The sequence below is a fragment of the Delphinapterus leucas genome, chromosome 11 (assembly GCF_059928025.1).
Source record: "Delphinapterus leucas isolate spDelLeu-1000000601 "Yukka" chromosome 11, BTC_Dleu_Yukka2, whole genome shotgun sequence".
NCBI classification, from domain to species: Eukaryota; Metazoa; Chordata; class Mammalia; order Artiodactyla; family Monodontidae; genus Delphinapterus; species Delphinapterus leucas.
Genome location: NC_143139.1, coordinates 91,851,541 through 91,921,381, shown reverse-complemented (window position 1 = coordinate 91,921,381; position 69,841 = coordinate 91,851,541). Strand labels below are relative to the sequence as shown.

Below are 69,841 nucleotides of genomic sequence, written 5' to 3'. Positions count from 1 at the left end.
TAAAGCCCTGCGAGGTCTCCAAGGTTGGCCTGGGCTCCCATAGGCACAAATGGGGGTGAGTGAAGAAGACGTACAGGGAGGGGGAAATGCATGGGCAAATGCTTGGAGGTTAGGGCTGTTTAGGGGAGACAGGCCTGGAGGACCCAGTTCTGTTCCTGCCCACCCCCCACCAGGTGTGTATGTGATCAGAGCCACTTCATATAAGGCTTGAAGACCAGGCTGGGTGCCTGGCCTTTATACGGGAGAACTGGGCAGCCACTGAAAGTTGTTGAGCAAGGGAGGGACGAGATCCCATATGCATTAATCCCTTCCTTCCTTCATTGATGCATTTATTAAAGATTTTACTAAGAGTCTTCTCTGGGCCATGCCTTTGCTGGGATTGATGATACAGAAATACCAGTCACAATCTTGGTCCTCAAGGGGCTCACGGGCTCACGAGGGGCATGCCTATTCATGCATTCATAATCATGCATATTCATAATGGCACTGAAATCCCACTGGTGCCAGGATAGCTTTGTATACTGGGGACAGTGGAGGTGGGTGAGAGATCTGGAAAGTTTTCAGGAGGAGTTGGGGCCTGAACTGAGTCTTGGGGAGGGGTCGAGTAGAAGATGCCGGGCACATTGGATTGGAGGTAAGGAGGAAGATTCCAGGCCAGAGGGAAGAGCAGGGGAAACCACCTGGAGGCTGGATCCAACCTTCTGTGTTCTAGGATGTGCTAGCGGTTTGGATATTTGGTAGGACTGAATAAGGGCGGTAGGTGAGCTCTTTGTGTGCTGCACTGGGGAGCATGGCCTGAACAGAGACAGCAGTGAGGAGCCGGCGGGGGGGGGGGGGGAAGGTGTGACACAGGCCGGTCACCCTGTCTGCAGGGTCAGAGATGGAATGGAGAGAGCTCGACGGGGTCAGGGAGACTTGGCAGGAAATGGCGGAAGTCAGAGCAGAGAGAATGGAGAAAAGAGAAAGACTGCCAAGTATCCACTCATCCATTCATCTAGACCGTGTTTGCTGAGCACCTACTGTGTGCCAGGGACTGTGCTGGGCGCTGATGGGGAGCCAGCCAGCCTTGGTCACTGATGGGTAGGGGGCTGGGGGCTCAGTTGATAAGGATGGAATGAGGACAAGCAGGCTTAGGCAGTGGGCAGTGGACACTTTGAGTTCAAGGTGCATTCATCCCGGTGGCTGTGTTTCCGGGATGGGAGAGGGAGCAAGTGGCAGGGGCTAGGAGAAAACGAAACGTATTTCCAAGGGGGGCAGGGAGAAAGGAGCTAACTTCCTGGTGCTTTGCTGCTCTTTTCATTTAATCCTCATTTAATGTTAGTCCCTTTTGTTCAGATGAGGAAACAGGCTCAGAGACTGCATCACTTGTCTCCTTTGCAAGCGTGGGCAAACTTTTTCTGGAAAGGATTTAGGTTGTAAATGTCTTTGGCTTTGAGGGCCAAGTCTCTCCGTCAAGATGTTTCAACTGGGCCGTTGTAGTGGAAAGCAGCGATTTCAGTAACCAATATTAAAAGGGTATAGCTGTGTTCTAATAAAACTATACGTATGAACATTGAAATTTGGATTTCGTATAATTTTCACATGTCAGGAAATCTTATTCTTCTTTTGATTTTTTTTAAATATTAAAAAATGTAAAAACCATGCTTAGTTCCTGGCAGCTTGGTGGACAGGATTTGGCCGGTGGGCTGCAGTTTGCTTACCCCTGCTTGGCAGCTGGTAGAGCTGGGGTTCGAACTCTGTTCTGCAAGCCCGGTGGACTTCCAGACCAGATCAGCTCCAGGTGCGTGCAAAGCCTCGGCGTTGTCCCTCCTGCAGGCTCTGCTCAGTCTGTCTCCAAGGTCAACTCATCTTGGGATGCACATGCGCAGCCGTGCTCTTGGGAGGAGGCCGCGAGCTCTGGATCTGCCAGCCGGAAAGGGGGTCCCTGCTCAGCCCTCATCAGCTGGGAAGACCCGAAACCTCTCCGGGCCTCAGTTTCCCCCTCTGTTAAGTGGGGTTTAGCAGAGAACCCACTCTCAGGGGCACTGTGAGAACCTGCCTGGAGACGTGCCTCTGCCCTTATCTGCCTCAGTTTCCCTCCTCTGCTCCTATCTCTGAGGCTGGTCTATAATCGAGCCTCGGCCTCTCCCGGCCTCCCCGCCGCCCGCCCCCGCCAACGCCCTTAATGGTGAGAGCGACGTCCCGGGTGTCTCGCAGTTGCCTCCCGAGCCCATGGTATCTCGAAAGCTTTTAAGAATGAGGCTCCCTCCGGGGTGGCGGGGTTGGTCGGGAGAGGGGCGCCCGCCAACCGGAGCATCCTTGACGGGCGGCGGCGGCCGCTCACGGTCTTTTCGGAAGATCTGCGGCCGATTATTATGGAAATCAGGCCCCAGCGGCGCGCCTGGTGGCGGTGACGCGGAGCGGGGAGGCGCGCGTGGCTCGTCTGCAGGCCGTTCGGCGCGGACTCAGCTGCCCGGGGGAGGTGGGGAGGGGCGCAGCCCCCTCCGCCCTCCCCGCACTACTCTGGCCTCTCCGAACCCCGGCGCCCGGGCGATGCAGTCCCCGGGCAGGGCTGATGCGCTGAGCTGTCCCTGGAGGGTCTGGGGTCGCGCTTCGAAGCCTGAACGCGCAAGGACTCTTTGAGGCGTCGAGATTCATTTCTGCGGAGACCTGGGGACTTGGGACCCGCGGTGCTGGGTATTTTCAGTCCAAACAGAGGAAAAGGCTGTGGGGCTCATGCCCCCCGCCCTGGGAACAGAATTGGGCATAACGACAAGACCCATTAATTGAGTGCTTACTTTGCACCCAGCAGTGTGCTAAGCGCGCTGTGGCTGGTGATCTATTTAAAATTTTCCATTCATGCGGGCATTATCACTCCCATTTTGTAGATGAGAAAATAGAGTCTCAGGCGAATTCATAGGGCAAACACTTGAGAGATCTGAAACCGAGGCTGTCTAGGGTCTATGGCCAGTTCTTACACCCTTGGTCATCCTGTCCCCTTGCATTTCCAGTGGCCCCATCCAACCCTGAACTGCCCAGGGCCTCTCTGGAGGGGGTCTCTGCAGATGGGGAGACAGACAACTTGGCTGTGTCTGGGGCAGAGCTGAGGGTGCAGCGTGGTGGGCAGTGCTGAGAGGCCCTGGGTTTCTGCATGTACCCAATACTCTGAGAGAGGGTTTGAGGTGAGCCAGGAGGGCACCCTCTCCCCACTCCCCACACCCACCCCCAACTGTCAGGGCACAACAAATCCCATCATTTGAAATCCAGTTCATATATATATATATATATATATATATATATATATATATATTTTATTTTCACGGTACGCGGGCCTCTCACTGCTGTGGCCTCTCTCGTTGCGGAGCACAGGCTCCAGACACGCAGGCTCAGCGGCCATGGCTCACGGGCCCAGCCACCCCGCGGCATGTGGGATCTTCCCGGACCGCGGCACGAACCTGTGTCCCCTGCATCGGCAGGTGGACTCTCAACCACTGCGCCACCAGGGAAGCCCTGTAGCTATCTTTAACTGAGCTCTTGTGACATGCTTTTAAGAGCTCTGCAAATGTTTGCTGCGCTCATCCTCACAATGGCTCCAATTCACAGATGAGGCAACTGAGACTGAGAGAGATCAGTTACACAGTTTGCCCAAGGTTACACAGCTGGTGAGTAGTTGAGCAGAATCACCTGTCAAATTACAAAGCAGAGGCATTAAACCACTAGGCCAGTGGTTCTCAAAGTGTGGTCCCAGAGCAGCATCATCCATCACCTGGGAACTTGTTAGAAACACAAATTCTTGGGCCCACCTCAGGACTACCGAATCAGAAACTCTGGGGGTGGGGCCCAGCAGTCCGTTTCAACAAGCCCTCCAGGGGATTCTGCTGCTAAGATTGGAGAATGATTGCTCAGGGCTCCGGGTGAGTGTTCAGGAGTGGACCTTGCTTCTGCTGTAGAAGGCAGGTTGTGTTGTTCCAAACTCTTTTGAAATATGAAGGGACGGCGGGTATTCTGGGACTGAAAAATGGCCAGTAATTGCACTTCTGAGAAGCTATATGGACAAGGTTTTATTCATGAAGCTATTAAGACAGTGGATTTATAAACGTGTAAAACTGGAAACAATCTAAGTCTCCAACAATAGGGGATTAGGGAGGAAAACCATGACTCATCTGCTAGATGGACTGCTGTGGAGTCATTGAGAAATGAGTTTGTGAAGAATATATAACATGGTACAGGGAGGGTGAACAACTCATCCTGGTTTGCCCTGGACTTTCTCAGTTATGGCTCTGAGAGTGCATTCCAGGAAAGCCCTTGGTCCTGACAAGTGAGGACAATTGGTCATCCTAATTACAATGGGCATTAGTGCTGCAGTCCAAGTATTTCTATTCTCCCTTCTTGATAAGCAGGTGGTAGAAGGGTAACTCTCTGGCTCCTTGAAGTTAGGTGGCCATGTGTCTTGCTTTGGCCAATGAAATGTGAGCAGAAGTGATAACATGTCCAAGACAGTACTCCCAGTGGCCTGTGTCAGGATGGCACCTCCACATCCTGGGTCCCTGCGTGACTGTGATAAACAGAGGCCCCTGTCCGACACCCCACTGAACATACAATGTGAGCAAGGCGTAAACTCTTATGTGTGAAGCTGCTGAGATCTGGGGGCTATTTGTTACCACAGCATAAACTAGCCTGTGCAGACTGGTACACATGGGGAAATATCGATTCCATGGTGTTAAGGACATGTTACAAACTTGTCTGTGCAGTAGAAGCGTTGCAGAGATGTAACATATACAGTGTATAGGTGTGCTGGTAATAATCTGAAATATTTATGATATCAGGTAGAAGAACTCTTGATCTAAGTTTTTTTTTTTTTCTTCTTGATCATTGCATTTTCCAATTTTCTCCAATGAACATGTTTTATTCTTTTTTTTTTTTTTGCGGTACGCGGGCCTCTCACTGTTGTGGTCTCTCCCGTTGCGGAGCACAGGCTCCAGACGCGCAGGCTCAGTGGCCATGGCTCACGGGCCTAGCCGCTCCGCGGCATGTGGGATCTTCCCGTACCGGGGCATGAACCCGTGTCCCCTGCATCGGCAGGCGGACTCTCAACCACTGCGCCACCAGGGAAGCCCTGTTTTATTCTTTTTTAATAGAGGATATTTTATTCAAAAAATAATTTCTTTGGGTCAAAGCTGGGTCCTTTCTGGGCTCTTTCATTTTATTAAATGAAAATATTTTGGAGGAAACAGGAAGAGAAGAGAGTTAAGCTTTAGTTTCAAGAGATCAAGGGGATTGTAAAGGTCATGGATTAATCCTCCACTTCTGCGGGAAACTCCCTGCAGGTTCCTGGCTCCTCCTGGCCTCAACAGCTCAACAAAAACAAGTTGATCAGATGCTGCTTCCTGGCCATGTAACTCTGGGCAAGTCACAAACTCACTGAGCCTCCACATCCTCATCTGTTAAATGGGAATAATCCTGTCTCCCTCGTGGGCTACTGGGAGGATAGATGAGATGAAGGATGCTCAATAAATGTTGGTACCTTCTGCCTCTGTCTTCCTCGCGGAGCCTCCGTGGTGGGTGACCCCTTAGCACATGTCCTTTGACCTCTGTGAGGCTCAGTTTCTGCATGAAGAAGGAGAAGGATGATTTTATAGGGCAAGGAATTCCTGGATGGAGCTGGAGGTCTCTTTGTGGAAGCAGAGAGATGGGCCTTGGAGTCCAGCAACAGAATCAAATCGCACACCCTCCCTTGAGCCTGGCAGCCCCAGGCTACGAAGCCAGAAGGACTACCTACAAACAGCCTCCAGCCCCACCTGTCTCCTGCTGTGACCTCTTCCCCTTCCCCATCCAGACAGAGTCTAACTGCTCGCTGGCCAGCCTGGTCCCGGCTTCTATTCAACTCCAACTGCTGCTGTTCTAGGCACAGGCCCCTCTGTGCCCAGTGAACAGTTCACCGCTCCCCAGCCGTGCCACGCTGCTGCACAGTCCTTGCCATGTCCCCCCAACTGCCTGGCAGACGTCCCTCCTCACCCCCGACAGCCCCTCTTCCACTGGTCCTCCCAGGTGCCGCCGGCCCCCTTCCCACACCCTTACTGCAACCCCCAGCCCTTTGCCCCACAAGGAGATCATTCCTCCCTCCTCTGTCTGTCCTGCCTCTGGCCTCTGACTCTGATTCATTCTTGCTTCTCCTAGAGCCCAGTACCAGCCTGGAACCTGGTACCGGAAGAGCATGTTCTCCGGAAATGAGGCCCTGTGGAATCTGGCTTGTCTCCTGGAGGGAAGTTGGTAGATTTCAGGCTCACAGCTGTCTGGAAGAAGCCAAATTAGGTAGGAATGACACTGCCAGACAGGGAGAGGGAGGAAGGGCCCTGGCTTGGTGGGCATCTGTCCTCCCTGGTGAATGTGGGACCAGAGAGGGTCAGCCACTTGTCTAAGGTCACGCAGCAATTTGGGGCCAGTCCAGGACTTCGACCCAGATCTGTCTCACTCTGAAGCTTCGCTCTTCAGCCATTCTGGGGAGGTTTGGCGGGGTGGGGGGTGGGCAGGGGATGCTGGCTGGAGTGGCTAGGTCTCTGCTGCTCCTTGAGGACCAGGCTCTCAGGACAGTTGGAGTGGTCCTTCCATTGCCGAAGGATGGCTCCAGGCTGGCAGAGCCCGGGCGGGAGGAGGCCTGTCTTTGATTCTTTGATGCTCACAATTTGTGGACCCCTGGGGAGCGCCTGAGTCATCACTGAGCTGGCAAACATATTTAGCTCCTTTCATCGTCTCTAATAAATCAATTTCTCCAGGTCTCTCATACCTGCCGCTCGACTCCTGGCTGCCTGCCCCCCATTTCCTGGCCCTGGGCATCCGGGCGCAGGGTCCCAGGGCCAGCTCTGTGCTTCCAGGCCAGAAGTGCTCCGACTTCCCAGGCACTGTGCAGGGGTCCCCCTTGCCCCCTCCTGCTCCACCCCAGGCCATCCGGTGCCAAGCTTATTCTCCCTCGTTCTGTGATGGCCTAGTTCAGCAGCCATGTTACTGGATCCCCAGCCAGAGCTTCATGACAAGGGGCTCGGTGGCCTTGGAGATGCAAGGGACTACAGCATCGTGCACACAGCTCAGCCCCTGGCAGGGCCCAGCTCCCCTCAACCTTTCTTCCTCTTGCTTTGGGGGCTTGTTTTGGGGGCTCAAGGGAGTTCCAGAAATACATTGCCTTATCAAGCATCCTTGTTTTGGCTCCTCCTGGCTGGAAGAGCCAGGCCTCCATTTATCTTCCCTTTCATGGGCACCTCTGCCAAGAAGCCTACCCAGATCTACGACCCCCCAACCCCCCCTGAATCTTTCCTCCTCCAGTGGTCCAGCCTGTTTTGTATCTCCATAAAAGCATGTTCCTAGTTTGCCTTGTGATGGGTAATAATAGTAGCATGTAGCCCTGAGTAGGTGCTCAACACTGTTCCAGGTATTTTGCATATGTTCTGTCATTACCATTTTATAGATGGGAAACCCGAGGCTCAGAATACTTAGGAAACTTGCTTAAGACACAGGGTAGAGTCGGGCCTTGAACCCAGGGCCCCCGGATGGCCTCACTACTGCCCCCTGTGGCCTATTACAGTACGTGGCTTCTGTGGCACCTTCTCACTTGTCACCCACCCTGCCACACACAACAGTCTCAATTCACCGCAGGGCAGGGGCTGCCTGGTACCCATGTCTGAGACTCCCTTGCACAGGGAGGTCCCCGCTAAAGGTTTGTGTCCTAGAACTCACGTGTCAGAACCCTTCAAGGAGGAAGATCACATCTAGAGAGGGTAAGCTACTAGTTCAGGGTCCCGCAGCCAGAAAGCCAGAGCCCAGGGTATCCCGACCCCTAGGCTGAGCAGGGCTGACTGTGCCTGGCATGAGGGGAGAGGGGAGGCCCATGCTTATCTGTGCCCATGGGTGTCTGGGCCTGCTCAAGCCCGCAGGTCCTAGTCGGCCAGGTGCATCCATCTCCAGGAGGTCCAGTTCCAGGCTCTACTCTGGGCTGAGGCCTCATCCCTGAAAGGGGCAGCCGATCCCATCTCCCGTCTGGCTGTGTCGTGGAACCTCTCATCCACGGGTGGTGGGAGCCCCCTGCTGCCCAGAGTGAAGAGTGGCAGAAGGGTGGGAACGTGGGCAGAGGCCACGGGAGCAGGGGAGTTCCTGGGCCAGCAAGTCAGAGCTGGATCAGATTGCGATGTGGTCCTGCCTGCCTCTCTAGCCACGCCCCCCCCAGCCCGCGCCCCCCGCCCCCACCCCCCCACCCCGGGCCCGGCACCACCGTTCCCACAGTTCCCTGCGCCTCCAGATATTTGCATCTCCTGATGTGGAGCCCCTGAGGGCCTTTTCAGTTGACTTCAGTCTAACCAAGAGTTATTGTGCAACTTCCTCTGTGCCAGGCACCGAGCAGTGACAGTCTGGCGTGTGAGGAATTTGCAGTCAGTGTTTGTGTGGTGGGAAGAAGCAGACGTGAGTGAGCTCTCTCCCACCTGATTGCCAACACTCAAGTACAGCTCCTTTGTGAAGCCCCTTAGATTGCCTCTCCGGCCAGCTCAGCCCAGTCCTCCACCAGCCCCTGTGCTCCACTCTATATAACCGGCAAGTGTTGGCCTGGGCTGTCAGGCCTCATTTGCACCTGTCTTCCCCGGCTGACTGAGCTCCCTTTGAGGGCAGGGGATTTGCCTTGATCATCTTTGGACCTCTGGTTCTGTGTGTGGAACCCGGTACATAGTAGGTGCTCCATAAGCCTGGGCCAAATGAAAGCATGTTGATCAGTCCAGCACCTTAAGGTCTTCAAGGAGGGACTCAACGGTGGAATTTCAGGCAGGTGGCTGGGTTAAGGTGTAGGGGCTACCTCAGTGCCTTACACATCCGAGGGTGCTGCCTAGAGTCCTAGAATTCAAGACCACCAAAATGTAAGCTCCATGTGGACAGGGATTCTGTCTTGTCCACTTAATGAACATTGTGGAAAGTACAAATAAATGAAGATGACCAAATTCAAGTCCCCCCGTAACACCCCAAGTGATCATTGGAGCCAATCTGTACTTGCATCCTTCTGCAGACAGGGAGCTTATTACCTATCTCCTGAGCAGCATTCTTTCTCTCTTTAGACAGCGCAGCCTATTGGAAAGTTCTTTTGCTTTCCCCTGGCCTTGGCAGAACCAGTGCACTCCTGCCCATGCTCTGAGGGACCCCTGACACAAATCCAGCCCCTGGAGATCTGCCCAGTGTGGCAGCCCCAGTGCCCAGAGGATGAGGGTCCAGGGTCCTTGGAGTGTCCACTCTTCCCTGTCTGGCCCTCCTGCCCTCTGGCTGGGAAAGGGATGGTGAAGGGGCAGGGTGGGCTCAAGGATGGGAGATGTAGTCACAGACAGGACAGAGCCCCTCACGAGTTGAATCATGACCTTTATTCTCTATTCTGAGTGATTCCCAGAACAGTCACTCATGCCCAGAAAATCCCCCATTCCACCCTCTCAATGATGCGGGGGTGGGGGGAAGCTGAGGACCAGAGAGGGGAAGGAAGTGGACTAAGGTCACACAGCCAGTGTATAACCAGTGGCAGGAGAGAACCTCAGAGCCCATGACGCCTGGCTGCCCCTTCAGGGGCCAAATGAGGCAGCAGAGGTGGCGCTCAGCTCACAGGCTGACATGGAGTCTGTGGAAGACCTCAAACGTCCTGTAAGGCTTCTTCTTGCAGATGCCCAACCAGATCCTCGTCAGTGCAATATCATTACCAGGTTCTTGCACACCTCCAGAGATAGGGGTCTCACCACTGCAAGGCAGCTACTCTATCCTGACACCCTGGAGAGTGTGCATGTGTGTGGGAGGTGGAGGGGAGGAGAGGTTGCCTCCCTTCCCCGGGGGGAATCCACCTTGCTCTGGCTTGCCCACGCAGGCTGGGAGTGGGGCAGAGGTAACCCCATATCCTGCTTTCCTGCCAGGGAACTTCCCTCCAGGGACACCCCCAGGGCCTGTGCGATGGGGTGAGAAGTGCTACTGAGAAGAAACCTGTTCGTGGAATCCTCCTCCAGGCTGGAATCTCCCTGGAGAGCTGCCTGCCTGTGGGCTGGGAAGGCAGTTCCACTCTTGATGCTGCTACGCTAGAGGATCTCAGGATGCTGGGACCCTGCTCACCACCACAGGAGCCCTGGGCAGTGGTCCAGCAGGGAAGCTGTAGCTGAGACTCTGCTACAAGCTTCTGTGTCACTCACTGGCATGGCCGCTGCCTCCAGGTAGCCACAGGTAACCCTCTTGGTAACCACAGCTCACAAAGCTCTCTACTTGGCTTCTTGATTGTACCGCCAGTTCCGCCTGAGTACATCTGTCTGGGATGCTGTCTGCCATTTTCTTGAGGAGTCCCACCCGCCCCTTCTCTAAGCTGGACATCCTTGAGGATGGAGCCCACTCTGCGCTCTGCCTCCCAGCAGCCTTCAGTCCAGAGCCCCCTCCAGCTCTGGTGCAGACATCTCCAGCCAGAAGCTCCTTGGGAGACCCAGTCCAATCCTGTCCTTCTACCGGGAGGAAGCAGTCTCAGAGGAGGGAGGTGGCCAGCTCATGCCCTGCTGGGACCTACCTAGGGCCATTGCTGGCAGGTTGGAGGTTGCAGTGGGGGCGGTGCACAGAGCCAGAAGGGCCAAGACATTTCTCTCCAAACACCGTACTTTTCCAGGATCCAGAGAAGGAGGGTGACTTGGACGAGGGCACACAACAAGTTGGAGACAGAGCTGGGACTGAGACCGTGGCATCAGGGCTTCTAGTCCAGTGCTCTCGGGTCTCCCAGAGGTCTTGTCGGTGGGTCTGAGATGTGTACGTGTGTCCCTTGGGCAGGGAAGGCCAAGCCCCAGATGAGGATGGGGGAGCGGCTGGCCGAGAAACCCCCTGAGCAGAAGGAGGGGGCATCACCATGGCGGAGGGTAGGAAGCATACAGGCCCCTCCTGCTCCGAGGGCTGACAGCATTTCAGAGGGCAAGGAGACGTCTGACAGGAGAGGAAACTGAGCCCCAGAGAGAGGGCGGGGTGCCGGGTTCTGGGCTGCTTTCCTCACCCCTTACTGCGGTGGACTTGGGGCTGGGGCAGGGCCTTTCCTGGGTGTCCAGGGCCAGCGGCCTCATGGTCGGGCTTTGAGCCCTCGGTGGTTCCCACCCACCCTCTTTCTTGAGCCCTTCCTCCCCTCTGCTGTCAGCTTGAAGTGAAGGGGGTTGAAGGAGGATGTCTGCGGGCCAGGAAAGGGTACCCTGGGGTGGGAGGTAGGTCTCCAGGTACCACAGGTCACGGGGTTCCCAGGAAGCTGGGCACCACCTCCCAGGAAGCTCACTGCTTGCTGGCAATCTTCTTCTTCCGAGCAGAGACCAGGTCATAGAAGGGGACACGGGTGATGCTGGCTCTGGAGTTAGAGTAGGTGAAAAGATTTAAGGGCTGGGCAGGCTGACTTAAAGAGTCTCATATCCCAGGGAGGGGTCGGCCTGCCCTGCCTCAGGGGAAAAGCCAGATGACCCCAGCAAGGACCAAGCCAGGGTGTGTCCAGCTTCGCTGGCCTAACCCAGAGTCCCACGGGCGGGGCCAGAGGGGGTGAGGCTGAGGCCTGAGAGCCTTGGGAATTCTGCCCCCAAATGTCTTTGGACCCCTCCCCAGGCTCCCAACAGACTCTCAGAAGGAGGTGACAAGAGCCCAGGTGGAACCAGCAGAACTGCTTGCCGGTCACGGCTCTGCCCCTCACTGGCTGTGTGGCCCTGGGCGAGTCCCTCCACTCTCTGGGCCTCAGTCCTCATGTGTAAAATGGAGGTGAGCGTGGCTTTGGCCTGACGTGCCCCCTTGTTTTTGCCTGCATCGCTTGGTCCACCTAGAAAGGCCTCCTCTCCACCTCCATCAGGTCTTTCCAGGGCCACTATGGGTCCTGATGCTAACAGGCGCTGGGCAAAGAGCTTTACATGCAACATCTCCCGTGATCCTCCACCATCCCTACGAAGGCGGTGCCTCTCTCCCCTGTGTCCTGGACCTGGCACTGTGCCGGCCCAGAGGGGCTGCTCACAGAATATGTGTGGAAGGGATTTGCATGCCAGAAACAGGAGGGAGATTCTAGAGTTAGCCCTCTTTACAGACAAGGAAACAGGGCTCCAAGAGAAGTAGGCGCTTCTGGAAGGTGACAGGAGACACCTCCCCACCAGTCCGCCCACCCATTACCGAATGGCCTTGATCCACTGGTCCCGCTCCTCGGCGCTGGAGGCCGAGATCCGGTAGGACTCGTGCTTGCCCTCTACCACCTTGCCGTCGCCATCCGTCTTGCAGGCCTTTATCTTCTGGCCTCGGCAGCTGGGGTTGTAGAGCTCCAGGCAGAACTGTGGGGAAGTGGCCAGGTGAAGGCAGGGCAGGGGTGGAAGGAAAGGGCTGCTACACTGGGCTCTCCGGGAGGCTCAGAGAGGCCTAGACACTTGGGCAAGACCAGCGCTTGGATGAGCGGCAGGACAGACCCGACCCCCGGGCCTTCCTGTGAGAGGCAAAGGGGCAGAAGCTGCAGCTCCTCACGCTGAGAACTTATTACGTGCCTGGCTCGGCCTAAATCCATGATTCTTCTTCAAATCCCCATTTGACAGATGGGGAAACTGAGGCTCAGAAATGAGTGGAGCCTTACTGAACGTCCCCGAGCCAGTGTCAGGCTCTGAGAGTCAGCGAGGCCGGGCCCTCTTGATGCCATTGACCTGCCCCCAGGATCCACGGCCCCAGGAGGGAGACTGAGGCAACCCTGAGCCACCCGGAAGGTGTGATGGGCACCCCTTCTCCTCCCACCCTGTTTTGGAAATTCCCGCAGCCGCTCTGGCCTCGGGCCTCCATACCGATACCTACTGGCTTCTTGGGGTCATCCACCTTCTGCACTGAGAGGTTCTCAAGGGGTATGATTCCCCGGGGCTCCTTGTCCTGCAGGGGAATGGGAGACAAGGTCAGGATCTGCAAATGGAGCTTCAAAGCCAAGGGCAGGGAGTGACCTTGGGGGCTCCCTAGACCCAGAGAGGAGTGTGCCCATCTCCCCCGACTCTGTGCAGCCCTGGAGAGGGCAGGGGAGCAGCACGGAAAGAACTGAGAAAGAGCTGGGGGTCAGGAGGCCTGACTTTAAGCCCCGGCTCTGCCTTGCACCTTGGCCCAGCCCCTTCCCTTCTTTGTAGCTCAGTTTTCCCCATCTGTAAAATGGGTATGGAGGAGGTCCGAAAGATCTCAAGGGGCCCCAAGCTCCGTCAATGGACCACTTAGTGGGAGTCTGGAAAGGGTTTGGGGGGAGGGGCAGGGCAGGGTAAGGCTCACAGTGGTGAACTCAAAGTAGTAGAGGCAGCTGTCCGTCAGGATGAACCAGCGTCGTTTCCACGTCTTCACGCGGCCGCCTGCGAAAGCCAGTGGTGGAGTCAGTCAGCCCTCCTCTGCCCTGGGCCACCAGCACTTCCCTCCACGGAACAGCAGGGCCTCAGACGCTCTCCTCTGGGCCCCCACCTGAGCAGCAAGCCCGCAACCCCTTGCCTGCCACACCTTCCCCCTTATCTATCCCCTCCTGACTTAAAACCTGAGTGGCTCTATCACCCTCGCACTGCCCCTGAGTTGCCTGACCCAGGCTCCTCCATGATCAGGCCCTGGGGCAGGTTGGTCATTCCCTGCACTTTCCTGCTGCCCTCACCCCTCCGTTCATGCCCTGGCCCACTCCCTGCTTGGCACTATGCTAAGCCTTTCATCTTTCATTTGCCAGGCAATGTTCTAGAGATTTCAAAAAACTTTCACTTACTAATCCGTATAACCACCTATGAGGAGGGGACCATTATTAACCCCATTTTACAGATGAGGAGACCGAGGTGCAGAGAGGCTAAGTCATCTGCTCGAGGTCTGTCTGCAGAGCTGGGATTTGAACCCCAGTGTCCCAGCCCCAGAGCCCAAGTGCTTGGCTTCCCACACATTTAACTGTCCCAGGGATGGGACATTTTGCAGCTGTGGAAACTCAGGCTGAGGAATGGTGGAGGAGCTGGGATCTGTGACTTAGAGCTTCCCTGGGACTGAGGACAGTCAGCTGGGCAAGGAAGGAGGCTGCAGTCTGCAGGGGGGTAAACTGGGAGGTGGGTCTGGAGAGATGGAGGGCTTGGATGGGCACCCCGGGCCAGGACCCCTGCTCCAACACGAGGCGTCTGTCCTCCCCTGCCCTGGAGGACCACTGTGCCTGGCTGGGCTGCCCCTGCTGGGGCGGCGCCCAGGAGTGTGTGGGGGTGGCAGGAGCATACGGAGCCGCTGCAGCTGTGGCACCCGCCACAGTTCCCCTCTGCAGGCCCGAGGCCCTCCGTGTCCCCTGGTCCCATTGAGGGAAGGCTCCCGAGCCACATCCTGTCACACTCCCTCCATCTGTCTTTCAAGGACACCCAACCCTCTGCCCACCAAAATCCACCACTGGCTGGCTGTGTGGCCCTGGGCAGATGCTCTAACCTCACTGGGTCTGGGCTAACTCAGAATCGCTTCAGGAAGGACCTGCGGTTGAACCGTTTATCTATGAATCAGTCAGCTTCCCGTCCCCACTTCCTGCTTATCGTTCCCCTCCCGCACTGTCCCCTTATCCCCAGGACAGACAGATGAACGGATGGCACGGGCAGACTGCTGCTCCAGGGGTCAGGAGACCTGGGGCTGACCTGACTGTACCCCCGAGGCTGCATGTCAAGTGCGTGTGTGTGGCAGCCGCGTGGCGTGAGTGCACATCTCCCGCGTGCATGAGCACGTTCTCACCCGTTGCGTGAGTGTGCAGGCACGTCGGTGCACGTCCCCCGCGTGCATGAGCACGTTCTCACCTAGCTTGAGTAGCCAGCCCTCGCGGTCGGGGTTGAAGAAGGTGTGAGTGAGGTCGTTGCCATCGTCCTCGGGGATGGAGAAGGGCTCACTCTTGATGCTGTCGAAGAGGTTCTGCCCCGAGAGAAGGGAGGGAAAGACCCGCTGTGACATTCATCCCAGTCCAGGGCCTGGGTTCCGCCTGTGTGACCTCGGGCAGGCCACTGGCCCTCTGGGCAAACTCTTTCCCCTCCTGTTAGCTCCTCCTTGGTCCCTGGCTTTCTTGGGGAAACCCTCCCCGGTCCCCCCAGGCCCAGTGGTGCTCCCCTGTCCCCAACCCCATGTCACGTCTCCCCCTGTGCTATTGTAGAATGGAGCGGGTGGGGTGAGCCCCGCAGAGAGACCGTGCTGGCTGCGTCACCCATGGTCCCCGCAGCGGCCAGTTGTTTTGCTGTCAGTTTGCTTGCTGAGGTTGACTTCCCCAGGTAGACGGGGAGCTCCTCCAGGAAAGGCCTGTGTGTCATAACCCCAGAGCCTCCCCCAGGGCCTGGCCTAAAGCAGGGTAGCGACTGTTTGCTGACCTAGCAGCGATGGTTCCCATCCGCCACCTTCCCGCTGGAATCCCAGCCAGTGGCGGGAGAAGGCGTGTGGAAGAGCACCTGCTCAGTGTCAGGCCACCTGGGCTGAAATCCCAGCTCGGTCATTTGATGACTGTGTGACCCCGGGCACACCCCTCAACCTCTCTGAGCTGCTCTGTCTACATCTGAAAAATGGACAATGCTGACCCCCAGTGTTCTAGGGAGAGTAAATGGACTACACTGGGGTCAGAGCCCCTCCCTGCCCCCAAGTGGAGGGGAAGATGGTGAGGAGGAGAAGCCCCCACCTGCACCCTGACCACCCAGCACCGCTCTCAAGGGTCAGATGAGTGAGTCAGGGTCCATCACCCCCATGTCTGGAGACAGGATGCTTGGCTGGGATGTGTACAGGCACACACATGTTCACCAGTGTGCGTGCGTGTGCATGCGTGCACGTGCACGCACGCGCGCACACACACACACACACACGCACACACACACACACACACTCTCTGGGGCACAGCAGCCGGATTCAGTGCCTCTTTGGACAACATCTAAGGGGGAAGGGGTCTCCTCTTCTTTTAGGTGCAGTTGCTAGACTTCCAGGTGTATCGTGGGTTGGGGGACACAGAGGACCTGCTAGGGAGTTGGAGATTGGCTGCCCATGTTGTGACTCAAGGTGGGATGCTGACCTAGGCTCTTAAAGCCCCCTCTCCTAGGCAGAGACCAGAGACCTGTTCTGGGGGGTAGGAATTTCTCAGAAAGCAGATTTTAGTTCTCTATGGAGGACTTTCTAGAAGTTGGAGCTGCTGAAATATGGAAGGAGCAACCTTGTAGGGTAATGAGTTCCTTGTCACTGGAAGTATGCAAGCCAGGGCTAAGACCTCCCTGTGGGAGAGATATGGATGTTGGCAACAGATCACCCCTGTGTGTTTTGAACCCCCTGCCGTGGGGCACTGCGTTCCATAGACGACCTGCCCAGATTTCCCGAGTGTTTGGAAAACACGTTCTAAATTGTCTAATTCTGCTGACTAAAACCAGACACAATGCTGGGTCTCTATCCGTGAGATAATGACATCATTTCCTTCTGTTGCAGTTGTCTGTGCTGCTGTTCAGATGGTTTCCTCGAAATTTTAAAGGAAAATTTTCCCAAGTACTGTTCGATTCCCCAAAGTTTTAGAAATGGTGTTTTCTGGTTTTTAAAGGGCTTTTCTGATCCAGGAGCTTAGGGGTGGCGGAGGGGTAAGAGACGGGGGGGGGGGGGGGGAGGAGAGTGCCGGCTGGAAGCAGGTCTTCCTGGGTTTGATGGAGTGGGCTCCGCTGGCTGTGGTGGGGTGAGTGCGGAAGAGCAGGGACCACTTTCTCTGTTTGGAACCCCTGCATCCCTAAAGCAGCCGGGAAGCCCTGCCTTACCCATCCTGCCCTGGCCCAGCCTGGCCCTGGGATTCCCCAAGTGGCGGTGGCCGGTTGAACAAGGTCTGTGGCAGCAAGGCCTTGTCAGCGAAGCTGGCAGCACAAATATTCTGAAGGTCCAAGGAGGTGAGCAGGGGGACAGGGAGGGCCTCATCCTTCATGACACCCGCAGGGAGCCCCATGGCATCTTTGGCAGGCGCCCTACAGCCTACACATTCTGCTCCCACAAGGGAAACAGCTCAGTTCACCCACATTTCCTGTACCTTGTAAACCCCAGGCTCCCCCTGCCCCCGCCCCCTGTAATAAAACATCCTTGCACCTGGACTTTCTGTCCAGGTTGCTGGGTGTGTGGGGGGGTTGACACTCACTGCCCACCTGCCACGCCCCCAGGCTCCAGGAGACTGTGAATGACTCCCATCTGGCTAATCAGAGCATTTCATCTTACTGGTCACAGCAACGGGTTCAGAGAGGGACCTGTGACCCCCGCCAGTCAATAAGCCTTAATTCACTAAGCCTTAATTCTGGGATTCTAGCTTAAAGTATAAAGCAAGATGGAAGCCTGGAGCTGCCCAGGCCATCTTTGCTGCAACTTGGGGAAAGCCTGTTTAAGAGGGAAGCCAACTTGGAAGAGGAGGTTGCTCAGAGGTGGAGAGACCAGACTGCGCTCTTCTGACCTCACTGAGCAGCTGGATCTAGCCGAGCCTGAAGCCAACCATCAATCCCCCATCTTTTCCATGATATGAGCTGAGATTCCTCCAGCCAGGAAGAAACTGGAAGCTGGGAAACACGGCCAAGGTCTCCATCCCCTAATCTTGCTTTCTGGTCCCTGCAGAGGGAAGGGCTTTGGAGTCAGACAGACGTGGGTTTGAATCTGGACTCCTCACAGACTGAGACCCTTGGCCAGCTACCTCTGTTGGAGCTCAGTTTCCTTCGCTGTAAACTGGGGATGGTACCTGCTGCCTAAGGTTGTCGAGATGGCTTAATGGGCCCAGCATATGGTCAGTTCTGATGGAGACGCTTGGACAGGAACCCAGGAGGTCCGGCCTTGCCCGCAGCAGAAGATGCCCTGAACTGGGAGACTGTTCCCTTGCCCGGACCTCGGTTTCTCCACCTGTGGCACTGGAGAGTGGACAAGCCCTCCTTCTATCCTCTCTGCTTCTTCCCCATCTCCACCCTGGCTCCCTCTCTGGGCAACGCTGTCACGGTGAGTGGTGCCAGGTTCTTGAAGTGCTTTGTCTGCTTCTCAGGAGAACAATGTGAGGTCAGTGTCATCAGCCCACTTTGCAGATGGAGAAATTGAGGCTCACACGCAAGGGCACACAACCATAAGGGCAGAGCTGGGATTTGATCTCCCATCTTCTGAGTCTACACCCTGTACCTTTGGGCTGAGTTTCTTAGGCACTCGCCCCGTCCCCATCAGGGTGGCCAGGGCAAGACCCGCTCAACATGCCTGAGCCCCAGCTCCCATCATGCACCTCTTTGAAGCCTTTCCCAGCTGCACACCCTCATGGTCACGGGGTGACCTCTCTTTAGGTGATGTATCTGTGTCAATTTAATTTCATAAATCAGGTCACTTAAAAATGTTATGTGTCCTGGAGAATCCTTTTGCAAAGCTGCAAACTCAATACCTGAAGGTGCTTAAAGCCGAGTCCTTGCTTTACACATGGGGAAGATGAGACCCCAAGAGAAAGCAAGAGGACCCCCCGTCCTGAGCAGCTTCCTGTGAAAGCCTTGAGGCTTTGAAGAGCAAGGACCAGGCCAGTGTGGTTCACTTTGTGTCCTGGGAAGCTTCTGGATTAACTAGCCAGTCCAACGACATAGGTGCTGTGCTAAATGCCTTCCTAATCCTATAAGCTTACCTACACTAATCCTATAAACCGGGAGCTCAGAGAGGTCAAGCCACTTACCTAAAGTCACACAACTTGAAAATGGGGGAGCCAGGACTTGGATGTGGCTGTGACTCCAACGCTCTGTTCTTTCCCCTGCTCAGTGCCTGCCCCTCTCGGCTGCCAAGGAGGATAATAAACCCTTCCCAGACCTCCCAGGAAGAGCTTGAAGCTAAATTGAGATAATAGACCGGAAAGCCCTATGAGAAGAAAGTTACAAGCTCTATACAAATGCAGTGCATTGTTATTAACAAAAGGCTTGAATTGGGTAAAATAGCTCAGGAGGGAAGGAGGCTCTTTGGGGGCTGAAGCAATAAAGTGGCACCTGGGAGATCCCACAGGACTGGTGCTGGCGTGTCATTAACTCATTACCTGCTGGACAAGGTGCGCCCCGCTTCCGGCCCCAAGTACCGCGATGAGATGTGTTCCCAGTTTTCAAATGCTTTTCACGTTTTAGGCATTTTACTAAGGGCTGGGGATTTTAAATTATTATTAATTACTCTTAATGGCGACCTAAGCTACACTTTAGAGCTCGTGCTATGTACCTGGCATGGGCTATGCCCTTTACATTTTTAAAAATTACTACTCACAGCAGCTCTGTGACGCAGGCATCATTATCCCTGTTCTCCTGGTTGAGGAAATGGTGGCTCCAGGAGGGTGAGTCATTATTTAAGGTCACCCAGCGGGCAAACAGGGAGATGGTACTTGACCTGAGCTCTAACCTACTTTCAAGCCCTCATTTTACGTCGTGCCCCCTGCCCACCAGGATAAACTGTCTCTGGGGACCAAGGAGGAGGGTGGGCTAAGGGCGAGGCTGTTCTCAAACACCGAGGGGCACCAGAATCGCTCCAGACTCAGGCTCTCCCCCCACCGACCAGACTTCTGCTGTCGGAGGTACACAGGGTGCTAAGCTGCCAGGGTGGGGTTCACACCGTCTCCTCCCCTCCTGCCGTGCTCTGACCTGGAGGGAACTGAAGCTCTATTGAGCTCTGGGGCGTCTCTGGTCCTAGAAATGAATTGTCAATTCATTTTTGCAGAGCCAGGCTTTGAATCTCACTCCTGTGTTTCTACAACAGCTCCTGGCTCCACTTTGCCCATAGGAAGCAGGCAAACTCCTGAGGCTGTCGTTCGAAGTATGGTCTCTCTGGCCCAACCTCGGTGCCCATCACGGTCTGTATATACCCAGCTGGCCACTCTGGATGCCCCTCCCTTTCCCAAACAGGTCGGATGCTGGCCAGTTCCTCTTTCTGGAATGTCCTTTCCCTGCTTCTCCTCTGGGCAAACTCCCACTCAACGTTCGAGGCCCAGTTCAAAAGTCACCTCCTCTGTGGTGTCTTCCAGGATGGCACCCTTCCCCTTCTCCCAGGAGAGTGATGATAGTGTCCTCTGTGTCTCCATAGCTGTGTATCCTACGGTCAGTGCAGCATGAATCACGCAGGGTTATAATTCACATGTGTATCATCCTCCTACCAGACCCTGAATGTGGGTTTACTCATCCCTGGGTGCCCCATGCCAGGCACAGGGCTCGGTGCAGTGTAGCAGGGGTGGGGCTGTTTGAGGAGGGGATGGGAGGCCTGGGCTCTGCTCGGCTCTCGAGCTGATGTGTAGCCTGTGGAAGACCTGTTCCTTCCTCTCTGAAAGAGGGAGGGGTTTGAGCAGAGTCTGGGGATTTTCAGCCCTGACTCACTGAGAGTCTCAGAATCTGGGATTCCAAAAAATAGACCTAGGCTGCGTGAGGCACCCTTTCTGGAAGGTGTGAATGATGGGTGCCCCGAGTTCCCCAAAGGCTGAGGTCTGGGAGGACCTCCTGGGTGTTCAGTCTTGGACCTCCTTCTTAAGATGGGCCCACTTGGGAAAGCCTTTCTCGGGATCAACCTCTTTTGTGATGGTCCCTCTCAAGACAGTGACCAACTTGGGAGGGCCATCTCAGCAGCGCCCTCTCCTGGAGCGGCCTGTCTTAGAGGAGCCCCTCTTGGGCCATGGACCTAAGGACAGGCTCCTCCTGGATGCCTGGGGATGGGGCTAGGTGGGGCCACACCCCTCTTACCCGCAGCTGCTCCTCAGGCAGGTCACTGCCATCATTGATGCCACGGTTCATGGACACAAAGCGCTCGAAGGGCGGCCTGTCCCGGACATTGGGGTTGTGGAGGCTGGTGTTGAGCATGATGATGGAGAAGGACAGGACGTAGCAGGTGTCTGTGGGGACGGGACAGAGGTCACAGTCTTGGCCCTGGCCACTCCCCCCTCCCCTGCCCCAATCCCTTCTAGGGGCCAAGAATGGGCCGTTTCAATGTCCTGAAGGTCCACTCTGTCCTCCCGGCTTGGCATTTGAGGCCTGGCCACGCCTCCCACTCTTATGGGGCTCCCTGCTCCAAACAAGCTTCAGGTGTCAGTTCCGGAGCCCCTGTGTGCCTTCCTACCCTGGTACTTCTGCTCCTTCTGGGGCCCCTGCCAGGCACTCCCTCCTCTTCCCTTTCTACCCACTTAAACCCTCCCGCTCTTTCGGCCCCATTTCCAGCCCTCCCCCCCACCCCAGCCCTCCTCCCCGCCCCCAGCCCTGCCCCCCAGCTCCAGCCCTCCTCCCTCCCCACCGAGCCCTCCCCCCCCACCCCAGCCCCCCCCCCCCCACTCTCCAGCTCCCCCCACCCCCCGAGCCCTCCCAGCTCTCCTGCCCACTCTGTTCTCTGCCTTCTTGGAACTCAGAGGATGCTTATTGTTGGCAACACCGTTCAGGACTTCGTCACGTGCCACTTGGTAATCTTATTAGCACTGTGGGGCTCCCGGAGCCGCGCTCCTGTTCCATTATTCAGACTTTCACCGTGCTCGGGAGCGAGGCTGGGCTGAGCGTTTGGGAAGGAGGTGACCGCTACTCTATGATGTTTTAAAGCCCTGGGTCCAGAGCCAGGGAAGTCCAGCTGTGTCCCCAACTCTCCGGTTGACCTTGGAAAGTACCTGAGTTTCCAGAGCCTCAGCTTCCCCATCTGCAATATTAGGAGGTTTAACTTTGAAGTAGCTTCATGTTCTAGAACATCGATAATTCCCCCTCTGTTAGCAGTGGCACTAATGTTGGTGCTTGCCCTGTGCTAAGCTCTTTACAGCCCTTGACAACACTATGAGGTAGGCACTGTTACCACCATCATTTTACAGATTAGGAAACTGAGACACAGGGAGAGTGAGTTTACATGTCCAAGGTCACGAACTTCAGTAGTGAGACTGTGATTCAAATCTGGTGCTTTAAAATTCCTTCCTTCCTACAAATATTTATTGTGTACCTCCTAAGTGCTACAGAATGGGGATTCATTGGTGAAAAAATCTGTATGGTCCCCATCCTTGTGAGATATTTAGACTTGTGGGGCTGACAGATAACAAACAAGCAAATCCCTAATTTATATATAACTACAAGGTAGGCAAATGCTCTGTAGGACTTGCCCATGGATATACTGCTGAAAAGCTCCCTTTGCTTCTCGGAGTCTGTGTTCTGCAGGGATGAGAACACTGATGACCTTGTAGAGTGGATGTAAGGATTACATGACTTTGCATGGGTAAAGCACTTAGCACGTGGGGAGTGCTCAATATGTGGACTTGGTTATTGCTATGGTATCTTCAGACCCAGAGAAGAGGCCAGGATAAGCCTGCCATGATGACTTTTCGCCCACCATGTTGGGGGATGTGGGGGACTGAGCTTTGCTGATATCTTTCTATACCCCTTTGCGCCCTGCATCCTGCTCAGGCTGTTTCATGCTTCTGTGCCTTTGCTCAAACTAGAACTCCTGTCTAAAAGGCCATTTCTTCCCTTGACCTCCTGGAGAACTCCTATTCATCCTTCAAAACCCCATTCAGACCTCAGGACCTCTGGGAAGCCAGCCTGGACACGCTGAGTTCCCCCATCCCTGCCCTCAGATGAGGCACTGATGCCTTAGCACCCTGTGCCATTATTTCCTGCCTTCTCTCCCAAGGATCGTGCCCTGAGGCAGCTCTGCCTGACAAGCACCCAGCAGAGGGCCTGGCACAGAGTTGGAACTCAGTGAGGGTTCATGAGGGGATCTGGGCTCCCAGGGTCTGGGTGCTTGGGAGAGACCTGAGTGGGTAGAGAGGCCGAGGTGCCTTGGAAGGCAGATTTGTGTCTGGCAGGGTCCCCTCCCACACTGGCACCTGTGGATTGGAAGACACCTGGGTTGCAGAGGCAGTATCGGGTGGCAAAGGTCTCCATCATGCGATCGATCTTCTGGGCCTCACCTGGCAGTCGGAAGCTCCATAGGAATTGTCTGGGGGAAGAACAGAACCATGGGCAGTGGAGGTGGGGGAGGCTCTAACAGGGGGCTTAGGGGGTACCCCATCCCCCCACGCCATAAGCTGCTCTGTGTTTCCCAGGCTTAGTCTCTTTATCCTGTAAATGAGAGACTCTGCACCTGTCATCTAGGCTCATGGGGGGTGGGGGTGGGGTCAGTGGAATTTGTTATTCTGAGCACCAAGACTGCAGGAGGGATCCAAGAAATGCTTTTTCTTCTAGAATACAGGAGCTGAGCGGGCACACCCCTCTGCGCATCTGAGACCCAGCACCATTTGCGGCCCAGTCCACCTTAGCCCTGTGGATTCCCGGGTTCTGAGGTCCCTCCCCGCCTGGCCACTGGGCCCTGGGATTTGACTGTGGGTCTCTGGGGGAGTGTCTTCCCTTGGCTGGGCATCCCTTTCTTAGAAGTAAATGATTTCCACAGCTTCCAACTAAGTTCCCCAAGGGCAAGGGCAAGGGCAGTGCCTGCTCCTCTTACATCTCCTGGTGAGCTGGGACAGCCAGTAACTGCTCAGTAAAGGCTAGCTGAATGAGTGAAAGAATGAACAGGTGAATAAATGAACAAATGAATGTTGGAGACTCCCAACCTACCCCTCTCCTTTAAAAAGCATGGGAGTTAAAGGGAAGGCCACATTGCTTAGATGGTGGTGGCTTCTTCCTTCTCTGCCTAGCAAACTCCTAATCATCCATCAAAGCCCAGAACAAATGCCCCCACTCAGGAGCTGATTTTCCAGGCATCATCTGCAGCAGCAAGACATACTAAGCACTGACGGTGGACCAGTTCTAAGCATTTTCTCATTTAGTCCTCACCACCCTCTGAGGTTGGTACTGTTAGTATCCACATTTTACAGATGAAGAAACTGAGGCACGGAGAGGTTTTTTTTTTTTTTTTTTTCTTTGCGGTACGCGTCCCTCTCACTGTTGTGGCCTCTCCCGTTGCAGAGCACAGGCTCCGGACACGCAGGCTCAGCGGCCATGGCTCACGGGCCCAACCGCTCCGCGGCATGTGGGATCTTCCCCGACCGGGGCACGAACCCGTGACCCCTGCATCAGCAGGCGGACTCTCAACCACTGCGCCACCAGGGAAACCCCGGAGAGGTTTTTTTTTTTTGTGTGTGTGTGTGTGTGTGTGTGACTTTCCCAAGGGGTGAGTAGCAGAGATAGGATATGAACTGAGCAGTCTGGCTCCAGAGCTTGTGCTCCTAACGCATGTACTGTAATGCCTCCCATTGTTGTAAAAATGAGTAGCAACAATAATATCCTAATTAGAAAATAATAAGTAATAATAAATGCAGTACATACTAAGCTGCATTAATAAAATAAGTAAGACAGGCACTAATGCAGAGAGCAGCGGGATGGGAATGGCATCATATAGTAATAATGATTATGATTTAATATTATTATAATAATGCTGTAATATAATAATAGTAGTAGTAGTAACGAGCCAGGTACTGATCCAGGCAGTCCACACCTATTATCTCATCTAACCTCAGCTCTATGTGGGGGATAATGTCATTAATTAAGTTTATTTATTTATTTATTAAAAAAATTTTTTTGGCCGCACCACGCAGCTTGTAGGATTTTAGTTCCCGGGCCCTCAGCAATGAAAGCGCTGAGTCCTAACCACTGGACCGCCAGGGAGTTCCCTCATTTATTCATTCTTTCTCCTGATGCTTTGTTTGTGCTGTTAGCCATGTGGATGGTGATGCCCCAACCCTTCCTGCCGTGCCACCCTCGAGGGTCAGGCCCCTGCCCCCTGCACCACTCACCTGAGGGCCTGGACAAGGTTGAGGTTGGCGAACTCGTGGCAATCTACGAAGGCCTGGAGGACCTGCAGGTTGATGGGGTCCCTGGCGAGGAGGCAGAAGGGAGGGCGGGACACACTCGGGCATTTGCTGGCACCCATCTCCGGGGGGGGCGATTGAGGTGGGGGAGGCCAAGGAGGGGAGAGATGTCCTCCTTCTGAATCCAGCCACCATCTGGTCTGTTCACATCTGTCTGAGCCCACATCACCGTCCCCCCCGCCCCCGTGTGCGCGTCCATGTCCTCCCACACACAGCAGACGCCCCACCCCGCGACGGCTCACCAGCACTGTCCTCACACAGAAGGGGAGCTCTGGTTTCAGAGCGGCCTGCCCTGAGTCAAATCCTTCCTCTGTCACTTCCTTCATGGGTGACCCCACACAAGCCACTTGACCTCCCCAAGCCCCAGTGTCCACATCTGTAAAATCAAGAGAAAATGCCCACCCCCTTTTCCTTCCCCTTCCCTGATCTGAAATCAGAAAGCGTTGCCCTTCTTGCCACCTGGGTTCCCTGCTTGCTTAGAAGGAGAGTGTCCTCCGGGGAGCCTGGGGGAAGGGTTCCTGGCTTGTTGGCCCAGCTCCACGCCTGTCCCCTATAGTCTATCTGCCACCCAGCAGCCAGAAGGGTCCCCTCAGACCACTCCTCTGCCCAGAACCCTCTCAGGGATCCCCACCTTGTCACCTACTACTTTCTTCCTTCCTCTCTCTCTTCCAGTCTCACTAGCCTGCTGTTCTTTTAGCAGCTTCTGCCCCAGGGCCTTTGCACACACTATTCCCTCTGCCTGAAATGCTCTTCCCCCAGAGCTGCACTGCTCACCTCCTTTAAATTTCAGTCAAAGTTCACCTTCTCTGTGAGACCCTTTGTGTCCACAGCTATTTAAAGTCCACAGCCTTCGAAGCATGGTTCCCAGAACTTTCTCATCTCCCTTCCCTGCTTTATTTGTATTCCAAAGAACTTATAATTTTCTAACTTATTTTACATATTTTGGGATCTGCCTTCCCCATTAGAATGTACCTCCTTGAGGGTAGGAGCTTTTTGATTTTGTGTTGTTTTTGTTTTTGGCCGTGCCACGTGACTTGTGGGCTCTTAGTTCCCTGACTAGGGTTGAACCCAGGCCCATGGAAGTGAAAGTGCCGAGTCCTAACCACTGGACATCCAGTGGTTTGTTTTTTTTTAACTGAAGTATAGTTGATTTACAACAGTGTTATATTCAAGTGCACAGCAAATTGATTTGGTTATACATATATATGTATATATCTGTATTCTTTTTTTCAATTCTTTTCCATTATAGTTTATTACAGGATATTGAATATAGTTCCCTGTACTACACAGTAAATCCTTGTTGTTTATCTATTATATATGGTAGTGTGCATCTGTTAATCCCATACTCCCAATTTAATCCCCCTGCCCGCCCCCCCAACCAGGAGTTTTGTCTATCTTGTTCACTGGTGTAAATCCAGGGCTTGGAACACTGCCTGGTACACGGTAGATACTAAAAATATCTACTTGTTTTCTAAATGAGTGAAGGAAGGAATGAAGGCCGGCAGGCAGCCCTTGGTTCAGGGTCTGGAGGGACGTGATCAGTTAGGCCGCTGAACCCCAGGAGTTATGACTTTCCTAACATGACTCATTCCCTTACTTACCTGCACACACAATCCCTTCACCCACACCTGTGCACACCTGCACACCCTCATTCTCTACCTCCCTAAGGCCCCGCCCTCCTTACCTCTCCCCCAGGTAGGTGCCGATGGCCGTCTTGTTGAGGCCCTCGCCCTTGTACAAGAACTGGGCGATATCCTGGACATCAGGGGTCAGCAGCTTGTGCTCAGTGAGATACTGGATGCCCTGGAGGTGGTACACAGAGCCTGTGAGTAGCCCCGCCCAGCAGCTGGCCTGGGAGGAGGGAGGGGGAGAGCCTCTGTGGCCAGAGCCCTGGGCCTGGCATTCTAGCATTGGCACAGCTTGTTCTGGGAAGTTGTGTTCCCTCCTTAATAGAAGTTGCCTTTGTAAGGTGGTGAGTTCCCCATCAGCAGAGACGTGCAAAGAGAGATGGGGTTCCTGCCATGAACCAGGTTCATGCCAGGTGCTCTCCAGAGTGCCCTTCAGTCTGACACTCTTTGATGATATGCTTCGATGATTCTATGAATTTATAATTTTAAGATTGAATGATTCAGCCCTTCCTTTTGTCCCCCTTAAAATTCATATTATTTAAACATAGTGTTTCATTTTTTCTTACAAGTAATCTACGTCCATTGTATAAAAATTAGAAAAAAACTGCTCAGTCAAAAGGAGAGGAAATTGCTCGGTCCTGCCACTCGGAGGTAGACAGTTTCCCTGGTGGTCCTTTCCTCCCTTTTCTGTGTGAAAATGGAAGTGTGCCTCGCCCGATTTTCTGATTTGACAATATCTCAGACATCTCTCCCCACAACCCAGGCAATGGAAGTCTGTCATCTAATTTTAGGAGTTTGAGGGGTTGGTGTCTGGTTTTCCGTGATGATGGCTTCGAGTCCCTATTCCTTTTGGAGAAGAGGCTGCTGGGAGAGGGGGGACAGGTTGTGGAGGGCTCTGAGTGACAGGCAGATGGCCCAGGGGATCCCTCAGTGGCCCCTCCCTGAGGGGCGCTCAGGCAGGATCAGGTAGGAAGTGAGTTAGCACGTGCGCGCGCGCGTGTGTGTGTGTGTGTGTGTGTGTGTGTGTGTGGTCTGTGTGGTCCATGTGGATGGGGGCAGGAGTTGATTGCTGTGCCACTGGGACACGGGAGGCCTGTGATGGGGAAGAGGCAACCTTCTAAGAGAGAGCAGTAAATTTCCAGGGACCCCGTGGCTTCCCTGACCCCACCTCCGTGTGTCAACTTGTGGCTTCCTCCTGTCCCGGCTCCTACAGGAAAGGAGCCCAGGGCCACCTGGCTGGGCGAGGGGTGGGGACTGGGGGTGCTCTGAGACCAGTGGGGGTGGGGTTAGAGCGTAGCTGAGCCCTGAGCACTCAGGGCTCCACACCAGCATCTCAGGACTGGCTCCCCAGCCGACGGGCTGGAAGACACTTCTGGAGACTGAGTCCCAGAGTTTAAGGGCCCCACTGCCCAAAGTCCAACTCACAGAGCGGTGGACAGACATCACAGACCCCATCGCATCCTCCTGGCTCCCACCTCATGCCCCGGAGCTACTATGCTGTGGGGTGGCGGAGCCCCCAGCCATAACAGGCGTGGGGCAGGATAAGATGCTGAGCCCGGCGGGGTTCAGTTTCCTCATCTGTAAAGTGGGTAATTGTGTCAGTTGAGGGGGAACAAGAGGACACCGTGGAGGGCCCCAGCATGCAGCTCTCCCGGCCCCCTGACTCGGCCCCCGCACTGCCTACCTTCACGGGATCCATGTTGAATTTCTTGCGCCCGATGCTCAGCTCCTTCTCTTTCTGGACCATGCGGCTGTAGACAGGAAGACATCAACCTGGACGCCCCCGGGCCCCAGGACACCCCTCCAATCCCCGAGGATGCTTCCCTCAGCTAGAGCCAGTATTCCCTAAGGGCCTCCAAGTGGGGCTGGAATCACCGGGGAGAACGTGAGAAATGCAGGGTTTTCCTGAGCTACAAGCTCTGGAGCTGTGGCCTCAGGAGCCAGAGATGCTCCTGGGGGGGATTTAGAGGGGCCCCGTGCTTAGAGGGGGAGCAAGATAACAGGGAGGTTGTGGGTAACAGCACAGGCTTTGGAGCCAAGCTTCTGGTGCAAATCCCACTCATCTCTCTGGGACTCAGTTCCCTCATCTGTAGCATGCGGTGACTCTACCACCTGCCCCCCAAGCATTGTTGAGAGGTTAAAGCGTTGAAAACAGCTAGCGTTAGGTGCCGTGTAAATGTTATGTTGTTGTCATTTTTGTGGCTGGAGACACGGGGGCAGTGCACGTGTGTATGTGGGCGTGAGTGCGTGCACGTGTCCGGGCTAGGAAGGTGGAGATCAGAGGCATCAGAGAACTGAAGGCTGGCAGGGGCAGGGTGGGGATCTCCTGGGACACTGTATGGAGGAGTCAGTGCCCTGGGGCCCTAGGGGATTATGTAGGGACCAACCTTCTCATTGTACAAGTGGGGAAACTGAGGCTCAGTTAGGGGAGGACCGACCGCAGGTCACAGAGCCAGGGGCAGTCTTCCTATAGAAGGGGTGGGGTGATGACACCTTACGGGTGGAGTGAGGTGGACCAGCCTCGGCCTTGCCACAGGCCAGGCTCCTGTCCCTGTAAGGCCCCTGGCTTCCTTATCCTCATACTTGGGGCTGAAATTCCCCTCTCCCTGGCCCAACCCAGGATGCTCCTGGCCAGCGATCGGTCAGGGGCTGGGTCAGGGTGGGCTGGGAGGGACTTTGGGTGGAGGAGGTGGGAGAACGGGGTCGCTGCTGAACAGAGGGGTTGCTGGAAGCAAGGACAAGACCAGACCACGGGATGGGGTGTCAGGGCCGCCCTGTTCCTATTTCACCCCCCTATGCCTCCCCTCTGGGGGTCCGACCCCTGATTTCACCAGGGCCCGGGCTCATCCACTCTCACTCATGGCATGTGACGTCCTCAGGAAGCCACTGTGGCAGCTTCCCAGGGTCCCCTGCCGGGCCCTCACCTCTCCTCTGCTGTCTCGAAGCAGTCGATTTGAGCAAACACATCTTCGATCTCGTCCTTCAGCTTCTGTGGGGTGGCGGGCGGGGGGGGGGGGGGGGGAGGGGGGGGCGGTAGAGTCAGGGGGCGGAGCCTGGGACAGAAAGGGCTTCACGACCCCCACCTCCCCCCAAACACAGCCATTCCCACTTCCAGGCGTGATTCCCAAACCCCTGTCCTGAGCTGCCACTAAGGGACCCTCCCCCTGGTGGATCCCTTTCCCGAATATCTCATATCCTCAAAATCCCAAGCCAAACTTCTTGCCTCTGTTTATCCCTAGTTCTCCCGGGGCTCCTCTCGTGGGCTGAGGGAGTCCCCAGTCCCTAGCCTTCCCCCACTCTATTTCCGGTCTTCCCACCTCTCACCTCTGCTGCTGAAAAGTGTCCTACCCTTGAGCCAAAGCTTCCCGACAAGCCCTCCCCCGCCCAGCTGCCATCTTTCTGAAGCACAGCTTGGTGCCGGCCCTTTTTCCACTCAAACTCCATCCATGGCTCCTTACTGCCTGGCCAGGCAGGAGGTACAAACTCTCACCCAATGATCAGGCCCCAGCTCCTCTCTGGTTTCCCTCCATCCATCCATTTACCCTGTCCCGCTCCCTAGACTCTGTGGCCACTACGAGCCAGGTGCTATGGGTCAACAGGGTACAAGACGGCGCAGGACCTCTTCTCAGGGACTTTGCAATTCCAGTGAAATTTACAGAAGAGGACACGGAGGCCCAGAGAGGTGAAGGGACATGTCCAGCATCTGACTCCAAGCCTCTGCTTTCCCTGACACCCCCCAAGCCTTTTCCATCTTGACCTGGCGGGAGGTGCCCAGTGGCAGAGGAGACTCCCTAACTCAGTGGCAGCAGCAAGAGCCCCCAAAGGCACCCCTGCCTTCCCTCACCTCCCTGAAGATCTTTGGGATGGGGGTAGTCCTAATAGGGCTTTGTCCTGGGGCCCAGGAGCAGCACGGGGCCTGGAGCCTCTTTCTGAGCCCAGTCAGCTCCTGTCCATGTGAACTTGGCCAAGTCACTGAGTGGCTTCCCCACAAATAAAATGAAGGTTCACTCGTAAGTATTAACTGAGTACCTACTATGCTCTGACTATTGGACTCGGGATATAGTGGTGGGAAACAGACCCAGGCTCTCCTTACATGGAGCTCACCCCACTGGACTTTGGATCATGGGGCAAATGAAAGGACCTTGTAGAAGATGATCAGAGTAATGGTCTAGAAAGAGCCTGGCACATGGTAAGTACTTGCTGAGGGAGTTATCTTGTGCCATCGTCTTTCTCTGGAATCTTAGGTGTACACGCGTTGGGATGGGCAGTGGGGTCCCACCAACTACAGCCAGAGTAGACAGGGCGACCCCTAGAAGGAGAGGCATTTGGGCTGAGAATGAACCAGGAGAGGAAGGAGCCATGAGGAGGGATTAGGAGAGTGTCAGGCAGAGGGGACGGTGAGTGCAAAGGCCCAGGGGCAGGACAGAGCATGGTGGCACATTCCAGGAGCAGAAGCAGGGCCTGTTTCAGAAGGTTGCTGAGAATCAGATGAGCTAATGTCTGAGAAACTGGTGAACTGACAAGTGCTGGGCAGATAATGGTGTTATCTTGACCAAACGGTCTACATTTTCGGGGGGATGAATCTGAGGTCCGGGTTGGAGATGAGACCAGACTGAGGCCATACAGGTGGGGCTCTGCACATAGTAGGTGCTGAACTGATGGTTCCCTTTCTCTCCCCTGCTCTCCTGGCTCTCTCTGAGCCCTAGCAACTGAACCCAGGAGTGGGGACTCCCCTGGGAATTCTGTTCTCCCCACTCCTGGGGGCTGGGGCTGAGGCTGCATGTGGGCGGGAATCTGGCCCCGCTCTTGGCCCAGGCTGGGTCAGGAGGTGCGCGAACATGTATGACTGCTTGCTTGTGGGTATGTGCGGTTTGAGGGTGTGTCAGCACAACCATGTGGGTGGACACGAGCATGTGTATTTGTGAGCGTGAGTGTGAGCATACCTGGATGTCCTCCAGAAGCTGCTTCCGATGCCATTTGATCCGCTGCACTTCCTCGGCCTCCCCGCTGCTCAGCTCCCCTGGGTCTGGAGAGAGAAGAACCGGCAGTCCCTGGCTCATTCCCCGCCCTCCCCTCCATCACTCGGCTCCAGCCACCCCTGCTAGCTCTCACTTCCCCAGGGCCCTCTTCCTTCTAGAAACCCATGACTTGCTTGCCCTCTTCATCCAGGCCTTGGCTCAGATGTCACCTCCTCCTGACTGCCCTGTCTAAAGCAGTCCCTCCCCACACTCCCCTCCTACCAGCTTTACGTTTCTTCTGCCCCTCTGGGTACAGACTCCCTAAGCCATCTTGTTTACTTGCATCTTTTGCGTTCTACTCATTCCACTCAGCCCCATGAGAATAGGCACACTTCAACAATTTTGCTCACTGCTGTATCCTCAGCACCTAGAAAGAGCCTGACACATAGCAGGTGCTCAGTGCAATACTTGCTGAAGGCATTCATCCTTTGTGGCAACTTTACTTCTTCACTGGATCACGCATCTGTCATTTATTCATTTGTTTGTATGACCAGGAAGTGGTGATCATTTTGCCTCACATCCCATTGGCCAGATGTAGCCACACGGTTACAGCTACCTTCAAGGGAGGCTGGGTAATGAGCCTTTAATAGGGTGGTCCTGATATCCTTACTATGTAAGATGGGGAAACTGAATTTGGGGGGACATTTCACAGTGCCTGCCCCAGACACTCAGGCTCAGAGAAGTGAGGTGACCTGGCCAGGGTCCCAAAGGGACAAGTTGTTGAGCCAGGGTGGGACTTGGGTTGGGATGACGACAAAGTCTGAGTTCTTTCCTCGTCACCTGGAAGTGAATTAAAGGAGACACAGGTGTGCCAATGTTCTGGCAATGTGCTATGACCATTCCCCCACCTGGGTCAGCTGACCTACCTCTACCCCCACCCCCCTTCCTGTCCCATCCATAACACTCTCCTGGTCAAAATCTCCATGGAATCCTTATTCCATAGGGGGAAAAGTCCTCATCCAGCCAGCCAGCCTTATTCCCCTTATTCTCAACAAGAGCCTGCCAGTCCAGCCTGCCTGCTCCTCACTGCCCCCCAAATGGTCTCTCAGTCTTACTCTCAGTCTTACTTCTCCACCTTTGCCTCTACAGCTCCTCCGCCCTGGGATGTCTTTTCCTGTCTGCCCATCCACATCCTCTCGACTCTCAAGTCCTAGCTTTGGGAAGCGCCTGGCCACATTTCTTAAAGGTTTTGCAAGGACAGATATGATCTCTTCCAAATAAAAGCAGAGAATATCAAGAGGTCCCTTTCCCTACTTCCCCTCCTGTTGACTGAGCAGTCATCTTGGACTTTGAGATATTAGCTGGGTATTGAGGTGGCAGAGCACCAAGCTAGAAGGAGGCTGGGCCCTGGGCAGCCATGTGGAGAAGAGTCATCACGTTCACCTCCACCAGCTACCCACTTGGACTTTTCAATGAGAGAGAAATAAGTTTTGAGAATGTCTCAGTCACTGCTATTCTGAGTCTTTTTGTTACATCCGCCACACCTGAAACTCAACTTATCCAGTGTCCTTGTCTCTGAAGCATGAACCATAACCTAGACGGTGGTGGTCAGGATTAAAAAAATCTGAATTTTGTCAAACACTCAGTGAGGATCTGACATACGGGAAGGGTACAACACACGTATAATGGGAGCCATGTTGTGTCACCCAGTTCTCCCCCTCAGGACCAAGGCACCCACTCCCTCAGCTGCTCTGTGTGTGTGTGTGTGTGTGTGTGTGTGTGTGTGTGTGTGTGTGTGTGTGTGTAGCCTCCTGATGACTCACAGCTGAGTCCCTCCTCAGGAACTTACCTCAGCCCAAATGGAGCTGCCTCGCCCAAGGATACGCCCCTCCCAAAGGGCAGTCACTACATGAAAAGCCAAGAGCCCTTGCCTGGTTTGTGGACCTGAGCAGGTTTTAGATTCCAGGCCCTACTGACCGAAGGAGAGGCCAGGCCCCCAGAAGGAAGGCTCCTGCAACACTGTGGCAAGTGTAAATGGTAATGATTCCCCTGTCAAGCAGCCAAGATGGGTCTGACCCACCAAGTCATAAAGTCAAGTGAGCCCAACAGCAACCCTTTGTAAGTTGTTCACCCAGGAACAGGTGTGAGCAGAGACAGAAGGCTCCAGGAAGCCCCAGGGACAGGTGACCCAGACCCTCATGTCATCCACTTGTTGCCATTCTGTTGTACTAGGTCCCTCAGCGCATACTATGTCTTCATGGATGGGTCCCTTGTGACCTCATGACAAAGGAGAAAAATGCCTGAACTCGGTTCCAGGATGGGTGACTCAGTGTTTGTGTACAAGTAAAACTGGACAGCTATTGAACTACAGACCTGCTCAAGGTGTTCAAGAGAGAGTGGTGAGAAGTCCTCCCAGTGAGCAGAGCTTTGGGTAGGGCACCTGGTCTATTTCATGTGGAAAGAGAAGCGGCATGAAGTAAGAATATACATGCATTCATGGGCAGTAGAAGATGCCTTGACTTCTCGGTCAGAAGGAAGGAAAGAAGGAAGTTTGGGAACAGAGAGGTTCCGGGGAAGAGTCAAGTGGGTGGCCCTATGGGAGTGGGCACAGGGTATGAAGATTTTTGTAAAGCACCCTAATGTTCCCCAGGAAGCAGCCACCACAGGAGAGGCACTACATCACCAGGCGGATAGAATGACTCAGCCAGTTGACATCAGCGAGTCTCTGACTGGCTAGCCCAGCGCTGGTACAACGGTACACGAATGAATGTGGCCTCTGTGGAGGCTCTGCGTGGACCCACTCACCCAGGCTCTCCAAGCTACCACCACTGCTGAATATCAGACCTGCCAGCAGCAGAGACCCATTGTTTCTTGAGAAGACCAAACAGCAACTGGGTGGCAAACCGATTACATTGGATCCCTTGTTCTGGATATGGTGGTCTTTCCTGCCCACAGGGTCTTGGCCAGCACCACTGTCCAAGGGCTTGATCTGCTGACCCAGAACACTGCAACACATCACATTAGACTAAAGGACGACCCTCTTTACAGTAAGGGAGGTGTGGGAGGAGCATGTGGCCATGGGATGCAATGGTCCTCTTACACATTTCACCACCAGGGGATGCTGGCCTGATGGAACGATGGAGCAGTTATGGAAGGTGCTGCTGAGGTGTCGGCTTGGAGATGATATCCTGCTTGGATGCAGCATCCTCCTCCAAGATGAACTCTACACCCTAAATCAATGACCATTAGATGGTGCTCTTTCCCCAAGAGGTAATCTCCTGGGATTCAGGAACAAGGAAGGAATAGGAGTGCTACCATCCTTCTAGTGACCCACCTGGGAGTTTTCCTTTCTGTCCCTGTAACTATGAGGTCTAGAGATCCTGGTTTCCTGGGGGGTGAGGGGAGGTGGCACTTACACCAGGGGACAAAGCAAGAGTCTCATCAACCTCTAAATTCAAACACACTTACGCCAGCAGCTCCATGTAAATCATGTCATTTAATCTTCACAGCTCTTTCAAGTGGATCTTTCTCAGTTTAAGACACTGAGGGTCAGAGAGGTGAAGTGACTTGCCCTGGGTCACATAGCCAAGAAGTGGCAGTGCTGGGATCAAAACATTAGTTTGCCGACACCTAAGCCTCCATCCCAGGAGAGGTGGATTCTGCGTGCCTTTGGAGACATGCAGGGACAGAAGGAGTGAGGGGCCATCCTCACGGAGACAGGAGCAGGGCCATAGCAAGGGAGGCAGCGTTAGAGGCTGGGACCCGGAACTCCTCTGTCAGGAGTGAAGGGAGGCTGAGTTCCACGGTGGAAAAACTCAATTACCTCTAGTTGACTTTGGGGCGAAAGATCAGACTTTTGTGTTTTGTTTGCTTTTCGTTGTTTTCCTGTTGGCTGGGGCTTGTGTCCTGAAGGCCTGTTTCTGGCCCAGGGCACACCTGCTGCTGGAGGCCACATGGATTCCAGACAGGGTGCTTGTTGGAGAGAAGCTGGGTGGGAATTCCGTGTTTCTACTGATAATCCCCAATGTGGATCCCATGGCTGGGTCCCAGGCCGACTTCTTCTCTCTCCCCGTGGGGTCTCATTAATCCCCCTCTCCCCTCCTGGGCCAAGAAATCACACACATACCCTCAGCTCCAACCCCTTCCCCGAGCTTCAGACCCTTCCATCCCCCTGTGTCCTGACCAACACTCATTTGTCACTGTGACTGAAACGGAACTCCTAGAATTTCCCGTCAACCTGGCCTTCTTCCTGAGTTCTCAAGCTCTGGGAATGGCCCCCCAGATACCCCAGCCAGAACCCCAGGAGGCACCTTGACACACACCCCCTCTCTCATCCTTGTGTCCATCACCAAGCCCTGTCCACCTTCTTTCTGTTTCCGTGGCCTCCACCCTCCCCACAACCCTGGACTCTGCTGTCTGGATGACTGAGGGCCTCCCGAAGTCTCCCTGCCTCCACTCTGCCCCTCCCATGGCCTCCCATTGTCCTGGGGATAAAACCCCCAAATCTTACTGGGTCCATCAGACCTGCTGGTGCCCCACCCTCATCTCACATTGGGCCTGCCCCTGCCCCAGGCTTGAGGCCTCCTGGCTGCCCTTCACGTGTTCCAGTGCGCTATCTCCCTCCACGGGCCTTTGCACATGCTGTTCCCCCTTGTCTGGAATGCCCTTCCTTCTCCTCTCTGCCTAGCGGCTCCTACTCATTGTCTCCATCTCCTCTCAGGGGCCCTCCTGTGCTCCGTCTGGGCACCCCCCCCTCCGTCACCTCCTTCCCATCCCCGCAGCAGTTCTGGGACCTTGCTTCCTAAACAAGCCAAGCTGTTGGCTAAGGAAAGGCATGCTGGTTGAGCACCTACTGTGCTTCAGGCCCTGGGGGCTCCAGGCTCTTGCCATCCACTATCTGGTTTGATCCTGACCACAGCTCTGGAGGAAGGTATTTCTAAATCTCATTCTATAGATGAGGCACCCAAAGCTCAGAGAGGTTAAGTGACCTGCCCAAGGGGACACAGCTGGAAGGTGGCAGAGTTGTGATTTACACCCATCTGGGGCTCCAAGGCCACAACCCTCTGGATCTTCAGAAGCCAGGTATCTCTGCGCAAATCATCAAAACCCCATCAAGACGCTGAGCTTGGACATTCTGACACAGAGATGTTGACCATGGCTGAGCACCAAGGAGAATGAAGACAAGATGCCGGATGATATCTACAGTCTGAGCCCCTTTCTCTTTTTGGGTAAGAAATAAAACAAGGCCAAGGGCTTCCCTGGTGGCACAGTGGTTGGGAATCTGCCTGCCAATGCAAGGGACACGGGTACGAGCCCCGGTCTGGGAAGATCCCACATGCCGCGGAGCAACTAGGCCCGTGAGCCACAGTTACTGAGCCTGCACGTCTGGAGCCTGTGCTCTGCAACGAGAGGCCGTGATAGTGAGAGGCCCGCGCATCGCGATGAAGAGTGGCCCCCACTCACCACAACTAGAGGAAGCCCTCGCACAGAAACGAAGACCCAACACAGCCAAAAACAACAACAACAACAAACAAACAAACAAAAAAACCAAGGCCGACATGGTAGAGCTGGGGAAAGTGCTTTTTCCTTTGTCCTGGGAGAGTGGGTTGGAGTGAGGGTAGAGAGGGGTTATTTGTCTTTTTTTTCATGCAGCTCTTTTCGTGGTTTGACAGGCGCATTCCTGAACCCTCTCAGTCCACTGGCCCCTTCTATCAGGTCCTGACCCCAACAGGTGGCAGCTGGCCGAGTACATCTGAACCCTGAAACAGTGCTGACAGCCCCGAGCCTGTGGCACTCATCCCATGGTGCGTGGGGGGTGGGTGTCTTCCAACCCTTCACCTATTTGTTTAAAAGTGGGGATTTCTCTCCATTTCAGAGCTGACGACACTGAGGTGCAGGGAGGGTGACAAGGACACAGCCTGAGGGGGGTCACTACTGACTCCAAGCCTAGTGATGACGGAGTTTCAGGCACTGGTGCAGCTCATGGGAGATGGATTTTAATGATAATAATAGTGACAATAATGATAAAAAACACAAAGGTATTAAAATGATGGTAACCACCGCCACCACCACGAGCTCTGTTTACTCCTCACTGGGCTGTGTTTCCCACACCTCGTGAAGGCCGCCCTTGGACACCGACCATACACCCCGTGGCTGGGCTGCCCTCCGCACCCCGTGCCCAGGCCAGCTGAGTGTGCCCAGGTGCCGTCCCGGCCATCTCCCCAGCTCCTCTCTACTTCCCCTTTGTCCTTCCTCTTTCCCATCATATTTTTAGAAATCTGCTCGCAGCCTGGCTTCCAGGACAGCTGGCCCCGCTTCCCCTTTCCAGGGCAGGAGGAGGGTGCGATCCTGGGGCCCTAAAGGCGGAGGCTTCTCAGGGTCTGGGTGCGAGGGGGTCTGAGATGGGGGGCGGCTAGCAGAGCTGCACCCCGCCCCAGCCCCAGAGGGCCTGCAGGCGCATCAAATCGTGTGGCTTCCTCCCCCAACCCATCTGCCTCTATTTTTAATCTGCAGTCTTGCTGCACCAGCCCCACGGCTGTCTTTGGTCACGTTGGGGCTTTGTTGCCTGGACCTCTCAGCTTTTCAGCAGACCTAGGGGGAGGGGACCTGCTTCTGGGTGTCAGACACCCACAGCTGGAGGAGGGCAGGCAGCCCCTTTGCCACCATCCTGTCCATTGTATGAGCAGGGAAACTGAAACCCACAGGAGGAAGAGGCCCATCATGACCACTGGTGGGTTGGTGCACCGCTGATATCTGAGCCAGGTCGGGCTGACTCCAAATCCTTGTTCTTTCCCCACTTCCCCGGGGTGAGGCCAGGATGATGGTGTCCACTTAGAGATGACAAATCGGAGCTCAGAGAGGGCAAGTCACCAGGCTGTGAAGGAGCTCCGAGTAAGATCCAGTCTGGGTAGCAGAGAAATGACCTTCCCTCCCTCCACTTCCTCCAGGAAGTCTTCCCAGATCTCCCTTGCCCCGGGTAGAGAGAGTCGCTCTCTCCCAGCCTGCAGGTCTGTGCCCATTTGCACATCTGCCCTGGGTCACTGTCCTATAGGGTTTTCTCCCCCTTCCCCCATTCCCGAGCCAGCAGCTCCCTCAGGGCTGGGCTTGTGGCTGGGTCATTGCTGTCTCTAGCATTGCACAGCCCAGGACCTGCACACCAGAGGACTACTTATTGAATGAATGAATGAATGAATGAGTAGATGAACTGATCAGTGCAATCCTCACATCTCCCAAGAGACTGCCTGCAGTGACTCCATTCAATCCCTGTCGTCCCAGGACCAGCCTGAAGCAAAGCAGTGACTCACCTCTTGGCCTCCCTGGGAGGCCTCGCCCCTCCCCTCCCTGACAGCCCAGGCTCAACTGGGGCTCTCGCTCTTCTCAGATCTTGTCCTTATTCTGCCACTTATTTGCCGCCCGACTTTGGGCAATTCTGTGCTCTCCTTCAGTTCACCTCTGTGAGCCTCAGTTTCCTCTTTGCATTATGGGTGCAACCACCCTAAGGACTTCTGTACACGAAGACCCCAAGAATAACGGTGGAAAGACAGGCAGTGTGGGGGGGATTACTTCACTGTTTCTTGTCACCCTCGTATCTGCTGAGTGACCTTGAGCCAGGCACTGTTCCTCCCGGGTCTCCGCTTGCGTCCCTACTTGTCCCTAAGATGTGTTCACCGAGCCGTACAGTCCGCGAGCCACCTGCCCCCAAAAGCCCCCAGGAGAAGCATGGGGTTCGGGGAGAGAGCATTGGACAGGGAGCTTGGAGGTGGGGAGTCATCCTGCCTCAGCAAGACTGTCCCTCTCCTGGCCTCCTTTGTTCCAGCTGAAAATGGGGGCTGTTGAAATGGATCAGTGGTTCTCTGTGTTCCCCAGAACACTTGGGGCAAGGGGAGGCCAAGTGAGTGGGCTCAGACTGCTTTGTTTTAGGTTTTGTTTGAAGAAAGGGGTCTGTGGCTAACAGGGTTCACGTCATCTGGACCTGGGGAACTGGACAGCTCCTGGCAACCCTTGCATTCTGGAGTTCCAGGCCATGCTGGAACATTCTGAGATGCAGGGCACAGAGACTTGGCTGCTCTCCTCTCGGCCTCACAGAAACACAACACAACACAGTCCTGTCCTCTTCCTGTACCAACTGACAGCCTCCTCTCCTGCTTACCAGGTAGGGTCTCAGCCATGGTCCCCTGCTGGCCGCTCCACTGGCAAAAGTGCTGCCCTCAGCCTCCCCAAAGGCCACTGTCACCCACCAGAGGCCAAACGGGCTGCAGGGCCCTTGTGCCACCCAGACAGTTATCATTCTCACAGACCTCATCATCTTTTACACAAACAGCCTTTCTCAGTCCCACCTCAGGACCTTTGCACTGGCTGTTCCTTTGCCTGGAATATTCTTTCCCCAGAAACCCACATGGATCACTCTCTTCCCTCCTACAAGTCTCTGCTCAAATGGTGTCTCCTCTTGAGGACTTCCAGCCACCCATCTTCCTTATCTCACTTCACTGGTCTTCATTCTGCTTGTCACCACCTGACATAGTACATTCATGTATTTACTGTCTGTCTCCCCCTCTAGAGCGTAAGCTCATGAGGGCAGGGGCCATGCCTGCTTTGTTCGCGGGACTCCCAGCATATGCTACACAGCTTGGCACCTAGCCTGAGCTCATAATATCTGTTGCCTGCTTCTGCATGTCCCATCTGTGTTACATCTATTTACACACCGATTCCCGTGAGGCAGGCACCATTATCCCCATTCTATAGAACAGGAAAACTGACAGGTCGGCCCAGGTGCTTACCTGGGTGGCACAAGTCCATTCTGAAGCCCCTGGGGAAAGGTGGCCTGTGCTCCTGTGGCCCACTGACCCAGCTGCTGCTCAGGCAGGGATGCGTCATCTCAGCTACAACAGGCCCCTTCCCGTTTGCCCCGCCCAGCACAGTGTGGGGAGGAAGTCCTGTCCTGCTGGGGTCTGGTGCGTAGTCTCTTGATGTCGCAGCACTTCCTAAAAACCAGCAGAGTTTTGGGTAGTGGGGACTCTTTGCATTTTGGGTGTGGGCAAGGGAGGGACAGAGGCAAAAGAGACAGAGAGGGATAAAAAGAGAAAGATGAAAAAAAAAAAAAAAAAGAGAAAGATGGTGACACAGAGAAAAAAACACAAACACACAGATGCACACACACACACACACCCCAGAGGAAGACGATTACTGGAGGACAGAACCTCCCTGCATATAAGCTGAAGGATCATTCAACTTGGACTGTCCAAGCTGAGCCCAATCAATTCCACCCCACAAGCTCTCTTTCATCAACTCTCCCTTGAGCAAAGAAAAATTAATTGAGTGCTAGGAAGGGCTTTGCTTCCCCTCAATGAAATGCCTGGCTTTTTCCTGCCTAGTTGTCAGTCGGGCATTATGTTCAGTTTCCCTTTTCCCCCAGGCTGCTAGGAAGCTCAGTCAAATCTGAAGCTCTTTTACAGCTGTTCTGTTGTAGCATACAGACTTTAAGGCCAGACTCAGCGGTGTGATTCAGCTCTGCCACTCAGGACCTGTGTGAACTTGGGTGAGTCACTTATCTGCCATGAGCCTCAGTTTGCTTAACTACGAAAGGGGAATAATAATCCTCACCTCAGGGTTATGGAAAAGATGGAGGGAGATAATGTGTGTAAGATGCTTGGCTATTCAATAAACACTGTCTTCTTTACCCTTTCGGTTTAAATTTTCTTTGGGGGTTAAAATTCATAATTTTATTGCTTGTGCCCTTTTTTGGCAGGCTGATTCCATTCTTTATGGAAAAAGGTGTGGTGTAAAGAAAAATCTATAAAGTAAATGCTCATTCCTTGTAACTTTGTGGCACATGTCGGTTTATTCATCTGTTTCCCCGCCAGTCTCGAGGCCCCATGAGGACGAGGTCACCTCTGTGTCCCATGTCTGGTAAATGCTGGGAACCTAGGGGGCGTTCAAGCGTGCAATGAATGAATGAATGAATGAATGAAGGGCACACAGGGGAGATGGTGTGGTTGATGCAAAAGTTGGCTACAATTTCCACCACTTCCTGTCTCCACGCCCCTTTGCACTGTGACGCTGCCACTCTTCCCATCGAGAGGTGGTGTCTATTTCTCTCCCCCTTGAATCTGGACTGGGCTGTTGTCTTTCTTTGACCACTAGAATGTGACAGAAGTAAACGTTACGTGACTTTCCAGCCGAGGCCTTAAGAAAGCTTGTGGCCCAGCTGCCCCGGGTGGCCTGCTAAGGATGGAGACACATGGAGAAGAGAAAACTGAGGCTCCTTTCGGGGACACGCTTGACCAAGTTGGAACTTGAGTGAGGAGCCGGCTGAGGGCCAGCAGCTGGGCCTACTCAGTGCTGGTCTAGAGCCCTCAGGCTCTTCAAACCTGCCCCCACGCCAGCACCCACTGTCTGCCAGTTCTCGCCTAGCTCAAGGGTATTTCCTAGGAAACTTGCTGACATTATCTTCATGGTAAACTAGAATTTTCTCAACACATCAGGGCCTCAGGCACAAAAAAACCATTTCCTGGGTCACTTCAAAAAGAGAAATGGAGAGAAAGGTGTCATTCCCTGTGCAGAAAAGTGTTAACAGTGGGTCTGAGACCATTATTCTTTAAAAGGACTGCTTGCACTATTTACAATAGTCAAGACAGGGAAGCAACCTAAGTGTCCATCGACAGATGAATGGATAAAGAAGATGTGATACACACACACACACACACGCACATGCACACACAATAGAATAGTACTCAGCCATAAAAAAAGAAATGAAATAACACGGATGGATCTAGAGATTATCATACTAAGTGGAGTCAGACAAAGGAAGTATCATGATATCACTCATAGGTGGAACCAAAAAAAAAATGATGCAAATGAACTCATTTACAAAACAGAAGCAGACTCACCAACATAGAAAACAAACATACGGCTACCAAAGGGGAAAGGGTGGAGGGGGAGGGGTAAATTAGGAGTTTGGGATTAGCAGATACATACTACTATATGTAAAAGAGATAAACAACAAGGTCCTACAGTACAGCACAGGAACTATGTTCAATATCTTGTAATAACCTATAATGGAAAAGAAACTGAAATCTGAAAAAGTATATATCTATATCTATATCTGAATCACTTTGCTGTACACCAGAAGGTAACACACACTGTAAAACAATAATACTTGAATTAAAAAAAACCCATATATGCATATATATAAAAGGCCAACTTGCATTTTGGTCCCCGGCTGGCATCTGGGAACTTGGATTTCAGGAGGGTTCCTGCTGTTCCCTGGTAAGAGTGACCCAAACTGTTTGTGCAAACAGTGTGGTTTGTACTGAACACCCGTTTCCTCTCGGGACTCCGGGATTTGGGTATGTGCTAGACAGAGGGTGCCTACGCGAGCAGCTCCCAGTAAAAACCCGGGGAGCGGAATCTCTACTGAGCTTCCCTGGTTGACAACACCTCTCATGTGTTTTCACAAGTTTTTGCTGGAGGAATGAGGCGCCTCCTTTGTTACTCCACTGGGAGAGGATGCTTGAAAGCTCATGCCTGGTTGCCTCTGGACGTCACTCCACGTGCTTTCACTGATTTTGCTTTGTATCCTTTTGCTGTAATAGAGCACAGCTGCAGGTAAGACTCTATGCCGAGTTCTGTGAATCTTCCTGGTGAATCACTGAAACTGCGGATGGCTTTGGGGACCACTGACACATGTTCTAATGCTACAGCCAGGCCCAGTAGGTGTCCCTTGCCCAGGGCCACAGTTTGGCATCTGGGACTTCCCTTTTTGTCTGAAGGACTGGTTGAATGGTTCAGTATTATTACTATCTCTTTCTCTAAGACTCAACTCAAATACCACCTCCTCCGTGAAGCCTTCGGTGATTACACCTTCCTTCGCTCTTCCCCTACAGCCCCGATCATGTCTAACAGCTTGTATGCAGGTAGCCTGGGAGGGAGGGTACTCTCACTGTGGGTGGCAAAGGGTTTGGTGGAGTCAGCAGTAGGGGAGCCATGGAGACCTGGATTCAAATAATGCTGACTCAGCATCTGTCAGTTTTGTGGACTTCTAACCGCCGAGCCTTGATTTTTGTCATCTGCAAAATGGGGACAGATAAGATTAAGTTTGCTTGGGCTTCCTTGGTGGCGCAGTGGTTAAGAATCCACCTGCCAATGCAGGGGACACAGGGTCGAGCCCTGGTCCAGGAAGATCCCACATGCCGTGGAGCAACTAAGCCTGTGCGCCACAACTACTGAGCCCACGGAAACAGAGCAGCTGGTATTTGCAGCATCTAGGTGGGTGGTGGACGGCCCCGGCCAGGGAAGTGGCTGCTGGTGGGAAACCAAGGCATTAACCCGTGGGGCCCTGGAGAGAGATGCCACCACAGGGAAGGAAGGGGAGGAGTCGGAGAGACAGGAGGAAACCCAGGAGTGGTCAGAGACCCCAAGATGAGGGCTTTAAAAAAAAAAAAATTATTTATTTTTATTTATTTTTGGCTGTGCTGGGTCTTCATTGCTGCGCGGGCTTTTCTCTAGTTGCAGTGAGCGGGGGCTACTCTTCGTTGCGGTGCGCAGTCTTTTCATCGTGGTGGCTTCTCTTGTTGCGGAGCACGGGCTCTTGGCGCGCGGGCTCAGCAGTTGTGGCGCTCGGGCTTAGTTGTTCCGCGGCATGTGGGATCTTCCCAGATCAGGGCACGAACCCGTGTCCCCTGCATTGGCAGGCAGATTCTTAACCACTGCGCCACCAGGGAAGCCCAAGAGATGATGGCCTTTTAAGAGTTGTTCGTCAGTGTCCCCGGCAGGGTCAGGGGGCAGGGGGAGGTTCACTGCGTTATAGCCGGGTGACTGGGGTGGGAGGTGGCCAGGCAGGGGCCACAGGCCTGGGAGCTGAGGGAGGGGAGGCAGTGAACGGGGTGTCGAGAAGGGAGTGAGAGGTGGGGGTTCGCTGATGGGCAGAGGAGGACGTTTTTAAGAAGGGAGTGGCTTCACTAGAGCCAAGCCACCAGAGACCCAGGGCGTTTGTGACTGGAGAGGGTCCTGGACAGGAGGAGAGGATGGCCCAGAGTGGAGGGGCAGCCTGAGGGGGGAGGGCCAGAGGAGTCCCCCCGCCCGAGGGCGCCTCGGCTTCCCGCTCTACAGACCAGGAAATGGGCTCAGAGGATGCTGCTGCCGGTGGCTCTGTCGCCGCCAGCAGGCTGGGATTTGGCTTGGAGTTTTGTTCTGACTTTTGGGTTATTGTGGTTGACATCGAGTCATCTTCCTGGGACATCAGTTCTACTTATTTTGGAGCCGCTCCTCTATAGTTTTTGTCAACCCTTCAAAAGATGGAAATCTGATACTTCGTATGTAAACTTGGGACAGGTTCCGTCTATCGTGGAGTCTCATTTTATGCTCAAAAGTGTAACTACAGAGCTTTAACAAAGTGTTCTGTTTACACATGTCCTCATGGGTCCCCCCAGTCCCCTTTTCTGCCATTTTGGTCTCGTCTCTTTGGCTGTCGTGTCCACGTTCGTGGGCCCCGTGGCATGGGGGGAGGCCAGGGCTACCCAGCTGCACCTTCTGGGTTTGAGTCCTGGCCTGTGGGGTTGCCACACCATCTAGAATCACCCCCACCCCCGGGTAGAGCTGGGGCTCCCTGGGACCTCCTGCTTTGAAAACCAACTGGTCAGAACCGTTTCTGTGAGCTCAGAGGGCAGGGCTGGGTGTTTTTTGTTTGTTTGTTTTATTTTCTTTTATTGGCTGCACCATGCAGCATGCAGGATCTTAGTTTTCTGACCAGGGATCGAACCTGCACGCCTTGCAGTGGAAGCACAGATTCTTTTTTTTTTTTAAAACATCTTGGAGTATAATTGCTTTACAGTGGTGTGTTAGTTTCTGCTTTATAACAAAGTGAATCAGCTATACATATACATATATCCCCATATCGCCCCCTCTTGCGTCTCCCTCCCACCCTCCCTATCCCATCCCTCTAGGTGGTCACAAAGCACCGAGCTGATCTCCCTGTGCTATGCGGCTGCTTCCCACTAGCTCTCTATTTTACGTTTGGTAGTGTCTATATGTCCATGCCACTCACTTACTTCGTCCCAGCTTCCCCTTCCCCTTCCCTGTGTCCTCAAGTCCATTCTCTACGTCTAGGTCTTTATTCCTGTCCTGCCCCTAGGTTCTTAAGAACCATTTTTTTTTTTTTAGATTCCATATATATGTATTAGCATACAGTATTTGTTTTTCTCTTTCTGACTTACTTCACTCTGTATGACAGACTCTAGGTCCATCCACCTCACTACAAAGAACTCAATTTCGTTTCTTTTTATGGCTGAGTAATATTCCATTGTATATATGTGCCACCTCTTCTTTACCCATTCATCTGTCAGTGGACACTTAGGTTGGGAAGCGCAGATTCTTAACCACTGGACCGCCAGGGAAGTCCTTGGCTAGGTGTTTTAAAATGTTACCCAGGATTTGGTTTTATTCAGGTACGGTGAGGCCGACAGAACAGGAGATGACTGTCTGAAAAGACTGTTTGTTATGCGCACAGGTTCCCAAAAGGAGGGGGCATGGCAGGCCACGCAGGGCCACCCAGAGAAGTAACAGGGCCAGTCAAGGGGGTGGAAGAGTGAGAGGAAAGCATGGACAAAAGCCTTTATTGTGGTTTTCCGGGGAAGAAATGGGTGAGGCAAGGTAAGCATGGAGCAGGGTTAGGATTGGCTAGTTGGAATAATTTTGGCAGGCTCTGGGCAATCGGGGTGGTTCCTAGTTATCTAGGAAAGACTATTACGTCCTGGAATGTGAAGCCGGACAGAGGAAGCAGATGGGGATACGGACCCAAGATTGGTTGGTTTGCATCTGAAATTCATGCTGGCAGGCCCCTTCATTTACTAGCTCTAGAAATTAGCTAACCCTGGTGCAGTGGAAGTCACATCCCAGCAGTGAGGCCCCAGATGCCAGAGCCTCGAGAATGCAGAAAATAAGGAAATATTGTTAGTAGATAAGTTAATACACTGGGTTGGTTTGGTTCCCTGCTGCTTCCGAGGGACTTAGACTGGGCACACAGTAGGTGTGCAGTGCGTGCTTCTTGAAGGAATGAATGTGACACTGTCACTGGTGAGGCTCAGGCTGTTTGTGAAGGGTTGATGTGTGTTTCAGCTGGGAAACTGGCCTCTTCCTGGCGTCAGCCTGTAGCTCAGCGGGTCCTGGCTTTGAACCTCAGTGCCTCCACCTATGAGCTGTGGCAGTATCCTCTGGGACTCAGCATTCTCATCTGTAAAATGGGGATACTGCGGAGCGTCACGCTGGCTGGTAAAGATTGGAGGGCGTGGTTGTACAGTGGAACGGGCCTCAGTGGAGGCAGCCACTGGCCCTTGTCCGTCTCCCCGTGGCTCGTCTAATTTCCAGGGTGCTCCGGGGCCCCAGTGGACAGTAGGCCCTGTTTTCCTGCCTGTTTTCCTGAGATTTAGGAAAGATTGTCTTTGGCAGGGGACCCCTGGATATGTCCTCATGGGAGCCTATTAATGTGCAAACTGTCAGGCCACTGACTCCTGGGTCCATCCTCTGATGGAGGGGCCTGAAATCATTATTTTAAATATATGCTTGCAACCCCGGCAAGGGAGATGCTGTCCTTCTCTCTGTAATGAGTCAGGATACACTCCGGGCTTCAGAGCTCTGGGGTCAGCCTTTAGCAAAGAAGTTATTACAGGAAATAAGGAGACCACTTCCGTATTTGCTGTTGAAGGCATGATGTCACTCAGCGCTCCTTACATCAAGAGCACACAGAGCTTTCTTCTAGCAGGGTGTTAGGAAAATGCAACTCACCGGAGCACTGGCCTGTTTCCCCTTTTCCAGTAAGGAGAACTGAGTAACTTGCCCTGTTCTCTTTTTACTCCAGCTGGCCAGAAACTCAAGCAAATCTGTAGCTCAACTGCAGCATCACGTGGCCCATTGGCCTTCTTTTCTCCTGGACCTCATTGTATACTTTCATATGCCTAGTTTTTTGTATATATGGGTGATAGTCTGGGAGCTACAAATTCTCATCATAAAAGAAAGGAAAGAAGGAAGGAAGATAGCATACAAGTCTCGGGCAAAACCCAAGTATAGTGGTCAGAGGAGACCAGACTTAAAGTTTTGGCCACCAGTCTGCTGTGTGCCCTTGGGCCACTCACTCACTCGCTGATTCCTTCTCACCTCCTAACCACTTCCCAGACTCCTCTGCAGGCTCCCCTTTCTCTATGTGTCCTGAAATGTCTGTTCAACACATTTACGAAGTGCCAATTTTTCTGCTACGTAACAAGCCACTCCCGAACTTCCTGGTGGATCTAAATGACACTTATTCTGCTCATGGATCTGCAGTGTAGGCAGGGCTCAGTGGGGACAGCTGGTCTCGGCTCTACTTCGTGTCAACTGGGGCAGCCCAAGAATGGGCCTGGGATACCTGAAGGCTCACTGTCTTGCATAGTTGGCCGTGGGTCTGTGGGCTTGAACATCTAGAACTACTTGGCATCTCTCTCTTGCTCTCTGTGGGCTCTCCACGTGGCCCCTCCAGCATGGCGGTTCCAGGTAGCCAGTAGCCTTGGGAGCCATGAGAGAACCAGGCGGAAACAGTCGCCTTTTATGACCTGGCCTTGGAAGTCTCTCAGTGTCACTTCCACCATAGTCACGGGGTCACATTATAAGATGATGTGGATGGAAGATGTTGGTGCTGCCATCTTTGGAAAGTACCACTTGCCACTCTTCCTCACGCCAAGCAATGCGCCGGTCCCTGGGGACACGGACACAGTGGTGTGTGGGATGCTGGGGTTCCTTCGGGGCCTCTCCCAGCACCTCTTTCTTTATCATTCAAGGTCCGAGAGTGCGCACCGACACTCCCGCCCCGTGCTCTGTTCTGACTCGTCCCCTACATTTCCAGTTTCCCACCTGACAACTCCATTTGGGTGTTTCCTCCGCTCAGTGTGTCCCAAACTGGCCCCTTGTATGTTTTCCAGCTCAGCAAATGGCAGCACTGCTCCCCCGCCCTGCCCCCAGTCACCCAGGTGGGACCTCAGGAATCGATTTAGACCCCTCTCTTCCCTCCTCCCTGCCTGCATAATCAATGTTCCCTCGAGCCTGGTGTCCTAAATGACTCTCGGAGCCATGGACTCCTCAGGCACCCTCACTGCCACCTCCCTATTCAGGCCACCACCACATCATCTTTCCTCTTGTGACAGCTTGAGTAGGTCTTTTGGCCTCAAGCCTTGCCCCACCCCCACCCCGAATCTTTGCCCTCATAGTACCCAGACTGATTTTTCTAAGACATGTCTGGTCACGTCACTCTTCTGCCTAAAAACCTTCAGTGGCTCCCTATTGCCTTCAGGATGGCATTGGGACTCCATAGCATGACCCACAAGACCCTCTGGAGTCTGGCTGCTGCCTGCTGCTCTGCCCTCTACTCCCATCCACTCTATGCTACAGCTCTGTAGGCCATCTTTCTTTACCTTGATCAGACCGTGTACTCTCATGCATGCCCCAGGACCTTTGCACATGCCACTCCTGCCACCAGATGTGCTCTTTCTCCTTGCCTTCTCTGGCCAATTCCTACTCAAGCTTCAGGTTTTGGCTTAATCTGTTTTCTCTGGGCAGTTTTCCCTGACCCACATGCTCACGGCTCTCAGCGCACCCTACCAGAATCCTAAGACCCATCACTATAATTACTTGCTCGATATTTGTTTTCATCGCTGGATTATAAACTCTAGGAGGGATGGGGCTGGTTCTATCTGGTTAGCCTGTGGCACATGGTAATGCTAAGTAAGTATTTGTTGTATGAATAAATGGCTGGGGTGAGTGTCAGGGTTTGACCAAATCAGCTCTAAGGGCCTTTTGATCCTTGACCTTCTACATCCTACAACTGTAACGTTCCATCTAACCAGAAGGCAGGTGGCCAGCCGGCACCTCTTCTCCACCTGCAGACCACGGTTTTGGAGGTGGTAACACTCCCAACGGGGATGAAATGAGAGCCACTTCTAGTGTCACTCTGAGGTTGGTCATCGCCATACGAGCATGGCAACTCTGTTAACCAGAACCTTCAGTTATCAGGAAGCCAGGTCCCTGGGCCAGGCTGGGCTGTGCGAGTCATGTCCAGGAATGGTGACATAGACCAGCTTGTGATGGCGATGAGCTTGCAGTCCTGGAATCCCAGAATGTTCTGCTGCAAGGCCCCTTAGTGTGTCTGAGATCTCTCTCCTTGTGGTTATGGAAGAGAGAACCACGGAGGTAGGGAGGTGCTCCCAAGCGCCCTGAGTCCTGGTTTTTATTCTTTTCCTCCTGTCCGTCCTATCCGCTCGGCTGCCCCTCATCCTCTGCCCTTCTGCCCACACCAGGCTGTTGATGTGCTGGGAGGAGGCCCCATCTGGTTTCTGTGACCCCAGGCCCACAGGGTCCTGAGATGACCCTGGGACCGATGGAGCACATGACCTGGCCAAGGTCAGCACGGAGCGGGGAGGGACAAAGGCTCCTGACTCCCACCTGCTAGAACTTTCTCTCTGGGCCCGGCTGAGTCTGCAGGCCAGGACACAGGGCCTCACAAGCGGGGATCATGCTGGTGGGGTCAGGGCATGGGATGGTGCTGGGCAGTCCCAGGCTTCCCCTGCTTCCTCCGTCTCTTCCGGCTGTGTGACGGGAGCTAAGGGACTCAGTCACGTGAGCCTCAGTCTCCAACTCTGCAAAATGGGCCTGCTTTCCCATTTATTCCCAAGCCCGCCCAGAGTGCCCTCTGTGAGGCATGGGGCTCTGGGCTCCCGGTGAGTGGTTGGCGCAGGTCGAGGAGCCCTGCAGACATGGCCAGGTCCCCACCAGGTGCCGCTCACTTTCCCTTTCTGGGCCTCTTTTTCCTTCTCTGTAAAAACGGGGATAATGAAAGAATCCACTTCAAGCAGCCAGCACCCAGCGCGGCCTTGGGAGATCCAGGAGGCTCTGACCCCCTTCCCTTGTCCCCTTCCGCTGGTTCCTCGGAGACCAAAATCAGCCCACGGGCGCCGCCCTGTGGTGGCAGGGGGAACGCCACTCAGAGGAGCCGTCAAGGCCTGTGTTTGGGTCTATGGGCGGTGACTGTAGTGGCGGGGGCGGGGGGGTGGTGGTGGTGGCAGGGCTGGGCTCTGGGAAGAGCGTGGCAGCCCCCTCGCTCTGCCTTCTCTTTCATTCTCCATCACTTCCTTCCCCGACTCTCCATTGCCGGCCTCAGGGTGGCGATGGGGGTGGTGGTGAAGTGATGGGCTGGGGGTGATGGGTCGGGGGTGGGAGGGGAGGTGCTGGGATGGTAGGTAAGGCCTGGATCAGGGGGAGGTCGTATAAACGCTGGGGCAGATTTGATCTTTATTTAAATTTAAAAATATTAACATTATTTTTGATATTTTGTTCATTATGGTTTTCTTTGCATTGATTTTGATTTCTGAAGATATCACCTAAAGAATTATTTATCTTGATTAGTGACTTTAGCTTCCCTTTAGGTCCTACACCTGAAGTGAGTGCCTCACGTGCCTCACCCTATCCCAGCTCTCTTTGAGGGCTAGGTGGGAAGTGGCTGGGCTTCAGCTGGGAAAACCTCACGTGGAAGCCTCCTGATTCTATCCAGTGACTGGTCCACCCCGTCCCCCGCAGCCTCCTTCCATCATCCACTATCCATTCTTCCCTCCATCCCGCTACCACCTGTCCATCTATCCATCTTCCACAGTGGTTAAGAACTTGCATTCTGCATTTAGATGACCTGAGTTTGCATCCTGGCTGCCCATCCTGGGTGAGCTATAATGTCCATTCAACACCCACACTTCCCATCTGATACAGTTTTACATTTAAAATTATTCATATAATACTTGAATACATTGTTAAAAAATCCGTTGGCCTCTGATCTTCACAAACATTCAGTGAAATAGATATGATTATCCCCATTTTACAGAGGAAAAACTGAGGCCCAGAGGGTGAACTGTCTTGTCCAGGGTCCCAGGGTCTGTGAATGGTAGGGATGTGAGATCCCACGAGTCTGAGTCACAAGGCCACGTTCATCTTTTCACATCACTGCCTCTCCTCAGGACAAAGTGAGATCCAACCAAGCCCTGGGGAGCCAGTCCAGTGGGGCAGATCATCCTCTGATGATTCTACAGGCACGTGATGAGTTCTCAGAACAGGTATGTAGGTAATGATGGATTCCTGGTGGGGACCACAGAGGAGGAGGTTATGTGAACTGGCTTGGAGGAAAGAAGGCAGAAGAAGGAAGGGCATCAAGTGGTGGGGACAGCATGTGCGGACTGAGGATGTGAGGCTGAGCAGGTGACCTCTAGGTGCATCCATGGGCCAGAGCTCATGCTGTTAAGTGAGTGAATCTGTGCGTGTGGCTTTAGTGGGGAGAGGGGAGATGAGCCTCAAAAGAAAAATGGGGGCCAGCCTCTGAGAGGCTTTGCATGCCAGAACACGGTGTACATTTCTTATCTTACCTGACTGGTAATAAGGAAGTTAAGAAAGGAGCCACCCTTGGTAGGAAATCTCTCTTGTGTCAGACACCGCAGAGGGTGTTCAAGTCTTTTGTCTCAAGCGCTCCTCACCACATCCCTTTGAGATGGCCACTGTGATCCTGTTTTGTAGATGAGTGAGGCTGAGCCTCAGAGAGTTTCTGTAACCCCACCCCCCGGGGTCACACAGCCAGATGTGGGGAGCTGGGAGCCAATCCTACCACTGATTTGCAGTCTGGAAAGGTTGCTCTGATGATTATGTGAAAAAAGGACTCGATAAGACAGATTAAAAGCAGACAAAGGGGCTAAGACCATTCAGTGGGGAAAAGAATATTTTCAACAAAAGGGGCTGGGAAAACTGTAGAGCCACATGCAAAAGAATGAAGTTGGGGGTTTCCCTGGTGGCGCAGTGGTTGAGAATCTGCCTGCCAATGCAGGGGACACGGGTTCGAGCCCTGGTCTGGGAAGATCCCACATGCCGCGGAGCAACTGGGCCCGTGAGCCACAATTACTGAGCCTGCGCGTCTGGAGCCTGTGCTCCGCAACTAGAGAGGCTGCGATAGTGAGAGGCCCGCGCACCGCGATGAAGAGTGGCCCCGCTTGCCACAACTAGAGAAAGCCCTCGCACGGAAACGAAGACCCAACACAGCAAAAATAAATAAATAAATAGAGCAAACTGTCAACAAGTAAAAATAAACACTATTAAAAAATAAATAAAAATTAAAAAAAAAAGAATGAAGTTGGTCCCTTACTTAACACCATATACAAAAATTAACTCAGAATGGATCAAGGACCTAAATGTAAGGCCTAAAACAAGAAAATTCTTTGAAGAAAACATAGGACAAAATCTTCATGGCACTGGATTTAACAATGATTTCTTGGATAAGCTACCAAAGGCACAGGTAATAAAAGAAAAAAATACACAGATTGGAGTTCATGAAAATTAACAAGTTTTGGGCATTAAAGAAAAAACACTATCAACGGAGTAAAAAGGCAACCCACAGAATGGAAGAAAATATTTACAAATCGTATATCTGATAAGGGATTGATATCCGGAATATACAGATAACTCCTAAAACCTGACAACAGAAAAATATACAACCCGACTCAAAAATGGGCAAATGACTTGAATAAACATTTTTCCAAAGAAGATACACAAATGGCCAATAAGCACATGAAAAGATGCTCAACACCACTGATCATTAGAGAAATGCAAAACTACAATGAGATACCATCTCACATCCATTAGGATGACTATTACTTTAAAAAGCATACAGACAGAAAATTACAAGTGTTGGCAAGGAGGTGAAGAAATTGGAACCCTTGTGCGCCATTGGTGGGAAAGTAAAATGGTACAACTGCTGTGGAAAACCATATGGCGGTTCCTCAAAAAATTAAAAACAGAATTACTGTATGACACAGAGATTCCACTTCTGGGTATAGACCCCAAAGAATTGAAAATAGAGTCTCAAAGAGACATTTGTGTACCCATGTTTACAGCAGCATTATTCACAATAGCTAAAATATGGAAGCGACCCAAGTACCCATTAATGGCTGAATGGATAAACAAAATGTGGTCTATATGGAATGTGCAATGGAATATGATTCAGCCTTAAAAAAAAGAAGGAAATTCTGCCATATGCTACAACATGGTTGAATCTTGAGGACGTGATGCTAAGTGAAAAAAGACCCCCCCCCCCAAAAAGTACTATATGATTCCACTCATATGAGGTACTTCGAGTAGTCAAAATCAGAGACAAAAAGTAGAGCTGTGGTTGCTAGGGGTTGGGGGGAGGGGGATGGGGAGTCACTGTTTAATGGGGACAGAGTTTCAGTTTTACAAGATGAGAAGAGCTATGACTGTACGTTTCAAAATGACTAAGAGTGAATTTTATGTTATGTGTATTTGTGGTATGTACTTACATATTACAAATGTATGTGTATGTTATATGTGTTTATACATGACATAGTGTAGTCGATTTGGAGTCGATTTGGAGCTCCATAGCAAGATCTGCTTTGGAGACATGCATCTGGGTGTCATCACCATGTAGATGTCCACAAGGTTACGGGACTGCGTGAGTTCATGGTGGCTTTGGACCGAGAAAAGGATTGAGCTCCGATCCCTGTGGAGCACAGTGTTACGAGGTCCAAGCTGGAAGAAGGGCCCAGAGATGAGGATGAGGTTAGACAGGTAGAAGAACTGGAGGAGGGAGGTGAGGGAAGGTGAGGTCAGGATCTAGAGACATCTGCAGTTTGTGTTTACCAGGCATCTGCTCTACCTTATCCAGAGAGGGTCTTTGCTTTCTTTTGGGACTAGCATGCCTCCACTTTCAGTCCAGGTGATTTATAAGGCTGACCTCATCCCTAGCTCTAGGAAGGGGGTGGAGAAGGCATGACCTAGGTCCAGCTAATAATATTCCATCCCCTGACTGTGGTGATTGGTTCAACAGTGGTCCCGTGACCAAAGCAGGGCCAATGAGATTCAATCCTGGGAACTTTGCTGGAACAATGAGGAAAACAAAACTTTCAGGAGTGATTTCTAGCTGTGAAGATGATGCAAATCTGGAGCTGCCTGTGCCACCAGAAGGAGCCTGAGAATTAAGCCAAAGCAGAAGACAGTGAGTGGAGAGATGGAGAGCAAGAGAGAGTGAGGCTGGATGACACCATATGAGCTTCTGGATCCGTCAAAGCTTGAAGCCCGGACAACTAATTCCCTTTATGGCCATGGCAAACATTAAAAATTGGCAACCATTAAAAATTCATTAAAAACATTAAAAATTCCCAATCCATCTCCTCTTTTCCTTCCTCTACTACAGAGTCTGAAAAGCTAAATCATTATTTTCCAGCTTCCCTTACTGCCAAGGGTGGCCATGTGACCCTTTCTGACCAATGAGGAAGTCCCTGGGGAGGGTGCCCCTTCCTTAATAAAAGGAAATTCTCATTAGGAGAATGAGTTTGGGCCCCCTCACCCTTTCCTTTCCTTGCCACTCGGAATGTGAGTGTGAGGCTGGGAGGTGCGGACACCATCTTGCAGCTACACAGCAACAATCACAAGGTGTAGGACAAGTGCTAAGGATGATGGGACCAAAACAGAGGATGAGCCCAGGCTCCTGACAGCATTGTGGGGCTGCTGCTCCAGGCCTGGGCTGCCTCCTCCTGACGTTTTGCTGAATGACGCAATAAGGCCCTGCCTGTTCTAACCCCTGCTGCAGGGTTTCTGTTACCTGTGCTGGAGTGGAGTCTGTTAACACATGGAGTCGGGGGCAAAGGAGGGCAAGCCAATGCAAGGCAAGTGTTTAAAAAGTACTTAAGGGAATTCCCTGGCGGTCCATTGGTTAGGACTCTGTGCTTTCACTGCCCAGGGCCCGGGTTTGATCCCTGGTTGGGGAACTAAGATACCACAAGCTGCGCTGCGCGGCCAAAAAAAAAAAAAAAAGTACTTAAAAGGGGAGGGAGTGGGCCACAGCCCCATGATGCAGAGAGGCTGGGAGAATGGAGCCTCTGATGGAGCCACTGGAGGGCTGGCTTGCATTCTGTTTTACCCTCCCTGCACTGTGCTTCCCTGTGACACGCAGCCTGGAAAGTTTCCTGCTCGTGGCCTTGGCAGCAGTCCCCCTTGGTCAGTTCTGCAGTGTTCTGGGAGTCGTTCCTGGAGACCCACCCACACAGAGCGTACCTCCTGTGATTTTTAAGCCCCCAATTCCCCACCTTAAATCCCTTTCTGCTGAAGATACCAAGAGCGTTTTTTAGTTCCTGCGCCAAAACATGACTGATCCAGGATCAAGAAGTGGCTTCTGGGTTTAGGAACCTGGAAGTCCCAGGTGACCTTTGAGAGCGTGGTTTCAGCGGAGGGGTGGCGAGGGGCGATCAGTTTTGGAGCCCTGTTGGTGCCTTTGGAGAGCATGGCCTAATCCATAGAAGTGGGCCAGTCTCCAGAAGGACAGTACTGTGGAAGAACCCGAGTATGTCGATTTAGCTCCCAAATGTGTCCTTGGCTCACTGGGGTCTCTGGTCCCCCAGCCCTTCTTGGCCCAGTCCCTGGACCCCTCATCATTGTGTATTAACGTCTGGGTCTGGTCTTGCTCCAGCTATGCCACAGAGGAAACCAGATTGCAGTGGGTGAGGGTTTCCTAAGAGGTAAGGCGAGGAGATGGCTTGGATGGGTGGGTGGCAGCTGAGGGGGGACATGGAAACAAAGCCTCAGGACTATTTCCTTGTAAGATGTAGGATGTGGGAATGAGTGAATGTGGGAAAGCAGTTGGAGAAGCTGGAGAAAGAGCAGAGCAGCGCCCTAGAGGAGACGAGAGGGATAGACTATGAAAAGGGAAAGTGGGCCCCGTGGCCACAGCCTCCCCGATATTTACGAGTGTTTGTGGCTTGCACAGCACTGGCCTCGTGCTCACGGCTCTCCAGCAAGTGGAGGAGGTGGGTGTGATCACACAGCTGGTTCCAGGCCCGTGAGAGGGTGAGGGGGGAAGATGGAGGAGGACTCATCTCTGGTCGGCTTTGAGTGGGATGGAAGCTGAGGTCACCTCCTGAAGGACAGGGTTTGTGGTTCCTGAATAAGTGGTGGTCAGAGGGCCAGGGGTGTGTGTGAAAGAGTGCCTCCTAGGGCTCGGCAAGGGGATGGCTGAGAGCTCAGGGCCTTAGCTGAGGCTGAAGGTGGAGTCTGCCCCGATGGACTGTCTCCATCCACTGGGTGCAGCCCGTGGGTGGGCTGGGTGTGTCTGGAGGTCTAGGTCCCTGGATGGGGCCCAGCCAGTGTGTGGTTGGAAAGACAAAGAAGGAAGAAATTAAGGGTGCTTTGGGTAACTTGGGCAGGAAGAGTGATCTGAGAATGGACTGCTGGCTGGGATGCGGAGGGAGGGAGGGGAAGGCAGGCCTGGGCAGGAGGCTAAAGTGAGTGCCCCGAAGCTGGGTGAGGGCAGGGCCGGGAAAGCCCAGAAGGGGGACAGATATGCCCCCTAGATATTTCATACTCAGTGACAGGTGTGTGGTAGGAAAGAGTTTCCTTGCCTCCTGCCCCCCTCCCAGTTCCTCGGGTCATGCAGCTCAAGGCAGAGAAGGAGGCAGCCCGTGGAGGCTGCAGGGCTCCGGCTCGGTCCTGCCTGTTGGAGCAGTGCCGCTTCCCTGGAGGACCGCCTGCTTTTAAATACCCTCTGCATCTGGACAGCTCCACGCTTATGTCTCTAGTCTGGATTCTTTCCTTGCTCCAGACACAGCAACCGGCCCCACACATGACATCCCAATGTCCAACAGGCTTCTTAACCAAAATTTGCAGAATGGAAGCCTCAATTCCTGATCGTGCAAACCCTCTCCTCCCACAGTCACCCCCTCTTGGTTAAATGGCACTTCCACCTGCCGAGTTGCTAAGAATGAAACTGGCACCCTCCTTGACTCCATCAGCAAATCCTGTAGACTCCACAGAATATATCCTGGGTCCAGCCAGTTTTCACATTCTCCACCACCACCTCGGTGGTCCAAGCCTCCATCCCCTCTTGCTTGGACACCTCAGTGACGACCTCCAACTTCTGCCCTTGTCCCACTACGGTCTATTCCTCACATGGCCACCAGAGGGCGCCATCTAGATGCATATCCCGCGGTTTCGCTGCTCACAGATTGAATGCACAGCAGTTCCTGGCGCCTTCAGGCCTGCGGGCCACTCTGCCTGGTGCGCTTCATTCAAGCCCCATAGGCCTTCTTGCTACCCCTGAGAACACTCCGAGGCTCCTCCTCACCTTTGCCCTTGGCAGCTCCCTCCTGCAGTACTCTTCCCCGATCTTTGAGAGCTCAGCCAGGTTTCTAATCAAGTCTGTCTCTTCCCTTCTGTGTCAGGATTCTCTTCTCCCCGGCCCCTTTTATTATTTTTTCACAGCACTTTCATCACTGGTATTATCTTTATATTTATTATCTTGTTTACAGTCTGTGTCCCCGCCGGCTGTGAGCTCTCCCGGGCAGGGACTTGTTTTGTCCACTGCATGTCCCAGGGCCCAGCACCCAGGATGGGTTATTAAATATGTGTTGAGTAGCGCATGTCAGCCTGGTGGCACTGGAGACCTGCGGGCAGGGAGCATCCTCCCCACCCCCCAGGCCAGGCCCTGTTGAAGGTGTCTTCCCCTCCCCTTTACTGTTTAGTGTCAGAGCCTCTGGCCCACCCTGGACACCCATGGGAACGGGCAGAGCTGGAGGACAGGAGATAGGCAAGAGCAGAGGGCTTAAATGGCCCGGGGGTCCATGTGGGAGGGAAGGGATTTTGAGAGTCAGAAGGAGACTGGGAGCACGCATTGGATGGAGTGGAGAAGCTGCCGCAAGACTCCTGGCCTCTGTCCTCTGGAGCAAAGGCCTGTCTGTGCCTTGGCTTGTGCTGTGCAGCTCGTGTGGGTGCCTGAAGGCCGACAGGCAGGATGGCTGGGTGTCTCTGCTCCTATCTGTCCATGGTAAGTGTAGGGGGCTGTGCTGACGGGGGGGAGGTGAGTGGTGGGAGCTTGGGGTCCGGGGGGACACTCACTGTGGAGTCTTGGGGAGAAATAGGATCTGGTCAGGCAGGAAGAGGAGTACAGGTTTTGGGCAGAAAGAATGGCGGGTGAAAGACCACACTGAATGGGTAGTGGAAGACCTCAGCGGATCTGGCCTGGCAGTGATAGAGGAGGAAGGTGCGTGGGGACCAGCATGGAGGCTCTCCTGCCCTAAACAGATGGGAGTGGGCCTTTGCCGGGGAGAACAGGGTCCCATCGAGATGTTGGAAGACTCCCCCCAGCACTGACACTGACATATCTGAACACTCCTGGGGAGAAATGCTGAGTTCTGAGCCAAGCTGCGAGGTGGACGGTGAGAGAGGGAGGTGGATTCAGGAACTATTCAGGAGGGAGGACCCCAGGTCCTGGATGCTGGGGCTGAGAGGAGGGAAAGCCCAGGGCTGCTGCCCGGTCCAAGGCTAACTAAACACACGGGTGAACATAGCACGAGATGAAGACCGCTTTCAGTCAGTGGGGAGAAAATACACTCTTGGGGTAGATGACGTTTGTCAAGGGGTAGCCATCTGGAAAAACGTAAGGTAGGATCCGTACCTCACATGGTGCAACAGGATAATCAAGCATAAAAACCTAGACAAGGGCTTCCCTGGTGGCGCAGTGGTTAAGAATCCGCCTGCCGATGCAGGGGACGCGGGTTCGAACCCTGGTCCGGGAAGATCCCACATGCCGCGGAGCAACTAAGCCCGTGTGCCACAACTACTGAGCCTGCGTGCCACAACTACTGAAGCCCGCACGCCTAGAGCCTTGCTCCACAACAAGAGAAGCCACTGCAATGAGAAGCCTGTGCACCACAATGAAGAGTAGCCCCTGCTCACCACAACTACAGAAAACCTGCACACAGCAACGAAGACCCAATGCAGCCAAAAAAAAAAAAAAAAAAGCTAGACAAAGGCAGCAAGAAGAAATCATAGAAGAAGGTTCTAGGAATGCAATTTTAGGGTAGCAAAGGCCTTTCTAAGAATTACAAAGAACCTAGAAGCCAGACAAGAAAAGACTGGATGGACTGAATGACAAGAATATGAAGAAGTCTGCGTGGCTCAGGCCACTATTAGTAACATAGTGACAATCTGGAGAAACATGGTTGTAACTCATGTGACAAAGAGCTAATTTCCCTAAAATGGAAATCAATGAAAAACACCAACCCGGAATAAGAATATGGGCAAAGGGTATGAAAACACAGTTCACAGAAAAGGGAAATGCAAATGGCTTTCAACGCTCTGAAAAAATGCTCACTCGGATTAAAAGAAATGCAAATTAAGACGCCATTGCTATATCCTTTTTGGCTCCTTGGAATATCAAACATAAGAAATTCACCTAAAAGACTGTTGATGAGAACGTGGGGAAACAAGCTTTCATTCATTGCTGGTGGGAGGATGGATGGGCACAGCCCCCCGAGGAGGGGATTTGACACAAATGACACACTCTATCACCCAGCAGCCTCCAGACACTCGCACCTGGCAAAACGATGTATGCACATTGTTATACACGGTAGCACAGTTGGAGGAGCAACAGGTTGGGGGAAACCCCAGCCATCCTTCAGTAGGAACTAATCAGATCGCTTCCAGCATGCCGAAACAATGGAATTCTGTTCAGCTGCAAACATGAATGAGGAAGCCCTTTATAAGCAAACACGGAACAAACTTGAAGGTAAATAGCAAATGGAAACCAGCAATGTATGGGAAACCAGGCATCGTGTGCTTCCTTTCGGGGTGAGATAAAGGAAATAAAGAACACTTTTTTGGGCTTCCCTGGTGGCGCAGTGGTTGAGAATCTGCCTACTAATGCAGGGGACATGGGTTCGAGACCTGGTCTGAGAAGATCCCACATGCCGCGGAGTGACTAGGCCCCTGAGCCACAACTACTGAGCCTGCGCGTCAGGAGCCTGTGCTCCACAACAAGAGAGGCCGCGATAGTGAGAGGCCCGTGCACCGCGATGAAGAGTGGCCCCCGCTTGCCACAACTAGAGAAAGCCCTCGCACAGAAACGAAGACCCAACACAGCCAAAAATAAATAAATAAATAAATTAAAGTACCCTTAATTTAAAAAAAAGAAAAAAATGTATTTCACATCAAGGTCAAATTTAAAAAAAAAATGCTTTTTTTCTGCTGGGATGTCTCTGGAAGGACACATAAGAAAATGGCAACAGGGGTGGCCTCCTAGGAGTGGACTGGGTGGCTGGTCTGGAAGATAGGCTTATTCATGATTTGTCATGGTCAGTTCTTGTGTGCCTTTTGGAACATGTGAATGTATTACTCATTCAAAGGTAATATGAAAATAATGAAAAACTTTAAAAACTTAAAAACAATGCTGTCTAGGCCCCTGTTTAGGGGACTGGGATGGTTGTGTTGCACTGGGATGGGAGATGGGGAAGACTGTTGAGTTGGAGGGACCAGTGGGGCATCTGGGGTGGGGGTGGGGTATTTCTGGTAGGCAGTGGAGCGAGACCCAGGAGCCATACTTTGGGGACGGCGATGGAACCCATGGTGTGGGGCCCCAGGGGTGTAAGAGAAAGGCCAAGACAGCATCCTGATGAGCAGGGGTGTGAGGAAGAGGAGGGTGCACCAGCATGGGCACCAGGAGAAGTGGCTCTCCCTAATCCATCAGTCGGAGGGTGGCCTGGGGGGAATGCAGGGAGGGCTCCCGGGCTCTGAGGGCTGGGAAGCAATAGCAGCCTGGCTGTGCTTGGTCTCTGGGTGTGTCTGGGACACAGAACCTGATCCAGGGGCAGAAGGAGAGCCCCTGATGAAGAAAGGGGTCCGCACTCCTGATCTAGGGCTTCATGGAGAATCTCCTGGGAGAAAATCCCCTCCCTGTGCCCTGGACTTGCCCTCATGGAGCCTTCTGGGCCTGAACTTGACTCCTCCAGCAGGAAGGAGGGAGGTGACTAAACTGAAGAGTAGCTTGAGGCGGTTGGCAGAGGGAGCTGCTTTGGGGCCCAGGGGTGGGGAAAGCATCTGTTTGAACCAGTCCCTGAGGAATTTGACCCCTGAAATTCTGGGAGGACCGTGCCAGGCTGGGGACCAGACTCCAGTCACTGGGGACTGTCCGGAGCTGGCCACTCCTCTTCTTCTTTTTATTTTTTAAATTTAGTTTTTGGCCACACCCCGCGGCATGCGGGATCTTAGTTCCCCAACCAGGGATTGAACTTGTGCCCCCTGCAGTGGAAGGGCAGAGTCCTAGCCACTGGACCGCCAGGGAAGTCCCCGGCCACCCCTCTTCTGACACCTCCCTGTTGTGATGCTGAGCCTGGGGCTGACCAAGGCTGAGTGAGCCTCCACCCAGACCAGTTCCCAGTGCTGCCTCCAGGGGGCCTGCCAGAGAGACCCAGGCCACCCCCACCCCATGGGTTTTCTTTCTTTTTTAATTTAAAATTTAATTTAAAAATTCTTATTTCTATAACGATTTACTGAGTGCCAGATCTGCGCCAGAATACAGTAAAGACTTAGAAAATGTTGGCTGCTACTTTAATAAAAGGTTAAAATTTTTATGAAGGTTTAATAATTTTAAAGTTGTAAGCATTTGATGATATAGCCTAAAGATTTATAAAGCAAAAATAAAATAATAATAATAAAAAAAATATATATATTTTTTGCAGTACGCGGGCCTCTCACTGTTGTGGCCTCTCCCGCTGCGGAGCACAGGCTCCGGACGCGCAGGCTCAGCGGCCATGGCTCACGCGCCCAGCCGCTCCGCGGCATGTGGGATCTTCCCGGACCGGGGCACGAACCCGTGTCCCCTGCATCGGCAGGCGTGCTCCCAACCACTGCGCCACCAGGGAAGCCCGAAGCATTCTTCTAAAAATCAGAAATAAGCAAAGACGCCTGCCATCAATGATTCTATTCAACCTAAGGAATTATGTTACAAAAATTGGGAAGGAAGAGATAAAACTGTCATTTTCCACAGATAAGACTGTCTACAAAGACGGTCTTAGACTTGTTAGTAGCTCTCTATTAGGTAAACTCTAGATAAATTATAAGAATTTCCATCCAAGTTGCCATATACATAAATTCAATCTGAAATGTTTGACATTCTCCTAGATATAAGCAACAAACAGAAAGTGCAATTTTAAAAAGTTTTAGTTACAATGACACTGAAAGTAATAAGGTATCAATGAATAAATCTAATGAAAAAAAGTGCATGACCTTTCTGGGGGAAATTATAAAACTTTATTGAAAGCTGTAAAGAAGAAATATGACATGTTAATGGGTAGGAAGATTGAATGTTACAAAGATGTCAATTCTCCCCCAAATTCCTCTATAAATTGAATGAAATTCTAATCAAAATCCTGACATAGTTTATCTTGGAACTTGACAAGCTGATTCTAAAATTTCTATGAAAGAGCAAATGGTCAGTGACAATTACAACAATCTTGAAAAAGTTCAAGAGAGGAGAATTTGCCCTGCTGGATATAAAGGCCTGACATAGAATTTCAGTAATTAAAGCAGTGTGATGCTGACTCCAGGGTGGACAAATAGACCAAGAACAGACTCACACACATACAGACATACTTGCCATGAGACAGCTTGGCTGCAGCTCACTGGGGACAAGGCAGGCAGCTCTCCTCAATAAATGGTGCTGAAACAACTGGTCATGGAGATGACGAAATTAAATCCTTAGTCTCACGAAAGTTGAAGAAATCCTATCTTACCACACACTAAAATCCATCCCAAGTGTGTAAGGACCTGAATATGGGAAACAAAAGTTTAAAAGTTTTAGAAGAAAATGCGGTAGAACGTCTTTATGAAATTGGGAGTAGGGAAGGACTTTGTAAGCGAGACTCACTCCAGAAGCACAAGTGTCTAGGGAAGAAATTTCAATTAGACCACATCCAAGTGAAAATTTGTGCATTAAAAGTCACAGTTGATTAAAAGACATCCCAAAGACTGGAAAAAAAAAGATTTGTAATGCATATAGCAAATTTAGGTTTGAAAATCAGAATATACAGGGACTTCCCTGGTGGCACAGTGGTTAAGAATCTGCCTGTCAATGCAGGGGACATGGGTTTGATCCCTGGTCCGGGAAGATCCCACAGGCTGCAGAACTACAAAGCCCGTGCACCACAACTACTGAGCCTGCACTCTAGAGCCTGAGAGCCACAATTACTGAGCCCGCATACCACAACTACTGGAGCCCGCGTGCCTAGAGCCCGTGCTCTGCAACAAGAGAAGCCACTGCAATGAGAAGCCCGCGCACCGCAACAAAGAGTAGCCCCTGCTCGCTGCAACTAGAGAAAGCCTGCGCGTAGCAGCGGAGACCCAACGCAGCCAAAAATAAATAAATAGAAGCAATGGGATAATATATTAAAGAAAAAAAAAGAAAATCAGAATATACAAAGAACTTCTCCAAATAAGTATCAGAAAGTAGAGAAATGGACAAGAGATACGAAAAGATAATTTATGGAACAGGAAACACCAGCGTCCAATAAATACTTGCAAAGATGCACAACATCACCAGAAACAAGTTAATATAAATTAAAACTGCAGTGAGATGCCAATTCACACCCATAGGTTGGCAGAAAGTATGAAGTCTTACAAGGCCAAATGTGGCCGAAGGTGTGTACCATGAGGACCCCTGAAAAATGACTTCTCACTCTGTATTAGGGTGAAAGATGTAGGTGCCCTACAGCTCTGCTGTCCCACTTCTGGAGAAACCTCACCCACCAGCTCCAGGAGTCCACAAATACCCACAGCAGAACTGGTTGTAAAGCAAACATTGCAAGCCTCATGCATATGCATGAGATTGGATAAGTGCATTTTGATATAATCATATCACGCAGTGTTACACACAAGCAGAGATAACTGAACTGGGGCTATAGGTTAAACATTTACCAGCACACCGCTGGGTGGAGGTTGTACTTCGGGAACCCTAAGGCCTGTGGTGGGGAGGAGGGAGGTGACTGATCTGAGCAGCCCCTGGATAAGTCCTAGGACCTCTGTGGGCACAATCGAGGGGGTGGATTGGGCTGAAAATGAGGAAGGGTATTCTAACAGGCCCGGCTGCCCAAGGGTGAAAAAGACTCTCTCCTAAGGGAATGACGTCCCCATCACTGGAGGTATGTGAACGGGGCTGCTTAGTGGGCAGTGAACCAAGCAATGGATACCAGAAGTGCAGAGGCGGGGTTGGATGAAGATGGCCTTTATGATCCCTCTACGCACGCCCAGAGGCCCCGTGCTTCTGTGATTCAGCGAGTTTGCAAAGTGTGGTTAAAAGAGGACTGACTGAATGAATAACCAAAGTGTGACACATCCCTGGATGGAACGCTGCTCACTAATGAAAGGGGATGGACCACGGCTCATGCAACAGCACACGGATGGATCTCAAAAACGTACGGTGTGAAAGAAACCTTGTGCAAGAGGCCGAATACCATGATTCCATTTATGTGAAATGCTAGAAAATGCAAAGGAATCTGTAATGACAGAAAGCAGCTCAGAGCTTCCATGTGAGGGTGCAGGGGGTCGGGAGATGGTCTGCACAGGGGTGCGAGGGAACCTTCCACGGAAATGAGAATGTTCTCTGATGTTTGACATCTTGACTGTGGTGGAGATTTCATGGGTGTATGTATCTCTGAAAATGAATGGAATTGTACACTTTAAATGGATTCATTTATTATACGCAAACTATGTCTCAATATAGATATTTAAAAACAAAAAAGAAAAAGAAAAAGAAAAGGTGAAGAGGCCTGGACAGGAGGCTGGGGCTGCTGCATCTTGGCCTTGGTCTCATGCACAAGAGCCTCAGTTTCCCCATCTGTAAAATGAGAGTATTGGACAAGGAGACCTACGTTCACTTCCAGTGTAGTGGTTACAAGTGTGCCGCGTCATCTGGGGCAGATTCATGAACTTCTCTGGGCCTCGGTTTTCTCATCTGTAAAGTGGGGGAACAATAGAGCCACCACCAGCCTGGGCTTAGAGCAGTGGTTGCTGCGCTGGAAGCACGCAGAGACTGCCACTGCCCTTCTAGCCTCGCAGACACCTGGTGGCTGTGGTCCAGGCTGCCTCACTCCCTATCTTGTTCCCCTGCCAGCCCTGGCCTATCCTCACAGCCCCAGAGCCACCGGCAGATCGGGGCCATCTCAAGGTCCCTGAGTCACTCTCATTGCAGGTCACAAGTTCTTCAGGGGCAACTTCTTGTCTTCCTTGTTTTGTATCCACAGCAGTACCAAGCCCAGAGCCAGGTATTCAAGTGGTGTATAATGGGTGCACGTGGAATGAAGGAGGGAGTCGAGTGGACCTAATTTCGGAAGAATTTTTCTTGGGTTGTCCTGGAGAAGCGGCTTTCTCAGGATGGAGGGCAGGTGCAATTTTAGTGCTGTCATGGCCATGTATGGTTGAGTAGGTTGTTTACTGCACAAGGAAGCTCCACCCCAGGGGACAAATGGGGGATAAAACCCAATACATATAGCTCTTTCCGAGTCACATGACCATACTCATTGGCTGTGTCTTCCCAAAGAGGTGCATTATTCTTTTTTCTTTTCTTTTTTTCTTTTTTAAATAAACATTTTATTTTGGAATAATTTTAGACGTACAGAAAAATTGCAAGGACAGTAAGAGAATTCACCATATCCTTCACCCAGTTTCCCCTTACGTTCACAGCATTTACATAACCACAGTGCATTTGTCGAAACTAAGAAATTAACCTTGGTACAATAGTATTATCTAATTTCAGATTTGTCCTGTATTTTACTACTTTTTCCATTAATTTTTTTTTTTTCTTGTCCCAGGATCCCACATTGCACCTAGTACACTGTTTTTGTTAGATTAACACAGAGGTTTTCCTATGGGATCGGGATTGCAGCGGTTGGGAAAAGAATGTGGATTTGGGGGAGTAGTCAGAACAAAGTCCTTAGGTGGCCTGTGAGGTGCCCAGGCTGGGTCATGGGGGGATGCTTGGCCTGCCTGACCCCGGCTGGGCGCCGTGAAGTGCTTTCCGCTGTCTCAGCTCAGCCCATGCAAAGCACAGAGCGAAGACGTCGAAGTTGGTTGGCAGGTTTTACTCATTGGCTGGCCAAGTTTTTGGAGCAGGTCCTAGGGGAGGTAGCATTTCCCTTTTGGCAGAAGCTGTCTTTGGGAGCCTTGTAACTTGTGTGGAAGGTCTGGGAAGGTTCAGATCCAGGTGCTGGAGTGACGGGGGTGGGGTGGGGGGAGGTTGGGGGGATAGAGTGGGAGTGGCGCTGGCTGCCCAGCACCCGGCACTCCAAATTCTCTGGCTGGTTTCCCGGTTTGACCTGAGTGCCCCACCCGGGGTGGGTGACGAGTGGCTTTGCGCATCCCCTCCTGCCCCTTGTCCCTGCAGCCGGAGGGGTGCTGGGCAGGGGGAGCGGTGGCAGAGAGGAGTGAACGTGAAGCCCGCTGCGGAGATCCACTGCTGCTCGGATCCCGAGGTTCCTCGAGGCTGAGGGGGCGCACTCGCCCTCCCCACCCACTGCAGATCTCAGGCTTTGTCCCCCAGACAGCAAGCCGGGGTGACAGAAGAGTTTGGAGCCCCCTGGCCCTGGGTTTGAGTTCAGGCTGGGCGATCCTAGTGAGTCAACTGGCTTCTAAGACCTTCTGTCTCAGCATTGTTCAAACGGGCCACGGCTCCTGAGCCAGCGCACCCAGTCCCCCGGTCCCCCGGGGCTGCCTCCAGCACCGGGCCTGGCTGGCGTGGGGCACTGCCCATCACTTCCCTTGACGTTTCCCCTTCTCTGTCAGCTGATCCCCACCTCCCTTCCTGCCCCATCATATCCGCCCCCCATATCTCTCCCATCGTTTCACACTCAGGGCGTCCCACAATGGCCCCCGCTTGGGGAGCATCCATGTCTTCCCCTCTGGAGAGCCCTGTCTATGACACTAGCTTTCAAGTGCCACCTCGAAGGCCCTGGCTCGCCCTCTGTGTAACTCTGAGGTCCCCTCCCTGTCAACCCTCCGTGGCCCCATCACTTCCTGCCTTGTTTTATGGACACCTGTGATGAAGCCGTATCTTCCCGCTCACATCCTAGACTCACCAGTACCCGATCCTGTGCCTGGCACACAGTAGGTGCTCATTAAATGCTTATTGACCAGAAACGAGGTGAACTACATTCTTAGGAGCCGCAGGTTCTTGGAGAACAGCTCTGGCCCTGCCCGTGGAAGCGAGTCTCCAGCCCAGAGGGTGCCCAGGTCTCCTGCTGGTGTCCCGGATCAGGGATGCCTGGCAGGGGCCCAGCCCAGCCCCTGAGGGCCACCCCACCCTTGAGCTGTTCGGCCAGACCGCACGCTCCGCCTTCTGCAAACGGCCGTGGGGGCAGCAGCTTGGGTAAGTTCCCCTTCCGCTTCCTCCTGCCTCCTGTCCCGCCGCTGCTGCTCCTTGCTCAGGGTGCCTCTCCAGCTCTCCATACCCCTGTGTCTGCAGAAGCGCTCCGGGCCCTGAGCTGTCAGCACCACCGCCCTCCAGGCCTCGGACACGATGCAGGCCATAAAGTGTGTGGTGGTGGGAGATGGGTAGGTACCTGGCTGGACTTGCTGACGGCTCCGTCCCGGGGTAGCCCTGGCCCCCCCCACCCGCCCTGGCACCCCTGAGGAAGCCCCCTGCCCTGCAGATGGAGGGGTCCCTGGGAGGCCGCCGGAGGAACGGCTCCCTTCTTCTCCAGGGCCCAGAGGGAACCCCAGGGGTGGGCTGAGGATAGCTCCACTCTGTCTGCCCACCTCACCCCGGAAGCTGCCTGGGTGGAGAGTACAGGACTAGGGTTGGGGATGCCTGGGGCCCCTCGCCTGCACCCTGAGAGCTGAGGCTGGTCTCCCATGGGCCCTCAGGCTTCGATTCTGTGGATGCCGGCTCGGGGTGGGGGGAGGTGGGTCCCCAGGCTGACCTGGGCTCTAGTCACAGGCTTGCGCTGCTGTGTGGTCTTGGGCAAGTCACAGCGCCTCTCAGAACCTCAGCTTGGCCATCTGGAAAGAGGCCCATGCCCGCAGGGTTGATGTGGGGTCCCTGGAGATATTTTGACTGGTTGTCCTGCACGTAAGTGTGTTTGCTGAAGCCGGCCTCCTGAGCCTCAGCCTGCGCGGCTGGGGAGCTTGGGAGCTTGCGCGGGGGCTGCGGGTGAGGAGCAGGGGGGGAGGGGCGTGAGAGACAGCTGCGGGAGGAGGAGGAAGGGGGAGGGGCGTGAGAGACAGAGCTGTGGGAGGAGGAGGAAGGGGGAGGGGCGTGAGAGACAGCTGCGGGAGGAGGAGGAAGGGGGAGGGGCGTGACTGGGGGCCAGTGGGGGCCAGGGCGACTTCTCAGCTGTTACATCTCAGCGACCTCAGGTTGTCATGTCCTGCTAGGGGCCTCAGTTTCCTCATCTGTAAAATGACAGCTTTGATGTGCCCGTCTCTCGTGCCTGCCAGCAGCACTGTCTTAGGGTCCAGCCCGCAGGTACCGCCTGGGGTTTTCTGTAGGTCCAACCCCGACACGTTCCCGCTGGTCTGGCTGGGCAGGCCTCTTATCCAACCCTCCCATCCTACTGAGGGGCAGCCTGAGGCCTTAAGAGACTCGATTTTCCTGGCCTGGGGTGGGCTGGTTTATCAGGCAGCCCTCCGCTGATTCTGATGCATGTTATCTGCCCGCCTGTCCAGCCCTGTTCACTTCTGCTTTATATCTGATCTGAGGAGGGGAGGGCGGAAGCCAAGGGCAATGTTCCAGTCACTTAGAGTTACCTTGTTGGCAGGCCCGGGGCAGGGGGTGGGGAGAAGAGGGCAGCCGGTCTCCTCTGAGCAGGAAGTGACGAAACCAAGTTGGGCAGGGGAAGGCCCAGGGCTATCTGTGCCCCCTGCCCCCTCCCAGCCCAGCAGACTGAGGGCGAAGACTGCACGAGTAATGGCGATCACTACTAACTTAGTACTTACTATGTGCAGGCCCTGGGCTTAGTCACACTCCTCTGTTTTATCCTCCCACCAACCCTAATATTAGACCCATTTTACAGTTGGGAAAACTGAAGCTCAAAGAAGTTGTCATTTGCCCAAGACCTCATGGGATTTGAATCCTGGTCTCTCTGATTCCTAAACTCCATGCTTTTAACAGCCATGGTGAGGTGGGAGGGAAAGAGGAGGGTCAGGCTTTCCCCAGTATTTGCTGCTGCTACACCGTGCCAGGACTGTGCTCAGTTCTTTCACCGGCTTCGTCTAATTTACCTCTCGGTCCATCCTATGAGATGAACTCATCTTATCCCTATTTTCTGGATGGGGAAACTGAGGCATAGGGAGGTTAAGTGACTTGCCTAAGATCATGCTACCACTAGGTAGGTGATGAAGCTGGGATCTGGATCCCAGGGGAGTGATGGCAGAGCCCTGGACAGGTACCAGGGGCCTCCTGGGGACCCCCTGCTCTTAACCCTCTGTCTCACATCATTGTCACCTGGGGAAGCCTGTCACAATACAAATTCCCAGATCCAGCCCACACCCCCGATCCAGAATCTCTGGGGTAGGACCTTGAAGTCTGTCCTTTAACACACACCCCAGATGACTCTTAGGTGTGAGAATGCTGATACAGGGATTCTCAGACGGGGACACTGATGCCCAGAGGGGTGGGCCTGGGTCTTCTCTGA

At 53.2% G+C, this 69,841-nt stretch overlaps 2 protein-coding genes across 5 annotated transcripts in view; one reads left to right on the top strand and one right to left on the bottom strand.

The window, feature by feature from the left end:
- Positions 1-9,345: 9,345 nt before the first annotated feature.
- CYTH4 (cytohesin 4) lies at positions 9,346-40,230 on the bottom strand. Of its 2 annotated transcripts, none has more exons than XM_089921289.1 (13): positions 40,112-40,230; positions 31,320-31,402; positions 29,301-29,365; positions 28,061-28,127; positions 26,433-26,551; positions 24,674-24,754; positions 22,766-22,878; positions 20,661-20,809; positions 14,763-14,874; positions 13,252-13,328; positions 12,795-12,870; positions 12,139-12,293; positions 9,346-11,341 (listed from the first exon to the last, which is right to left on the bottom strand). In XM_089921289.1, the coding sequence occupies exons 1-13, from the start codon at positions 40,206-40,208 to the stop codon at positions 11,312-11,314; spliced, it is 1,224 nt and encodes a 407-aa protein (XP_089777415.1). In that variant the 5' UTR covers positions 40,209-40,230; the 3' UTR covers positions 9,346-11,311. The 2 variants fall into 2 exon arrangements, with proteins under 2 accessions (XP_089777415.1, XP_022452213.1); XM_022596505.2 differs by having other exon boundaries at positions 12,799-12,870; positions 40,112-40,229.
- A 27,395-nt stretch (positions 40,231-67,625) lies between these two features.
- Positions 67,626-69,841, top strand: part of RAC2 (Rac family small GTPase 2) — a 17,007-nt gene continuing 14,791 nt past the window's right edge. For all 3 annotated transcript variants that reach the window (XR_016395054.1, XM_022596515.3, XM_022596516.2), the window contains exon 1: positions 67,626-67,760. Coding sequence is in view for 2 of the 3 variants with exons in the window: in XM_022596515.3 (XP_022452223.2) it covers positions 67,726-67,760 (35 nt within the window). In the remaining variant the exon portion in view is untranslated. The remainder of the gene's footprint in view (positions 67,761-69,841) is intronic.

Excerpts from the sequence above, each read along its gene's own strand:
- CYTH4 (XM_022596505.2), bottom strand. The coding sequence starts at position 40,208 with ATGACGCATCCCTGCCTGAGCAGCAGCTGGGTCAGTGGGCCACAGGAG. Across the intron at positions 12,871-13,251 it reads ACTACTTTGAGTTCACCACT|GACAAGGAGCCCCGGGGAAT; the intron begins GTGAGCCTTACC and ends ATTCCCCTGCAG. Across the intron at positions 12,294-12,798 it reads TGGATGACCCCAAGAAGCCA|TTCTGCCTGGAGCTCTACAA; the intron begins GTAGGTATCGGT and ends ACTTCCCCACAG.